The sequence below is a fragment of the Ascaphus truei genome, chromosome 10 (genome assembly GCF_040206685.1).
Source record: "Ascaphus truei isolate aAscTru1 chromosome 10, aAscTru1.hap1, whole genome shotgun sequence".
Lineage (NCBI taxonomy): Eukaryota > Metazoa > Chordata > Amphibia > Anura > Ascaphidae > Ascaphus > Ascaphus truei.
In genome coordinates, this window is record NC_134492.1 from 61,125,910 (window position 1) to 61,197,998 (window position 72,089).

The following is a 72,089-nucleotide window of genomic DNA, read 5'->3' on the forward strand; positions in this document are numbered from 1 at the left end:
CGCTGTATACTACAAGCTCTTCTCTCCCGCACTGCTTCTGTGTGCGCTGTATACTACAAGCTCTTCTCTCCCGCACTGCTTCCGTGTCGCTGTATGCTACAAGCTCTTCTCTCCCGCACTGCTTCCGTGTCACTGTATACTACAAGCTCTTCTCTCCCGCACTGCTTCCGTGTGCGCTGTATACTACAAGCTCTTCTCTCCCGCACTGCTTCTGTGTGCGCTGTATACTACAAGCTCTTCTCCGGCACTGCTTCCGTGTGCGCTGTATACTACAAGCTCTTCTCTCCCGCACTGCATCCGTGTGCGCTGTATACTACAAGCTCTTCTCTCCCGCACTGCTTCCGTGTGCGCTGTATACTACAAGCTCTTCTCTCCCGCACTGCTTCCGTGTGCGCTGTATACTACAAGCTCTTCTCTCCCGCACTGCTTCCGTGTCACTGTATACTACAAGCTCTTCTCTCCCGCACTGCTTCCGTGTGCGCTGTATACTACAAGCTCTTCTCTCCCGCACTGCTTCCGTGTGCTCTGTATACTACAAGCTCTTCTCTCCCGCACTTCTTCCGTGTGCTCTGTATACTACAAGCTCTTCTCTCCCGCACTGCTTCTGTGTGCGCTGTATACTACAAGCTCTTCTCTCCCGCACTGCTTCGTGTGCTCTGTATACTACAAGCTCTTCTCTCCCGCACTGCTTCCGTGTCGCTGTATACTACAAGCTCTTCTCTCCCGCACTGCTTCCGTGTGCGCTGTATACTACAAGCTCTCCTCTCCCGCACTGCTTCCGTGTGCGCTGTATACTACAAGCTCTCCTCTCCCGCACTGCTTCCGTGTGCGCTGTATACTACAAGCTCTTCTCTCCCGCACTGCTTCCGTGTGCGCTGTATACTACAAGCTCTTCTCTCCCGCACTGCTTCCGTGTGCTCTGTATACTACAAGCTCTTCTCTCCCGCACTGCTTCCGTGTGCGCTGTATACTGCAAGCTCTTCTCTCCCGCACTGCTTCCGTGTGCGCTGTATACTACAAGCTCTTCTCTCCCGCACTGCTTCCGTGTCGCTGTATACTAAAAGCTCTTCTCTCCCGCACTGCTTCCGTGTCACTGTATGCTACAAGCTCTTCTCTCCCGCACTGTTTCCGTATGCGCTGTATACTGCAAGCTCTTCTCTCCCACACTGCTTCCGTGTGCGCTGTATACTACAAGCTCTTCTCTCCCGCACTGCTTCCGTGTGCGCTGTATACTACAAGCTCTTCTCTCCCGCACTGCTTCCGTGTGCGCTGTATACTACAAGCTCTTCTCTCCCGCACTGCTTCCGTGTCACTGTATACTACACGCTCTTCTCTCCCGCACTGCTTCCGTATGCGCTGTATACTACAAGCTCTTCTCTCCAGCACTGCTTCCGTGTGCGCTGTATACTACAAGCTCTTCTCTCCCGCACTGCTTCCGTGTGCGCTGTATACTACAAGCTCTTCTCTCCCGCACTGCTTCCGTGTGCGCTGTATACTACAAGCTCTTCTCTCCCGCACTGCTTCCGTGTCACTGTATACTACAAGCTCTTCTCTCCCGCACTGTTTCCGTGTGCGCTGTATACTACAAGCTCTTCTCTCCCGCACTGCTTCCGTGTGCGCTGTATACTACAAGCTCTTCTCTCCCGCACTGCTTCCGTGTCACTGTATACTACAAGCTCTTCTCTCCCGCACTGCTTCCGTGTGCGCTGTATACTACAAGCTCTTCTCTCCCGCACTGCTTCCGTGTGCGCTGTATACTACAAGCTCTTCTCTCCCGAACTGCTTCCGTGTCGCTGTATACTAAAAGCTCTTCTCTCCCACACTGCTTCCGTGTGCGCTGTATACTACAAGCTCTTCTCTCCCGCACTGCTTCCGTGTCGCTGTATACTAAAAGCTCTTCTCTCCGGCACTGCTTCCGTGTCACTGTATACTACAAGCTCTTCTCTCCCGCACTGCTTCCCTGTGCGCTGTATACTACATGCTCTTCTCTCCCGCACTGCTTCCGTGTGCTGTATACTGCAAGCTCTTCTCTCCCACACTGCTTCCGTGTCACTGTATGCTACAAGCTCTTCTCTCCCGCACTGCTTCCGTGTGCGCTGTATACTACAAGCTCTTCTCTCCCGCACTGCTTCCGTGTGCGCTGTATACTACAAGCTCTTCTCTCCCGCACTGCTTCCGTGTGCTGTATACTGCAAGCTCTTCTCTCCCGCACTGCTTCCGTGTGCGCTATATACTACAAGCTCTTCTCTCCCGCACTGCTTCCGTATGCGCTGTATGCTACAAGCTCTTCTCTCCCGCACTGCTTCCGTGTGCGCTGTATACTACAAGCTCTTCTCTCCCGCACAGCTTCCGTGTGCACTGTATACTACAAGCTCTTCTCTCCCGCACTGCTTCCGTGTCGCTGTATACTACAAGCTCTTCTCTCCCGCACTGCTTCCGTGTGCTCTGTATACTACAAGCTCTTCTCTCCCGCACTGCTTCCGTGTGCTCTGTATACTACAAGCTCTTCTCTCCCGCACTGCTTCCGTGTGCTCTGCATACTACAAGCTCTTCTCTCCCGCACTGCTTCTGTGTGCGCTGTATACTGCAAGCTCTTCTCTCCCGCACTGCTTCCGTGTCACTGTATACTACAAGCTCTCCTCTCCCGCACTGTTTCCGTGTGTGCTGTATACTACAAGCTCTCCTCTCCCGCACTGCTTCCGTGTCGCTGTATACTACAAGCTCTTCTCTCCCGCACTGCTTCCGTGTGCGCTGTATACTACAAGCTCTTCTCTCCCGCACTGCTTCCGTGTGCGCTGTATACTACAAGCTCTTCTCTCCCGCACTGCTTCCGTGTGCGCTGTATACTACAAGCTCTACTCTCCCGCACTGCTTCCGTGTGCGCTGTATACTACAAGCGCTTCTCTCCCGCACTGCTTCTGTGTGCGCTGTATACTACAAGCTCTTCTCTCCCGCACTGCTTCCGTGTGCGCTGTATACTACAAGCTCTTCTCTCCCGCACTGCTTCCGTGTGCGCTGTATACTACAAGCTCTTCTCTCCCGCACTGCTTCCGTGTCACTGTATACTACAAGCTCTTCTCTCCCGCACTGCTTCCGTGTGCGCTGTATACTACAAGCTCTCCTCTCTCGCACTGCTTCCGTGTGCGCTGTATACTACAAGCTCTTCTCTCCCGCACTGCTTCCGTGTCACTGTATACTACATTCTCTTCTTTCCCGCACTGCTTACGTGTGCGCTGTATACTACAAGCTCTTCTCTCCCGCACTGCTTCCGTGTCGCTGTATACTACAAGCTCTTCTCTCCCGCACTGCTTCCGTGTCGCTGTATACTACAAGCTCTTCTCTCCTGCACTGCTTCCGTGTGCTGTATACTGCAAGCTCTTCTCTCCCGCACTGCTTCCGTGTGCGCTATATACTACAAGCTCTTCTCTCCCGCACTGCTTCCGTATGCGCTGTATGCTACAAGCTCTTCTCTCCCGCACTGCTTCCGTGTGCGCTGTATACTACAAGCTCTTCTCTCCCGCACAGCTTCCGTGTGCGCTGTATACTACAAGCTCTTCTCTCCCGCACTGCTTCCGTGTCGCTGTATACTACAAGCTCTTCTCTCCCGCACTGCTTCCGTGTGCTCTGTATACTACAAGCTCTTCTCTCCCGCACTGCTTCCGTGTGCTCTGTATACTACAAGCTCTTCTCTCCCGCACTGCTTCCGTGTGCTCTGCATACTACAAGCTCTTCTCTCCCGCACTGCTTCTGTGTGCGCTGTATACTGCAAGCTCTTCTCTCCCGCACTGCTTCCGTGTCACTGTATACTACAAGCTCTCCTCTCCCGCACTGTTTCTGTGTGTGCTGTATACTACAAGCTCTCCTCTCCCGCACTGCTTCCGTGTCGCTGTATACTACAAGCTCTTCTCTCCCGCACTGCTTCCGTGTGCGCTGTATACTACAAGCTCTTCTCTCCCGCACTGCTTCCGTGTGCGCTGTATACTACAAGCTCTACTCTCCCGCACTGCTTCCGTGTGCGCTGTATACTACAAGCTCTACTCTCCCGCACTGCTTCCGTGTGCGCTGTATACTACAAGCGCTTCTCTCCCGCACTGCTTCTGTGTGCGCTGTATACTACAAGCTCTTCTCTCCCGCACTGCTTCCGTGTGCGCTGTATACTACAAGCTCTTCTCTCCCGCACTGCTTCCGTGTGCGCTGTATACTACAAGCTCTTCTCTCCCGCACTGCTTCCGTGTCACTGTATACTACAAGCTCTTCTCTCCCGCACTGCTTCCGTGTGCGCTGTATACTACAAGCTCTTCTCTCCCGCACTGCTTCCGTGTGCGCTGTATACTACAAGCTCTTCTCTCCCGCACTGCTTCCGTGTCACTGTATACTACATTCTCTTCTTTCCCGCACTGCTTACGTGTGCGCTGTACACTGGCGACACACTTTATTCGAGCTTGGCTAGTCCCACGAATTCGGGTATACCCGGGTGTATTGAGGTTTGTGACTGTTTTCTGCCCGAGTGCATTGAGTTATTTTCCAAGCAGGGATTGAAGCATTTTATTCCCGCTGGCTGCAATACTGCACAGTATATATATATAAACTGCATTACAATTCATGAATTTATGCCATCTGGTAGACACGCGAAGCATTGCAGCCTATTAAATCCTAATCATTATCATTTAACAGATCAGCCGCCCATCAGCCAGGCATGAACCCAGGCTGGGAAGGCAAATGCAACGGGGCTTGTCAGAGGTTAGGAGCGGCGCATTCCAGGTATCTGCCAGGTACATACCGGGTATTTGCTCGAATAAAGTGTGTCGGTGCAGTATACTACAAGCTCTTCTCTCCCGCACTGCTTCCGTGTCGCTGTATACTACAAGCTCTTCTCTCCCGCACTGCTTCCGTGTCGCTGTATACTACAAGCTCTTCTCTCCCGCACTGCTTCCGTGTCACTGTATACTACAAGCTCTTCTCTCCCGCACTGCTTCCGTGTGCGCTGTATACTACAAGCTCTTCTCTCCTGCACTGCTTCCGTGTCGCTGTATACTGCAAGCTCTTCTCTCCCGCACTGCTTCCGTGTCACTGTATACTACAAGCTCTTCTCTCCCGCACTGCTTCCGTGTGCGCTGTATACTACAAGCTCTTCTCTCCCGCACTGCTTCCGTGTGCGCTGTATACTACAAGCTCTTCTCTCCCGCACTGCTTCCGTGTGAGCTTGTCACGGTAGCTTATGACAAGATATAATGAACACCAAATATCTGGGTTGAACTGAACGAGGCTTAGATATAATAAAATATATTTATTCCTTAAAAAAGGTGAACACAGCAATATAGTACAATTAACAGGCAAGAAGGTAACACTTACTTAGGGTTGGGGGATGGAGAAGTATCAGCTAGCAATTCTCCAGCAATCCGGTGACATTCAAGATGAAATCAGAAGAACAACAAAAACTGTAGGGTTGACACAGTTTATATACCTGTGTAACCCTATTCTTAACATTGAATACAGACTATTGGTGAACAATTATCTGTGTCCAATCCCTAACGTGGAGACACAGATTAACCCATGCCCACCAGCTAATTAGCCCATGTGTACTGGGACTCTATGGGTAGCCCCATAATTAAATCAGGGGCGACGACCAATCTACCAAATGAAGTATCTGCATTGTTTGTAGGTGTAGACATAACACTTACAAACCACTCCAGTTTGATGATTCTCCGCCCTCAGGTAACAATTAGAGTGGCAGAGTCTTGTTGATTAGTACTTTGTCTGTTGATTAGTACTTAGTGTAAACAATCAGGGTAGTTACCTTTTGATCACAGTGCTTAGGCTCAATCAGCCGGCTGCCCTTCATGACCTATTAGCATAGCAGATGGCGTCTGCATTTTCCGAACAGATCCAAAATACCATACATATACACTTTAATATCTACACATATTAATAAGTTCCATTCTGGTGGGCTCAGGGGGTCGAAATGTGCCAGTTTTTAATGCCTACAGTGACTCCACATATTGGCCAAATATCAACTCTCTGCAACCTCCAGAACTGGAGATACAGAAATGCACTTTAAAACATCTTTAAAATACAGGATTATAATGAAACATGGGAACAGGGGAACATACATTTTCATGACATGACAAGGTGTAAACCACATTCCTGGACCGCAGTCCAGTTAACCCCTTGCCTCCCTGGTGAGGTCAGGGGGTGGCCATATGGGGTGCAACCCCTTTAATACCGGGCCAACCCCCTCTCCCTCTGCACCTCCCCTTCTTAATGGGTGACCTGTGGCCCACTGGCCCTAACGGGGAGTGGGGCACTGCTGGCACCCTTAGCGAACTCAGTCTCAGAGGGATAGTCCTGATGTGAAAGTTCATCAGCATTGCTGTTTTCACTACCCTTTTTGTGCTGAATAGTAAACTCGAATTCTTGTAAGGCCAAGCTCCACCTTAGCAACTTGGCATTCTCCCCTGATGCCCTCTGCAGCCAACTCAGGGGGTTGTGGTCTGTGAGGACCGTGAAAGCCCTTCCATACACATAGGGCTGGAGTTTTTTGAGTGCCCACACAATGGCCAAGCACTCTTTCTCAATGGTGGCATAGGCCAATTCTCTGGGGAGTAGTTTTCGGCTGAGGTACACCACAGGGTGCTCTCTACCGTCATCCCCCACTTGGCTCAACACAGCCCCAATGCCATAGTCCGAGGCATCAGTCTGTATAAGGAAATGTTTGGTATAGTCCAGGGCAGCCAGTATGGGGGCCCCAGCAAGCGCAGTTTTCAGTAGAAAAAAAGGTGATAGTGCGCAGCTAATAACTAGTGAACAACAAATATCAAGTGAACAGTGCACCGTGATTAAACAAACAATATTGTGGACCTTAGATGTGGGTCTTGCACTAATCGTGGGTCTGCAGCCTTTCTTGGGGGTGGCTCGACACCCCAGACACTGGACAAAAAACAAAAGAACAAGGCGCACAACGCACATAGTGTATTAAAGTATAAAATGTGACTTTATGGTTAAAAATAAATAGTTCTGCGCACATCAAGTAGGAAATAAACAAGCAGTTGGTATATAGGTTTACCACACCAGGTGATGACACTGTGCGACACCCTCAGATGGATCTCAGCATGCACTGGGTCAGCAGTCGTCTCCTCAGTCTCTTCCAGCGTCCTCTGTTAGGGGATGGTAGGTGGATGAGTCCCTTGTAGAGAGAGCCCCAGAGCATACAGCTCACAGGTAAGTAAAGAAGCCGTAGGATTCAGCATCCATGGAACACTGCAGCATTTGCCGCCACTCCTCGTTGGGCGCTCAGCGATGACGTCACTAGTCGCACCTCAGCTTCCGCAATGCTTCTCATGAAACGCACAGCGTGCGTGTCAATCCAGAGTTGTAAGGCAGCGGGGAGAGATATTTCGCCAGGCAAATGACTAATAAACAGTGTCCAAACAGTGTCCAGAATCACAAAGGATGGGGGGAGAAGAGCATAGACACCTCTTATCCAACGCGTTTCGTAACACTAGGTTACTTCTTCAGGGAATGTGTGCATAGTGAAGGGGCATGTACATATATATATACTACACTTCACCCAATCACAAATGCGGTGTCTAATTGCCACATCATTAATTACAGGTGCAGCATAATGCTCTTGATTTGTGATACTCTGTCTCACAGAACATGTTAACAAACATTGTATAAAATTCATTTAATCTAAAACAGATTTAATTCAAGTTCATAATCGGCGCATGAAAAGTAGAGCTTCTGGAAAAGAAAAGCCATAATTAGATACAAAGCAATAGCAATCTGCGACTAGTGACGTCATCGCTGAGCGCCCAACGAGGAGTGGCGGCAAATGCTGCAGTGTTCCATGGATGCTGAATCCTACGGCTTCTTTACTTACCTGTGAGCTGTATGCTGTGGGGCTCTCTCTACAAGGGACTCATCCACCTACCATCCCCTAACAGAGGACGCTGGAAGAGACTGATGAGACGACTGCTGACCCAGTGCATGCTGAGATCCATCTGAGGGTGTCGCACAGTGTCATCTCCTGGTGTGGTAAACCTATATACCAACTGCTTGTTTATTTCCTACTTGATGTACGCAGAACTATTTATTTTTAACCATAAAGTCACATTTTATACTTTAATACACTATGTGCGTTGTGCGCCTTGCAGTTTTCAGTACCTGGAATGCAGTTTCACAGGCAGGAGTCCAGGTGATAAGCACAGGCAGTTGCTTCTTAGTCAAATCAGTTAGGGGTTTGGCCACGGCGCTGTACTGTGGGACAAACTTCCTATAGTACCCTGCGGTGCCCAAAAATGCCATGACCTGTTTCTTAGTTTTTGGAACAGGCCACTGAACTATGGCTTCTACCTTGGCTGGCTCTGGTTTGAGGTGCCCTCCACCCACTCTGTGCCCTAAGTACAGGACCGCTGCCATCCCTACCATACACTTAGTGGGTTTCAAGGTAAGCCCAGCCTCCCTGATCCTATCCAGCACCGCAGCTACATGTCCTAAGTGGGAGTCCCAGGAATTACTAAAGATAGCAATGTCATCTAAGTAAGCCCTGGCGTAGCTCTGCATCCCTTCCAGTAACCTATTGAGCAGGCGTTGGAAGGTAGCCGGGGCATTCTTCATCCCAAATGGCATCACCAAAAACTCATAGAGGCCACTTGGAGTGATGAATGCTGACTTCTCCCTAGCCTCCAGGGTCAGTGGCAATAGCCTTTGCTCAAATCCATAGTGGTCAGATACCTTGCCCCCGCGAGTTCATCTAGTAACTCATCCATGCGGGGTATGGGGTAGGCATCTGACACCGTCCCAGCGTTGAGCAAGCGGTAGTCCACACAAAACCGGGTGGTCTTGTCCTTCTTAAGGACTAGAACTACCGGGCTTGCCCAAGGGCTCTGGGACGGAGTAATTACCCCTAGGGTCAGCATCTCCTCTATCTCTCTCTCCATACTGGTCTTGACCTCTGCGGACACTCTATAAGCGTGCTTATGCAGAGGCTGCAGATCCCCTGTGTGCACTGGGTGTTCTGTGAGATGTGTGGTCCCTGGCATGTCAGTGAAGAGGGCCCTATACTTAGCTAGCATGTCCCTGGCTTCTCCCTTCTGCCTAGCACTTAACTGTGCCCCTATCTCTACCTGCTCCACAGTGTTTCCCTGCCTAGCCTCCCCTAGGAGATCAGGCAGAGCATTGCTCACCGGATCCTCCAGCAGTGGGCTACAAATGGCCATTACTGCTCCCATACTCGGTGCTCTGTATTCTTTCAGCATATTAACACGATATGTCTTATGCCTCTCAGGCTCTACCTGTACAACGTAGTTGTACTCATTCACCTTTCGGATGACCGGGTACGGTCCTGACCAGGCAGCCATCAACTTGTTCTCCCGAGTGGGTTTGAGAACATGCACCTGCTGTCCTGGGATGAATTCCCTGCTGCGGGCCTGCTGGTCATACCATTGCTTTTGCCTGGTCTGAGCGGCCCTGAGGTAGTCCTGGGCCACCCCCATGAGCATCTCTAACCGGTCTCGGAGGTCTACCAAATACTGGATCACTGAAGCATCAGTAGCAGTAGCCTCCCCTTTCCATCCCTCACGGAATAGGTCTAGAGGTCCACGTACCCTGCGGCCATATAGTAGCTTGAAGGGGGAAAAGCCTGTAGATTCCTGCGGTACCTCTCGGTAGGCAAACAGCAAATGCTGTAAATGAATCTCCCAGTCTTTCCCCTCCGCCTCTATAAAGGTCCGAAGCATCTGCTTCAGGGTCCCGTTAAACCTCTCACATAGTCCGTTTGTCTGGGGATGGTAAGGGGTAGTGCGCCGGTGCTGTACACCGCATGCATCCCAGAGACAATGTAACAGTTAACTTATGAACTGCGACCCCTGATCAGTTAGGATCTCACTAGGGAAACCTACTTTGTACCGCTGACACTGTGTTTCAAAGTTCTTTAGAAAACTGTCTATCTGATCAGTACCTTCCACGAACTTGGTGAGACTGTGCTGATCCAGTTTGAGTTCATCGTTGTTGGGTTGGACAGTGGGGCAATAAGCGGGTCTGTTCAGTGCCATAGTGATAAACTGCAGCCGCTCCTCCGGTGTCCCTCTGTCACCCCACGCAGTAATCAGTGCCAACATTTCAGGGGTGAACGGACTGGTAGCCGCAGCAACCAGTACCCCTCCTGTTGCACTGCTCCCGGGAGGTGCACTCGTTCCCTCCCCGAGATTCCGCCGCCCCGGCACTGGGTTCCTTCCCTGATCTCCGTGTGGCTGTATAAGGGCAAGCTGAGCTGTATCCTGAGGCTCTGCAAGCCAGGCTTCATAGTCACCGATTGCGTCAACCATGTCTGCGACCTCCTGGTTCTCATAGGGCAGTCCATATTCACGGCACTTGTCCTTCAGCTGAGCTCGGGTCCTCATGTTGGATGAGCCTTCAGCCTCGCTCATGGTTCTCGGTTGCAGCAGTGAGGTGGTGTTACAACTTGTGTTAACTGTTGCACTACTGTGTGTTCAATATCTTTAGTCCCAGGAACTCGCAATTACTCTCGAGTTCCCACTATACACTGGCGACAGACTTTATTGAAGTGTGGCCAGTTCCGCAAGCCGGGAGATTTCCCGGCTTGCAAGTGGCATCCCCTCGGCGTGCCGCGCATCACCGATGCGCGGTCACGCGTCATCGGGTGCCTGCGCCCCCTGCACGCGCGATGTGGGGGACGGCGGCAGGGGGTTCCGGGGGACCCGGCGGACCCTGAGAGGAGAGGGGGAAGCCGCGATCGGCGGGCCTCTCCTCCGCTGCTTCGGCGCGCGCCCGGCACCCTCCGGCGCGCGCCAGGTAACTGCTGCGGCCGAGAACGGGCAAATGCTCGAATAAACTCGGCCGCAGCAGTATGACAGAGTCCCACAGAACACTGTAATATAGGTTCAGTTCAATACCACCTCTGCCACCAGTTAATTATAGAGCTTGTCACGGTAGCTTATGACAAGATATAATGAACACCAAATATCTGGGTTGAACTGAACGAGGCTTAGATATAATAAAATATATTTATTGCTTAAAAAAGGTGAACACAGCAATATAGTACAATTAACAGGCAAGAAGGTAACACTTACTTAGAGTTGGGGGATGGAGAAGTATCAGCTAGCAATTCTCCAGCAATCCGGTGACATTCCAGGTGGAATCAGAAGCACAACTAAAAACTGTAGGGTTGACACAGTTTATATACCTGTGTAACCCTATTCTTAACATTGAATACGGACTATTGGTGAACAATTATCTGTATCCAATCCCTAACGTGGAGACACAGAATAACCCATGCCCCCCAGCTAATTAGCCCATGTGTACTGGGACTCTATGGGTAGCCCCATAATTAAATCAGGGGCGACGACCAATCTACTGTTACGCTGTGCTCACCACGGACAAGGAGGGACCCCGAAACTGAGGTGAGATGGGTAACAACTGCACCCACAGCTACGGGGACACGCCTGGAAAGTGGAAAATAGGCGTCTGGAACCGTCTGGGTGTACAAAATAGAGTAAGAAACTCGCCAGACGAGAAGGGAGGTTCCAGAAGAGAGTTGGTACCGAGAGCCTGGGGACCAGAGCCGGGAGGTAGGTCGGAATCTGCAAGCCGAGGTAAAGGGGTTCGGGAAGTCCAGGAGGTCAGGGTGCAAGCCAAGGGTCGAAGTCCAGAGCGGGTCCACAGCCAAGCCGGTACGGTATACAAGGGATCACTAGAGAAGACAAAGAGACAGGAACTGAGGCAGGCACGACCGTGGGTAACACAGGTCACACAAAGCTATGCTCAGCCAAAGAAGGAATGGCTGAGCAAGGTATAAATAGGAGAAGGGACCAATAGGAAGAGGGGGAGTGACGAGGGAGCGGTCCCAGGGAAGATAGGAATTGGTGGGAAGGATATTGCCACAGCTGCCCTAGATGTGAAGCGTGCGGCTGAGCTGGGGGGCGGGAACTGCTCCTGAGGGAGGACGTAAAGGTCCTTGGACGTGCGCGCGCATGCGCGTGTTTAGTAGCCGCCGCGGGAAGCGGAGGAGAAGGAAGATCCTGCCCGCGGTGGCGAGGAGGCAGAGCCGGAGTGGAGGCAGGTAAAGTCACGGGAGGAACCCCCTTACAGAGAGGTGTTCCCCGGACCTTACATCTACCAAATGAAGTATCTGCATTGTTTGTAGGTGTAGACATAACACTTACAAACCACTCCAGTTTGATGATTCTCCGCCCTCAGGTAACAATTAGAGTGGCAGAGTCTTATTGATTAGTACTTGGTCTGTTGATTAGTACTTAGTGTAAACAATCAGGGCAGTTACCTTTTGATCACAGTGCTTAGGCTCAATCAGTCAGCTGCCCTTCATGACCTATTAGCGTAGCAGATGACGTCTGCATTTTCAGAACAGATCCAAAATACCATACATATACACTTTAATATCTACACATATTAATAAGTTCCATTCTGGTGGGCTCAGTGGGTCGAAATGTGCCAGTTTTTAATGCCTACAGTGACTCCACATATTGGCCAAATATCAACTCTCTGCGACCTCCAGTACTGGAGATACAGAAATGCACTTTAAAACATCTTTAAAATACAGGATTATAATGAAACATGGGAACAGGGGAACATACATTTTCATGACATGACAAGGTGTAAACCACATTCCTGGACCGCAGTCCAGTTAACCCCTTGCCTCCCTGGTGAGGTCAGGGGGTGGCCATATGGGGTGCAACCCCTTTAATACCGGGCCAACCCCCTCTCCCTCTACAGCGCTATATACTACAAGCTGTTCTCTCCAGCACTGCTTCCGTGTGCGCTGTATACTACAAGCTCTTCTCTCCCGCACTGCTTCCGTGTGCGCTGTATACTACAAGCTCTTCTCTCCCGCACTGCTTCCGTGTCGCTGTATACTACAAGCTCTTCTCTCCAGCACTGCTTCCGTGTCGCTGTATACTACAAGCTCTTCTCTCCCGCTGCTTATTCCAGGTTCCCCTGCTTCACACTCAGTGCCAGTCAGTGTCTTTACTCAATGAGCCACTCCTTCTCCCAGGTTCCCCTGCTTCACACTCCGTGCCAGTCAGTGTCTGTACTCACTGAGCCGCTCCTTCTCCCAGGTTCCCCTGCTTCACACTCAGTGCCAGTCAGTGTCTGTACTCAATGAGCCGCTCCTCCCAGGCTCCCCTGCTTCACACTCAGTGCCAGTCAATGTCTTTACTCACTGAGCCACTCCTCCTAGGCTCCCCTGCTTCACACTCAGTGCCAGTCAGTATCTATACTCACTCAGCCGCTCTGTTGCAGGGTACATGCAACCACATGCAGGGTTTCTTGATAAGGCTTATTTATTGAGCCTTAAAAAATACAGCACACAAAAATAAAATAGCTTCTTTTCAGCATTCAAAAACAAAACAGCTCATCAAACATGTATCTTGAAAACAGATCTTAAATCAAGCTGTTCTCTCTCCAGAGTTTCAGGGTATCTCCCTGCTTCAGACAGCATACAAAAAAACAGACCTTATACACTGGTGACACACTTTATTCGAGCTCGGCTAGTCCCACGAATTCGGGTATACCCGGGTGTATTGAGGTTTGTGACTGTTTTCTGCCCGAGTGCATTGAGGTATTTTCCAGGCAGGGATTGAAGCATTTTATTCCCGCTGGCTGCAATACTGCACAGTATATATATATATACTGCATTACAATTCATGAATTTATGCCATCTGGTAGACACGCGAAGCATTGCAGCCTATTAAATCCTAATCATTATCATTTAACAGATCAGCCGCCCGTCAGCCAGGCATGAACCCAGGCTGGGAAGGCAAACGCAACGGGGCTTGTCAGAGGTGAGGAGCGGCGCATTCCAGGTATCTGCCAGGTACATACTGGGTATTTGCTCGAATAAAGTGTGTCGGTGCAGTAGCAGTAATCTACTTCAGCATTTCAGTCCTCTCTCTTGACAAGCTAGGCTGCATGTGTGTACAGCCTCGTGGTTTTAAAACACATTGATGAGGCAGCTGGTATCAGACTTAATTAAGCAGCCCTCTCACCTGAAACTTTACTTCGTCACTGCTGCATTGCAAAACTAAACATAGGTCTGCCAGGTGTATGGCTGGTGACGTCTATTCACCCTGTCACATTCCTCCCCTGTTAGTGTGTGGCTGGGGCCACGCACAGCTAAAGCCCGACCATCCACCCCTTCTCTAGAAAAGAAATCAGCATTTGCAGTTTCTTTTCCAGGCCTGTGCTGAATCTCAAACGAGAAGGGTTGGAGGGCCATAAACCACCTGGTCAATCTAGCATTGGAGTCCTTCATAGTATTTAACCACTTTAATGGTGCATGATCTGTTACCAATGTAAAATGGACTCCCGCCAGGTAATGCCTCAAGGCCTCGATTGCCCACTTTACTGCGAGGCACTCCTTCTCAATTTCTGAGTAGTTTTTTTCCCTTGGGAACAATTTCCAAAAAAAAGGGAAATAGGGAGTGATCAACTGGAAACCATACTAATTAATTGAAAAATAATCGATAATTAACAGGTGGGTGCAAACTGTGAACTGAAGTGAATCAGAAAAAATGATGAGCTCACAAGACAGTGTGCTCAATAGAAAATTCACTTATATGCACACCACTTACATATGAAATATAACCTTTATTGACATTACATAAAACATATATTACCGATAATGTAGATGTAACCAAAGTTTTTAAAATAAGTTTGACGAACTGCCTATCACCTTATCTAAATAGTTAAACACTAAATAGCACGTTTAACTGATGATATGGGATACAGAGGGCAGGTACAGCAGTGGTATTTGTATAACGCCTTTATGCCCGCAGACCTGGCCAGTCCCCAGTACTGAGGTGGGTAAGGGTATAACACGCACCCACAGCAGTGAGGGCGTGCCCGGAGTGTGGTAATTGCGTTGCCGGGCCTGGTGAGTAAGGGTTAACGTTATACTTGCTGAATCCGGGGTGCCAGAGGTCAGAAGGTAATGTCCAAAAGCCAGAGTTCAGGGGTTGGAGAGAGCAGCGTAGTGATGTCCGAAAGCCAGGGTTCAAGAGCAGGCGAAGGCAGCGTAGTCAAGTCCAAAGCAGAGTTCAAGTTCAAACCAAAGGAATCCAAACAGGGGCAGGGACAGGAACCAGAGCTGAAACAGACAAGGGAGCTAGGCATAGACACTGCACACACAGGAGCTACAGGAAAGCTATGCAGAGCAAGGACTGAGAGGACAGAGAGAGGTTATATGGGAAGGAGGGCCAATAGGGGTGAAGGGAGGAGCAGAGGTTTTAGTGGGTAATTGCAGGGATAGGTCAGTGAGATCAGGGGAGGAGACAGGGAGGTAATCGAGGGTAATTGCCTGCAACCGACGGGGGGCGGAGCTAATGCCTGGGGAGGGTTGGTAACTAGAGCGGGTGCGCGCTCCTTCTGTAACCTTGATATGCGTGCGCACCGCACGTGTACCAGAGCGTGGGGGAAGCATCGCGGAGGGGGCGCTCGGCACGGGAGACAGGGGGAGGAGGGGCGGAGGAACCAGGTAGAGAAAGGGCTGGGATGACGGAGGCACGCCGAGGGGCGCGTGTACCATAATAGGAGGCAAGAAATCGGGAGCACGCGTGCTCGGTGAGAGAACCGCGCGCGTGCGCAGAATGTGTGCCTGGGCGTGCGTAACCGTGCCATGGAGGAACGGCGCAGGGAGGAGGATAGAGATTGGGGACGCAGGGGAGCGGGACAGCTAGCCTCCGTGGGACGTGGGGTGACGGGGACACGCTGGGAAGCGCGAGTCCCCCGATCCATTACAATTTGTTAACCATCTAGGACCAGATCTAAATTGCACCAGAGAATGCCATATGGTAATAAAATCTGGTTAGGTGCATAGAGTTACTACCATGCATTTAATATAACCTCAAACTCAATCTGATAGAGGTATATATCAAGGACAGGGAACTCCCTTGTTGGTCTGAGTGAAGTGTAATGGTGATAAATCCTCACACTACAAGTTACCACAGCACCTATATAGTATAGGTACAAGTGCAAGTGTAATCAACCTCAGACAAACACACATATATGGACTGGCACAGCAAGAGTGGAATCAGTCACCAGTCCCATGCACTAATAAGTAGTGCCAGTGTATAAGTCCCAAGATATAAATCTACTTGGGTAATGTAACTGCTGGTCAGCTATAATATCGTCAGACTAAAGTAAAAAGACTTCCAAGTAGGAGTCTTTCAACATCACTACGTGCCCAACGCATGTTTCCCTACAGCTATGGAGCTTCCTTAGGGACATTTTTGCAGGTGGAGAAAGGCGAACCTATTTATAGGGGAAAATCACCATGGAAACATAATCGGAGCGTTGCGCATGCGTAGGCTGATAGCTAAAAATAGATGTAAAAACTTGCTCAGCGCATGCGTACACTATCGCTATTCTAAAGATAATAATATCTTAGATATTCATTAATTGCCTCACAGTGTGTCCCCCAAGCATTATCATCCGTTAATAAAGTCAAGAATAGCCCCAAGGAGCCATACAACGGAGGCAGACTCACCTCCTCCGCAGTGCAGACATTTTTCAAAGAGCTCCCTGGCAGCTAATGCGCATGCGTCACTACATAGTTGCTCCAACACTGTATTAGTCGCAGTGCGCATGCGTGGCCAGACATAGCTGTCAGAGAATGCCGAATGACTGTGTAAAGCTAATAGTATTGAGTAAGGCTACAGTACTCTCAGAGCACATTATGTTCGTCCATACTTATGCAGTTATGCCCACAACACAGCCAAATTTACAGTACATAATAAAACAATTCTCAATATGTATACACATAGGGGTTAAGGTGAAGATGAGTTAATGCTTTGCTTGCTCTTTCATAATGTTAACAAAAACGTAATGATGTCAGTACAAAGTCAATGTATAACTATAAATCAATGCATATATGGAAATAATTGGTATCAGATCCATACAAAAATTGTTACATTAATAACAGAATATGCATCATACAGTTACACTGGACAGAATCTCAATATAGTCCTTACCTAATGGCAATATAGTCACTGATATTGATTTATTGATTAAATATTGATATATATCATTAGAACATTAATACCAAGAGCGGGGAATTAACCCATTATAATGAGAACAGACACTCAAACATGGGAATACAAGTCGACACTTAAATACTTAGTCAACAAATTGCAGGGAACAGAGGTTGAACAGGTCAAGTAATATCACAATCATAAGTTTACAATTCAAATAAAAGGAGTATAGGCGAAGCCTTCATTTAGCCCCTTCGGGCTGCGTGTTTTCAGTTTATAAATCCATTCCGCCTCTATGCGTAACAACATCTGATCAATATTGCCACTTCGAGCAGGGCATTTGAGGTGGTATATGCCCATAAACGTTAGGCATTTCACGTCGCCATTATGGAATTGTGTAACGTGCCTAGCAACTGGAGTGTCATTTGCATGTTTGATGGAGTTAACGTGTTCTAGTATTCGTCTACGCAGTTGCCTAGTGGTCTTACCCACATATCTCGTCCCACAAATGCAGGTGATGAGATAGATTACATCTGTAGTTCTACAATTAATAAAAGAATCCACTTTGAAATTCTGTGTGTTATCATGATTGGCGAACGTTTTTGCAATAATAACATGTTGACATGCTTTGCAACCCTGGCAACGGTTCATGCCTTTCATAGGGCTCAGCCAATTCTCTGCCCTCGGTCGTTGGTGGTGGCTATGGACAAGGATATCGTGTAGATTGTTTGAACGTCTACTTGTAATTGCAGATCTTGGGCCCAAGACTTTTGCCAAATCCACGTCAGACAGAAGGAGATGCGCGTTTCATTTTCTGTGTATTTCTATTGTAAATGGAATTAGATTATTCCCATGCTAGTAATTCTCTCTCTCTCTCTCTCTCTCTCTCTCTCTCTCTCTCTCTCTCTCTCTCTCTCTCTCTCTCTCTCTCTCTCTCCCCCTCTCCCTCTCCCTCTCCCTCTCTCCCCTTCAACAACCTCCCCCCCCCCTCCCCAGGGATTACCAGGATCTCCTCAAGTGAACAAACTTTGTGTCACGAACTCATTTTATTTGAATCCGCATTCATTTTTTTAAAAACTAATCTTATCTATTTTTTTTGTATCATTTTAAACATATATATATATATATATATATATATATATATATATATATATATATATATACATACAGTGGTCGACAAATCACCAAAAAATCTACTCGCCGAACAAAAAAATCTACTCGCCACCTAGTACCACACGTGTGCTGCTTGGGGCAATAGGAGCTCGCCACGATGTTAAATCCACTCGCCCGGGGCGTGCAAATGTATAGGGTTGTCGAACACTGTATATATATATATATATATATATATATATATATATATATGAGAGAGAGAGACTGGGCCACCTATCTCCTATCCCATTGGTTCACATACATGGTGCAAGTTATGCATTAACCCATTGTATACCCTGAGGTATACCTCATTGGGGGGGCTTCATCCAGCAGTGGGAGACGGGAGAGAGGGAGAAACAGAAGAGCGTACCAAAGGACCAGATCTGGTATATTACATAGTTACATAGTTACATAGTAGATGAGGTTGGATGCGTCCATCAAGTTCAACCTATGCTAAATTTAGATAACAGATACTTTATCCTATATCTATACTTACTTATTGATCCAGAGGAAGGCAAACAAAAAACCCCATTAAGGGGAAAAATAAATTCCTTCCTGACTCCAAGAATTGTCAATCAGATTAATCCCTGGATCAACATCCTTCCCATGTATACTTATTTGGTATATCCCTGTATACCTTTCCCATCTAAAAACATGTCGGACCTTTTTTTGAACAAATCTATTGGACTATAGAACTATAAATAACAAGTCATTTCAATTGGAGTTAATCCCCTCTTGAAATCCGCTGAGACGGATGAAACGCGTAGGGTCACGTGGCATAGGAACTACGGTGGTCGAGCAGTCCAGACGCCAGAGTGAAGACGTCAGTGTAGGATTTCCCTGCTCCCCGATTGGTGAAAGTTCGGTTGCAGCCGTATTGACCTGAAACCTTCCGGTTTGACGGAGAGAGATCCAAACGGTGACAACAGCAGCAGCAACATCTACCTGCAGTGATTACAACCGTATGCAGACGGAGGACGGCTGTGGAATGTCTGACGTCGATCTGGTGCATGGGCTGGTCCCATCACATGCCTTTATTTTATTGACAAAGTGTAAGTTTGCATTTGTCTGTTCATGGAAAATTAAACCTTTTATACATAATTTTATACAAGGATCGGGCGCTTTTTCTTTTTCTTTTCTAATAAGTATCGTTGGGAGGTTGGTGAGCCCAAGAAGAAGCTGCCCGGACCATATATTTTTCTTTTACAAGGATTCATATGGACTTAAGTATTATTTTATTTATTTTGTGGTTTTGATTTTTATATTTTTCAGAGATTTTTTCTTTTAATTTTTGTCCTATATGATTATACATTTTTTCAATTGTGATTTTTTATTTGTTTATTTTTCAGCTACACACTTTTTTCATTTTTTTTCCATTTTTTAACTATAAATATTAGTTTTTATATTTTTTATTATTATACATCCACTTGTTCCTAACCACCATTCAATTCTATTTTATCCCATTGCCAATAGGCATCTGTGCTGGGTGTGTCATCTTGCTGTGCTGGATCAGGGTTGCAGCAATTTGGGTGTATGCTGATAAGGGCGCTGTCTTTTACATTTTCTTATATATATATATATATATATATATATATATATATATATATATATATATATGAGAGAGAGACTGGGCCACCTATCTCCTATCTCATTGGTTCACATACATGGTGCAAGTTATGCATTAACCCATTGTATACACTGAGGTACATACCTAATTGGGGGGGCTTCATCCAGCAGTGGGAGACGGGAGAGAAACAGAAGAGCGTACCAAAGGACCAGATCTGGTATATTACATAGTTACATAGTAGGTGAGGTTGGATGCGTCCATCAAGTTCAACCTATGCTAAATTTAGACAACAGATACTTTATCCTAAATCTATATTTACTTATTGATCCAGAGGAAGGCAAACAAAAAACTTAATTAAGGGGAAAAATAAATTCCTTCCTGACTCCAAGAATTGGCAATCGGATTAATCCCTGGATCAACATCCTTCCCATGTATACTTATTTGGTATATCCCTGTATACCTTTCCCATCTAAAAACATGTCGAACCTTTTTTTGAACAAATCTATTGTATCTGCCATCACAGTCTCCATGGGTAATGAATCCCACACTGTAACTGCCCTTACTGTAAAGAACCCTTTCCTTTGTTGCTGGTGAAATTTCCTTTCCTCCAACCTTAAGGGATGGCCCGAGTCCTTTGTACTGCCTGTGGGATGAATAGTTCTTTTGAAAGCTCCTTGTACTGTCCCCGAATATATTTGTATATAGTTATCATATCCCCTCTTAGACGCCTCTTTTCTAATGTAATTAAATCTAATTTAGCTAGCCTTTCCTCATAAGTTAGATTGTCCATCCCCTTTATTAATTTGGTGGCTCTTCTCTGCACTCTCTCTAGTTCCATAATGTATTTTCTTAGGATTTGTGCCCACAATTTTACTCCATATTCAAGGTGTGGTCTTACTAATGCTTTGTAAAGGGGCATAATTATGTTTACTTCCCTTCCATCCATTGCCCGTTTGATGCAAGATTAGATCTTGTTTGCTTTTGCAGCTACTGCATGACATTGGGCACTATTGCTAAGCCTGCTGTCTACAAGCACTCCTAAATCCTTCTCCATCAAGGATTCCCCCAATTTATCCCCATTTCATTTGTAAGTCGCCTTTTTATTCTTGCATCCCAAATGCATAACCTTACATTTATCTGTATTAAACCTCATCTGCCATTTACCTGCCCACGTTTCCAGTCTCTCCAAGTCCTTCTGAAGAGAAATTACATCCTGCTCTGATTCTATTACCTTACACAATTTAGTATCATCAGCAAAGATGGAGACTTTGCTCTCAATCCCAACCTCAAGGTCATTAATAAACAAGTTAAAAAGCAGGGGTCCCAGTACCGATCCATGTGGTACTCCACTCACGACTTTAGCCCAACCTGAAAAAGTTCCATTTATGACAACCCTCTGTTGTCTGTCCTTTAACCAGTTTTCAATCCAGGTGCATATATTATTACTGAGTCCAACTTTCTTTATTTTGTACACCAACCTCTTGTGTGAAACGGTATCAAAAGCTTTTGCAAAATCTAAGTAGACCACATCAACTGCATTACCCTGGTCTAAATTCCTACTGACCTCCTCAAAGAAACAAATAAGGTTAGTTTGGTATGATCTATCCTTCATAAATCCATGCTGACTATTAATAATAATTTTGTTTTCCAATAGGTATTCCTGAATATTATCCCGTATTAAACCTTCAAGTAGCTTTCCAACTAGTGAAGTCAGGCTTACATGTCTGTAATTCCCCGCTTGTGATCTAGCTCCCTTTTTAAATATAGGCACCACATCTGCTTTACGCCAATCTTGTGGTACTGAGCCTGTGGAAATGGAGTCCTTGAATATTAAATATAATGGTTTGGCTATTACTGAGCTTAACTCCTTGAGAACTCTTGGATGTATGCCATCGGGGCCAGGTGCCTTATTTACTTTAATTTTTTCAAGTCGCGTATGAACTTCTTCCTCAGTTAACCAATTGGTCATTAATATGGATGTTGTGGCTTCCTCCTGCGATACTACTATTGAACTTGATTCTTCCCTGGTAAACACAGAGGCAAAGAATTTGTTTAATACCTCAGCTTTTTCCTTATCTCCAATAATAATCTGCCTACCCATCTCACACTGAAAGGGTCCTGTATTTTCTTTTCTCATTTTTTTGTTATTAAGGTACTTAAAGAACATTTAGGGTTGATCTTACTTTCTATTGCAATCCTTTTTTCATTATCCATTTTTGCTAATTTGATTGCCCTTTTGCAATTTTTGTTACATTCCTTATAATTCTGATACGATGTCTCCGTCCCTTCTGACTTAAAGAATCTAAACGCCTTCCTCTTCTTGTCCATTTCCTCCCCTACCTGTTTATTTAGCACTGATAAGTGTGCTTTTCTAACAATGTTTTAAAGACTGTCCATTTATCTTCTACATTTTTCCCTGCAAAAACATCATCCCATTGTATTACTACTAGATTAGACCTCAGTTTATTAAAATCTGCCTTTCTAAAGTTTAAGGTCTTTGTTGAACCCAAGTCATCTGTTTTTTGATAATTTATTTCAAATGAGACCATGTTATGATCACTGTTACCCAAATGTTCCAGGACTTGAATATTTGTTATTACTTCTACATTGTTTGATATGAGCAAATCCAGTACTGCCCCTCTCCTGGTTGGTTCCTAAATTTGGGTCATATAATTGTCTTTAAGCACCCCCAAAAACCTGTTTCCTTTTGTTGTAACGCTAATCTCATTGCCCCAGTCTATGTCTGGACAATTAAAATCCCCATTATGCAAACATAACACAGTTTTGATGCCTTCTCTATTTCCAAAAGTATTTTAGCTGCCTCAATCTCACAGATATTTGGTTGTTTATAGCATATTCCCACAAACATTTTCTTTATACTTTTACCTCCACTGCTAATTTCTATCCACAAAGTCTCTACATTTTCATCATTCCCTTCAAAAACATCATCCCTTATAATAGGTTTTAGATCTGGTTTAACATATAAACATACTCCACCTCCCCTTCTATTTGTTCGATCCTTCCGAAAAAGGGAATAGCCCTCTAAATTAACTGTCCAGTCATGAGTTTCATCCCACCATGTTTCAGTAATGCCTACGATATCATACTGCTCCCTTGCAGCTATTAATTCAAGCTCCCCCATTTTATCTGTCAGGCTTCTTGCATTAGCAAGCATGCATTTAAGTTTGTTTTCAGCCTGTACTATTATCTTATCTGCTCCTTGCTTTCTGCTCCCACTTGGTTTAGTCTTTAGAAGTTTTCTAGTATTATCTGTATTTACTATGGGTGTCTCACTGCTTGTCAAACTCGCACTTGCCCCCATTCTACCTCCATACCACCTTGTATCCTCCTCTATTCCATTTAGTTCATTATCTGTTTCATTCCCCTCCCCCCTCCATCCTAGTTTAAAATCTCCTCCAACCTTTTTAGCATTCTCCCCCGTAGCACAGAAGATCCCTCTTCATTGAGGTGCTATCCGTCCCTAGAATATAGATGGCACCTCCCAGAGAAGGAGTCCCACTGCTCTAAAAACCCAAACCCCTCCTTCCTGCACCACTTTCTTAGCCATGCATTAACCTCCCTGATCTCTGACTGTCTCCCTGCGGTAGCGCATGGCACTGGTAGTATTTTAGAAAATACTACCTTGGAGGTCCTTGCCTTAAGCTTTTGGCCTAGATCCCTGTAATCATTTTTTAGGACCCTCCATCTTTCTCTAACTTTGTCATTGGTGCCAACGTGTACCAAGACCGACGGGTCAATCCCAGCCCCCCCCCCCCCCAACAATCTGTCTACCCGATCCACAATGTGCCGAACCCGAGCACCTGGGAGACAACAAACTGTTCGGTTCATGCGGTCCCGGCAACAGATTGCCCTATCTACCTTCCTAATAATGGAGTCCCCTACCACCACAATCTTTCTTGGTATCTGAGCAACCTGAGTCCCCTCTGTGCTGGAGGAACTATTCCCCTGGCTGCTAGAGGAATCGGTCTCCCCCAGCCTTGCCATTTCTGCCCCGACATTCCCAATATCTTCACTCAACATGGCAAATCTATTGGGATGGGTCAGCTCAGAAACGACCTGTCTCTCCCTATTGCCCCTTCTTCCCCTTCTAACTTTCACCCATGTCCCTACCTTTTATTTATAACAAAATAAATAATTGCCCTCACAATTGGCATGGTACAGTAGGTTGAGCGCGTTGTTCACTTCCTCCACGCACTAAACTCCATTCCTGGGGGTGCTTGAGTATATACTGTATATATATATATAATATATATATATATATATATATATATATATATATATATATATATATGTGTACGTTTCGACATGCTTGCCTTTTGACTCTACACGGATCGGGAGTCCTCTGCAGGCCACTGTTTTTGATCGTGACTCTATTATTTTCCATCCTCATGGATGCTAAACCTTCTAAGTGCATCTGGACCTAACCCCTCCGTATAACCATTACTACCCAATAAATGTGCTTGTCCTGAGAGGTATTCCCCAACTTCAGGGTTCAACGCTGATACACGTTGGACAATACGCCCCAAACTACGGAGCAGATAATAAAACTTTGCTTTATGTAGGATAATTCTGGTGTTGGGATTTGTTCTGTCCCAGTTCTTCCAACGTAATCCCCTTTAAATCAGTGTATACAATAAAACATGATGGTTTTTAGCTATTCTTAACATTTCTCCTTGGCAACTGCAATGTTGAACGGGCATTTTCGTCTGCGTATACACTGGCGTGGCGCTGGGCTTAAACCATGGCCAACAGATTCAATGACGATATAGGGTACAACGTTCTGAAATACGGATGCATTAGTTTTAAAGTCATAATTGTCTAGACATGGAATTAAATATGAATGAGTTTATGTATGCACTGCAAGACCAATGCAAACTCATTTTAATTCAGGGGTATTTCTTTCCCATGTGCATTGAGTACGTGTTTTAAGGGTAAAAATGCCTTTTTTTTTTTTAAATTGAGTGCCTTTTTGCAGTAACATGGTTAGTAGTTTCTTTATTGCATCTAAATAGGAGGAGTTATAGGGGGCAGCAATATGGGGTAATAGGAGGAGTTATAGGGAGGGGTTATATGAGGTTATATGAGGAGTTATAGGGAGCGGTTATATGGGGTAATAGGAGGAGTTATAGGGAGGGGTTATATGAGGTTATATGAGGAGTTATAGGGAGCGGTTATATGGGGTAATAGGAGGAGTTATAGGGAGCGGTTATATGGGGTAATAGGAGGAGTTATAGGGAGTGCTTATATGGGGTAACAGGAGGAGATATAGGGAGCGGTTATATGGGGTAATAGGAGGCGTTATAGGGAAATTTTATATGGGGTAATAGGAGGAGTTATAGGGAAAGGTTATATGGGGTAATAGGAGGCGTTATAGGAAGGGGTTATATGGTGTAATAGGAGGTGTTATAGGAAGGGGTTATATGGTGTAATAGGAGGAGTTATAGGGAGCAGTTATATGGGTTAATAGGAGAAGTTATAGGGAAAGGTTATATGGGGTAATAGGAGGAGTTATAGTGAGCAGTTATATAGGGTAATAGGAGGAGTTATATGGGGTAATAGGAGGGGTTATAGGGAGAGGTTACACCAGGCACATATTATAATGGGATGTATAACATTTTGTGACTGTGTGTTACTATTTTTCTTATAATGTGTGTTGCCCGAGCTCTGTGACAGCGAAATGGTTAAAGAAAATGCATCATTTTGAAAACATATTGGTTTGGACACAGGGACCTCATCTAAGGCAAGCGCAAAATGCTTCTTTCAACCTCCTCCAAAGTATTCTGCACAGCCAAACGAGTACATTGCATCTGAAGATGGTGATGTACTAATATCAGCTCTACTCCGGGTCTGAGAAATCTTATTAATCCATCCGCGGAATTAGGGGACCTGAGGTTATCGGAATCTTCAATTAAAAATGGAATGTTTTTTTTTAATAACTCCTGGGTCAAGATGTATTATGAATCTGTTTTCCATAGTGTGCAATTAGAGGGTATGGTTTAACTTTCTGGTCCAGCTGATACCTCAGTCACATGCCCAGCAGCAGACGGAACATTTAAAGGAGCAATATAAGCCGTGTTTTTATTTCTTTAAAAAATGATTTATTTTACATTATTGTTTGTTTAAAAGGATGGAAGCGGGGGGTCTCCAGAGCTAAACCCCATTCATTTCAGCTCCGGGGACCCCCTGCTCACCGAGATACAGACCCTCCGTAGGGGGTGTTGGTATCCCAACAAAATGTAAAGTTCCCGCGTGACGAGGTAGTTGGACCGGATGATGTCACAGCTTTCTATTGGCCCGCAGAGCTTTGAAACGCTGTCATCAGATGCACCCTGCTAGCCGAGCGGAGCAGCTACCGGCGCCCCCTATGGTATGGAGGTATCACCGGAGGCAGGGGGTCCCCGGGAAATCACAGTTCCATTTTACGTGTAGAAAATTAAATAAAAATACATACTTTGTTGAACTAAACTAATTAATATAGATATAAATCAGAAAGGGCCATTATATAAAAATATATATTGTGTGTGTGTGTGTGTGTGTGTGTGTGTGTGTGTATATATATATATATATATCTGTTGCTGGCACTCTGAATAGTTGCATAAAGTCAAGGTGCTAGTCCCATATAAATAATGTAAGCAATATTACCTTTCTTGCGACAGGTAAGTAAAGACCGCACTCCAGTAGAATAATACAAAAACAGTATATTCACTCCTGGCTTCCTATCAAATCCCGTATCTCACACTCAATTCTCCTCCTCACTTTTAAAGCTTTACACTCTTCTGCCCCTCCTTACATCTCAGCCCTAATTTCTCGCTATGCACCATTCCGACTCTTGCGTTCTTCTCTCTACCCCCTTTGTATCTAAAGCCCTCTCCCGTCTTTCACCTTTCTCACTGACTGCCCCACACCTCAGGAATACCCTTCCCCTAAATACCCAACTAGCACCCTCTCTATCCACCTTAAGACACACTTGCTTAAAGAAGCATATGAGTAGCACCGTGGCTAATACTATACACAATGCATAAAGCTTGGCCCCCTGCAGAAACACTTACCTGAATGCCCTCCTACGTTAGGTGAGAGTAGGAGGGAGGGAGACGGGTAAGGTGAGAGAGTTGGAGGGAGGGGGATGGGTTAGGTGAGAGAGAGTAGGACGGAGGGGGACGGGTTCGGTGAGAGGAGGAGGGAAGGGGACAGGTAAGTGAGAGAGAGTAGGAGGGAGGGGGACGGGTTAGGTGAGATAGTTGGTGGAAGGGGGACGGGATAGGTGAGAGAGTAGGAGGGAGGGGGACGGGATAGGTGAGAGAGTAGGAGGGAGGGGGACGGGATAGGTGAGAGAGTTGGAGGGAGGGGGACGGGTTAGGTGAGAGAGTTGGAGGGAGGGGGACGGGTTAGGTGAGAGAGAGTTGGAGGGAGGGGGGCGGGTTCAGTGAGAGTAGGAAGGGGGGATGGTTAGGTGAGAGAGTTGAAGGGAGGGGGACGGGTTAGGTGAGGGGGACGGGTTAAGTGAGAGTAGGATGGAGGGGGGCTGGTTAGGTGAGAGTAGGAGGAGGGAGGGGGACGGGTTAGGTGAGAGAGTAGGAGGGAGGGGGATGGGTTAGGTGAGAGTAGGATGGAGGGGGATGGGTTAGGTGAGAGAGAGTGGGAGGGAGGGGGACGGGTTAGGTGAGAGAGTAGGACGGAGGGGGATGGGTTCGGTGAGGGAGTAGGAGAGAGGAGGAGGGAAGGGGACATGTAAGGTGAGAGAGGAGGAGGGAGGGGACGGGTTAGGTGAGATAGTTGGTGGAAGGGGGACATCTTTAATAGGTTAATGTAGTTGAATATTGTTGTTATAAACTTGTTTATAATGTGTACATCTTTCTGAGCCCAGCGCCACCATTTCTGTGCGCCCAGCGCCACCATTTCTGTGCGCCCAGCACTGCCATTTCTGTGCGCCCAGCACTGCCATTTCTGTGCGCCCAGTGCTGCCATTTCTGTGCACCCAGGGCCGCCATTTCTGTGCACCCAGCGCCTCCATTTCTGTGCACCCAGCGCCTCCATTTCTGTGCGCCCAGCCCCACTATTTCTGTGCGCCCAGCGCTACCATTTCTGTGCGCCCAGCGCCACCATTTCTGTGCGTTCAACACCGGCCATTTTTGTGCACTCAGCACTGCCATTTCTGTGCGCCCAGCGCCTCCATTTCTGTGCGCCTAGCGCCTCCATTTCTGTGTGCCCAGCGCCACCATTTCTGTGCACCCAGGACCGCCATTTCTGTGCGCCCAGCACCTCCATTTCTGTATGCCCAGCGCCACCATTTCTGTGCGCCCAGCGCCACCATTTCTGTGCGTTCAACACCGGCCATTTTTGTGCACTCAGCACTGCCATTTCTGTGCGCCCAGCGCCTCCATTTCTGTGCGCCTAGCGCCTCCATTTCTGTGTGCCCAGCGCCACCATTTCTGTGCACCCAGGACCGCCATTTCTGTGCGCCCAGCACCTCCATTTCTGTATGCCCAGCGCCACCATTTCTGTGCGCCCAGCGCCGCCATTCTGTGCTCCCAGCGCCGCCATTCTGTGCTCCCAGCGCCACCATTTCTGTGCGCCCAACGCCTCCATTTCTGTGTGCCCAGCGCTGGCCATTTCTGTGTGCCCAGCACTGCCATTTCTGTGCGCCCAGCGCCTCCATTTCTGTGCGCCCAGCGCCTCCATTTCTGTGTGCCCTGCGCCGGCCATTTCTGTGCGCCCAGCACTGCCATTTCTGTGCGCCCAGCGCCTCCATTTCTGTGCACCCAGTGCCGGAATTTCTGTGCGGCCAGCACCACCATTTCTGTGCGGCCAGCACCACCATTTCTGTGCGGCCAGCACCACCATTTCTGTGCGGCCAGCGCCGCCATTTCTGTGTGCCCTGCGCCGGCCATTTCTCTGCGCCCAGCACCACCATTTCTGTGCGGCCAGCACCACCATTTCTGTGCGGCCAGCACCGCCATTTCTGTGCGCCCAGCGCCTCCATTTCTGTGCACCCAGCGCCGCCAGTTCTGTGCGGCCAGCACCACCATTTCTGTGCGGCCAGCACCACCATTTCTGTGCGGCCAGCACCGCCATTTCTGTGGGAGATATATTTTTGTACGGCTACACTGACGTGGTTTTATTGATGGCTCTCCAGCAGTGAAAGGGTTACAATCTTGGATCATATCCAACAGGCGATTCATCACATTTCTTCAGACACCTGGACACAGACATCAAGCTTAGAACTTCAGGTATGCGGTTATCAGCGGCTCTGCGACTAAAGATAGTCTTGGACAAGCAAGCGGTTAGAATAGGCATCTGTACACTGTCTTGTGTGCCCCGTGTGTGCGCCGCGTGTGCATATACAGCTGTTATGCTGCATTTAGGGGAGGGCAGGAGTAAAAAAAAATATTTTCAATGACTTCTCTGTGTAACCACTCCCTTAGAAAGACTTGTCCCCCTTACAGTAACTGCAGAGTATGTTTGTGTAGCCAGGTACCCCCTGACTACAATTCTGCCCAAAGGGCTGGCAATAAACCCTGGTACTATCAGGTTGCCAGTAGTTGGTATGGGGTTCCACCCCTCCCATTTAGTACTTCACTTGAGTGACAGCAGGGGGTGGTACATCCTGTTGTAGCTGGGACAACGGGGTGCCCGCCTCCTGGCTGTACTTAAGGGCAGGACCGCCCTAAATTTAGAAAGTTGCTTCCCCCTCTGAGGAAGGCAGGTCACACAACTGGGAACCTGAGATTGGGGCCTTCCCATGTGCTCTTCCCTCCGGGGGAGAGTGAGTGTGGACCATACCTCTGCCTCTGCTAGGGAGGTGGGGAAGAGCTAGGATGGCTGCCGGTGCCCTTGTCCTGTAGTGACAGTCCAGGGACCATTGGTAGAGTGCTAATCTATATGCGGCAGAGACCACAGGAAATGGATTCCTGTAAGAATCGCAACACTTGTGGGGTCAGATAACGGACTGTGCTCAAAATGGAGGTTTCCTTGCCAGGGAATGCGCCACGTGAGTTACATGAGCTAAGGGGGTGTCTCCCGCCAATGCTGGAGAGCGCACGTGTTACTAGCAAACAGGTGGCATGTGAACTTTTTGCAAAGTTCTACAAGGGTCTGGCGCGAAAGCCAGGACCCCACCCAAGCGATTTGACTGGCTCAAGCCGGAGTCAGAGTCACGCCCCGTCCATGTCACCAGTTGCCGCTCCTCTTATCTCCACCAGAGGGAGGGGGCGAGCTGATGAACAATGCCCAACGACTTTGGAGAACAAGGGAGGTACCGGATGTGGTGAACCGCACCCTCAGTTCTTTGGAGTCTGGCGAGCGAAAGGAGTGAACATAGATGCCTATGCCCCAAGTGTGATTTCCCAGGTGGCGAATTGACCTGGGGTGCCTAGTGTGTCTGCTGCGGAGCACAGTTCCTGAAACCCACCATGTTGCGGCCTATGGAATTCGCGGAGAAAGATGTGACTGACCCCTCTACCTGGGCGGTCGATACTGCTGCTATTCAATCTACCTCAACTAGGGAGGCTTCAAAGGGTCTCTGCGCCCTAGCTGAGGCCCAGGCGGATCGAGTATCCCAATAACCACAAAGCAAGCTGAGACGGTTCCAGCCCCGTCCCCGCAGAGGAACCAGAGACGGTCGGTGAACCAGAACCAGCCCACAAGCACCCGGGTAAGGTGACTACCTGGGGTGACGAGACACCGTTTTTCTCAGAGGTGCATGCGTCGGGACCGGCTCTGCTGATTGCCGCTGATGACTCGGAAATGATCTGGTGTCCTTCCCCTGCAGAGGTGTCCCTGCCCTCTTCCTCACGTACAAGTAGCAGACGGTCTTCTGTGGTGTTTCGACCATTGTTGAATACGCTGACCAACGCGGTGGAGGAACAGAACAGTTCTAATGGCTCATTAACAGTAACCGCGACCGTGAGACCTGAAAGTAGTAGCCAGAGTATAGTAATAAACCCATTCCTGTTTGCAATATACCTCCTGCCTGGTGTGTGACCTTACTGGGGGGAGAGGTAATAAGTTCGACCGTGGGAGATCACCTTCAGTTCCTGGAGTCCATGGCAGATGGAGGCGCTGCACTGCTAAGGAGATATGTGGGGTATGAACCCCAGAAGCCTGGTCCTGTGTCCCCACTACCATCGGCGGATGACTCAGTCCTCCTGTTGCCAGCAGGTATATGCACCACACACACTGCAATGGCCCCTATCTGCGATTGGGTGGGGGAAACACCGTTACATTTGTAAAAAAAGTGAAGGTGTTTCGCTTTTCTCCGGGAACACTGAATTCCAGCAGATCAGCCGGTTCTGTTTCTCTGTCCGACACGTGGTGGCATCGTCCTGATTCTTTCCAATCAGGAAAGAAGCAGAGGATTCTGGGAGAAGAGATAACAGCCAAAGTCTCCCTCACACAGCGGCCAACCCTTACACCGCGATGGTTCCTAAGTCTGAAAATGCGGAGACGTTACGGAATAAATTTCGGGTGTTACTTTAATGGGCCTCTCCTCCATAAAAGGCGTTTGGCTCCAAGTTAATTTGGGGTGGGATTGCAACTTTAAAAGGTCAGAGACGTGTGCAGTCTCCAGTAGAACATAACATTCGCACTGTTCCAAGGTCCACTGCTCTTTCATCATTCCAGATAATTAAATTACCGCACATATTTCCTCCAGGTTAAAGAAAAATGTTCAACATCAATAGCGTCGGAATAAAAAGTGCTATTGAGCGGAGATTTATATACTGCTCGCGCCTGACAGCGCTGTAAAAAATCCCCCACTCAGTATTGTCTAAAAGACAAAGCTCATTTTGCAAACAAGGACACGCGGATAAATTATGTGAGTGTTTTATCTAAAAAAAAAAAAAAAAAAGTCCCCATCCAATAAGTCTGTTTGAAAACACAGAATATTCCTGTCCGAATGACCCTTTTATAACCTAAGCTGTGGTGAAATTTGAATGCAATGGAGCTACATTGTACGTGCACGGAGAAGTAGAGGGGAATGGGCTTTTCTGAGCGATGTGAAATGTTTTCACCTTGATCGCATATTTGATTCTGAAATGTTCCAGTAGTTATTTCGTTTGGAGAATATTAAATGTACATTTCCTTTGTTACGTGGGTTAATAAAAATGTCGTCCATTGTGACATATAACCACTCCCTCTACCTCAGCCAATTACCCCATATAACCCCTCCCTATAACTCATCCTATTACCCCATATAACCGCTCCCTATAACTCATCCTATTACCCCATATAACAGCTCCCTATAACTCCTCCTATTACCCCATATAACCGTTCCCTATAACTCCTCCTATTACCTCATATAACCCCTCCCTATAACTCCTCCTATTACCCCATATAACCGCTCCCTATACCTCATCCTATTATCCCATATAACCGGTCCCTATAACTCATCCTATTCCCCCATATAACTGCACCTAATAACTCCTCCTATTACCCCATATAACCGTTCCCTATAACTCCTCCTATTACCTCATATAACCCCTCCCTATAACTCCTCCTATTACCCCATATACCCCCTCCCTATACCTCATCCTATTACCCCATATAACCGCTCCCTATACCTCCTTCTATTACCCCATATAACCGCTCCCTATAACTCCTCCTATTACCCCATATAACCGCTCCCTATAACTCCTCCTATTACCCCATATAACCGCTCCCTATAACTCCTCCTATTACCCCATATAACCGTCTCCCTGACACGGCGGCGAATCCTTACACTGCGGTGGGTTGTAAGCCGTGGAGACGTTCTAGGAATAAATGTGTGTAATTGGCACTTTGCACGGCACATACTGTACACCTGCGAGCTGATTGGTTATTGATAGGCAAACACTTTGCGATGTCCTTCGTGCTAAGTTTTAGGAAGTGCTAATGATCTCATTTTACAGGAAAGGATTTGGGCAGTGCAGGCTTTATTGACAGGACTTTTTCTGAATAAATTATGAGTGGGCCATTAACATCACTGAGACCCTGAAACAACTCTATTTCCCCATAAATGTGGCTTTGTGACATACATTTATGATATATACATATATAGTTACATATCACAGTAGATGAGGTTGAAAAAAGACATACATCCATCAATTTCAACCTACTGTATACTACATTTAGATGACAGATACTTATCCTATATTTGTACTTACAGTCCAGTATATATAACTATATATAGAAAGAATATACGTTGCCATCCGAGGACTGATAAAGTAGAGACAGCACACAGTAGGAAGATAACAAAAGGTTATATTAGCTTAAACAGCATCTCAGATACCCATGTGTTCAAAGTGTGCGTTCAAAGTGTGCGTTCAAAGTGTGCGTTCAAAGTGTGCGTTCAAAGTGTGCGTTCAAAGTGCGCGTTCAAAGTTTGCGTTCAAAGTATGTGTTGATAATCCCCTCCTCCTGCTGCTGAAACGCACGCCGGAAGACGAGAACGCTGCGGTCTGATCGTATCATCGATAACGCGCAGAAGTCTCCCGGACCAGAAATCACCGCGGTTCAGCTGCGGAGACCCCCTGCTCACGTACACTAGTATTAATTTTTTTAATTAAAACAGCTTCACTACCTTAGCGGCTAGTCGCTAAGGCAATGAAGGGGTTCCACTTCAATAGCCAGTTTATTGGGGGCAGAGGGTGGATGAAGGGGGTAGTAGCCCCAGGGTGGGTGGTTAGGCCTGCCGAGAAGGTTGCGGGAGGAGTTAACCCCTTCACTACCATAATGAACCATTAGTTTTAAAGTAAGTGACATCATCCCTTAAAGTGATGTCACATCCTTTTTAACAAATGGAACATAACACATGGTACAGGAACCAATGGGATTGTCTGCAATCTAATTGGCTGTAATACCATGTGATATCAGCTACTGTATGTGGTTTAAGGATGTGACGTACCTCCCTTGGAAAAAAAAAAAAAAAGCCAGTCACATGATACGGCGTCCAATTGGATTGGAGCTGTACCACCTGACCCTAAAATGTGATGTCACAGGCCCTATTAAAGGCCTGTTTCGTCTCATTTTAGCTCAAGAAGAAGACGAGGCAACTTCAGTTGCTGGATTTACTATGGGGTTCTATTGGATTACAAAAAAAGAAGATAAAGAGAAGAATGACAGAAGAAGGTGAAAGAAGATGAAAGAAAGAAACAAGATATTTTTTTACCTGATCTTCAAGGAGGATGGAGTCGGATTGCAATGGATGATGTCCCGGGTTGAGAGCTTCCAGTTACGCCGGGATTCGGAGGGCGAAGACTTCTAAAGGTAAGATAAATATTGAATGTATGTAATTGTCTTTTTTCGGGGGGTTTTGTTGTATTTTTTTCTTTTTATGTTTTTCATTGCCCATTGACTGCTAATGTATTTATCTGTGCCCCTTTAGGGTACAGATCAATACAGTGACAGGCAATGCATTTTTTGGCAAATGCTTGTTTACAATTGATATTTTTTTTATTTCTGTTTATTGTTTTCACTGAATTGTTTGGTATTTGGATGGCTTGTTTTTATTACATTTTAGGATTCGTTTGTGGTTTTTATTTCTTGAATTGTTTTCTTGGTTACAGTAGGTGTTTATTTAAGTGTTGTCCTGGAACAGGATTCGTATTTCTGTTTACCCCACCCTTGCAGCTTCTGCATGTCAGCTTCTTATTTCAGCAGCATGTATACTTGCTCTATAAACACACAGTGCCTGTGGAACCGATACATTTGTTGCATTTGGGCTCTCCAGTTAGCTCATAACCAGGTTGTCTTGGCAACACCCTTAATCCCCCTGTCTTAGTGGAGTTTCCCTTGCTCCCCTGTCTGTATTCACAGATAGTCTCATCCTCAGACTATTCCTGTTCCCAGAAAGCCATATACTTCCTTTCCACCCAGGACACTGAGTGAGTACAGTACCTGCCTGCTAACACCCTTGGCAAGGCCTCTCTGTTTTTACCACAATCTTACCCTGATATCAGCACTTCATATAGAGAAGCACTCTCTACCCACACTACATCTGCAAGTACCTTTCATCCTATGACTTTCCTTCAGTAAAGTTAAGAAAGACAAAAGGACTTGTTGTGCTTTGGAAGAGGGAAGACACGAGTTAAGCTAACTGGAGCCATTCCTACACCACATGTGACCCTGGTTCCAGGATAAGTGTATTCTAGTATTTTGGTATAACATGTTTATTCTTATGTGGTTTTGGTGTTAGAATAATTTTATTGTTGTGTATTTGAGGCTTTTTAGTTATTTTATTGTTGTGGTGTTTAGGTGCTGGTGTATTTTTTTAATTGTTGTATATTTTTCGGCTTTTTTTTTTTTATATAGGTTGGCCATTGACTTCTATAGTGGCTTATCATGCCCATATTACATGGCTATGAATCAATGGGTAGAGGGTGGGGGTACTTGGGGTGGGTGGTTAGGCCTCCCGGGTGGGTAGCAGGGGAGTGTGGGTTAACCCCTTAATTACTATGGCGGTTATTAACCACTACGGTGATTAAAGGGTTAGGGGCCATTAGATTGTATTGTTTCTTGTACTCTTGCTGCCAACGGAGGACATGGACTTGGAGTATGGTGATGAGGACGCCCTTCATCATGGCAGGAGTAAGTAGAGGTTTTATTTACCTTATTTATGCTGGCTGGCTAATGTTTGATTTTGAATGGGCAAGTGAGCTATTAGCCATATCTGGATAATAGTAATTTTGCCCATTACTGTACTGTATGTGTTGGGGGGGTGGGGGGTGGGGGGGGTTGCTGGGGGTAGAGGAGGTGGATAGTAGGGTTGTTGTGTTTTTCAATGTTTATTGTGGGTAGCGGGGGTGGGTGAAGGTGGTATTTGTGCCTTGCTAGGTGTTTATATCTACCGGGTGGGTAGCAGGAGGGGTTAACCCCTTCATTAACTTAGTGGTTTTAACCGCTAAGGTAATAAAGGTGTTAACTCCTCCCGCAACCCCCCCCGGCATGGCCTAAACACCCACCATGGGCCAAATACCACCTTGACCCAGGCTACTAGCATAGGCTCCTTATTGTCAGCGTTTTGGACCCTAATTCTTGCTTTGTCTCCAGCACTTTATAACGTGCTTATCTCCTGCGCCATTACTATTTGAGGTCATTGATGAGGTAATCACGCCGCCACCAATGCCAAAGGATATTTATTAGATTATCAAATCATTCTTACATGCAAATAATCTCCTGCGACAGACCTGTAATTACTCACATTTTCATGAAAATTGAGTGATTTTTCTGCAAGATATGACAAAAAATAGAGATCCCATTTTTATATATTATTAGTATACACTAATACAGGGGAGCGCAAACCTTTTCTGCTGCGCCCCTGTCTCACCTGCCTTGATGCACGCACCGCCCTCCCTGCCTTAGAGCTGCGTCAGATGACGCTGCGGGGTCATGTGACGTCATGTCACGTGACCCGCAGCATCATTTGACGCGTGCGACGTCACGTGTCATGACCCTGCTGGGTCATTTGTTGCCGTGTTGTCATGGCGACCTGTCACAGAGCGTTTGAATCTGGGTAAGTAAAGAGTTGAATAAATAAAAAAAAATACGTCATTGATCAAACGCAAAGCCGTTCCCCTGTATCAGCTATTTGCACTAACAGTGAATTCCATGTGTGTGTGTGACTGTGTGGCAGTATGACTGTGTGACACTGTGTGTGACACTGTGTGTGTGTGACACTCTGTGTGTGTGTGTGAGAGAAACATTGTGTGTCTGTGACAGTATATGACAGCGTGTGTGACTGTGTGATAGTGTGTGTGATACTGTGTGTGTGTGACACAGTGTGCGTGTCTGTGTGACTGTGTGTGTGTGAGGGTGGTCTCATCTCTGTGTCTTCTTCTCCGCATGCGTGCCGGAGACTTCTGCGCATGGGGAGGGAGTGGCTCAGTGAGCAAAAGCAACTGACTGGCACTGAGAGTTTGAAGCAGGGGAGCCTGGTTCAATTCCCGGTGTCGGCTCCTTGTGACCTTGGGCAAGTCACTTTATCTCCCTGTGCCTCAGGCACCAAAAACATAGATTGTAAGCTCTGCGGGGCAGGGACCTGTGCCTGCAAAATGTCTCTGTAAAGCGCTACGTAAACCTAGCAGCGCTATACAAAAACATGCTATTATTATTATTATTATAAGCGCCGGCCGGAATATTCTTTAGCGCATGCGCCAAAGCTTTATGTGCTCGGTGCATGCGCTTGATCGCGGTGATGGCCGCTTCTGCGCATGCGCGAGCTGACAATGTTGTGATGGCCGCTTCTGCGCATGCGCGAGCTGACAGTATTGTGATGGCTGCTTCTGCGCATGCGCGAGCTCACAGTGTTGTGATGGCTGCTTCTGCTTCTGCGCTAGCTCACAGTGTTGTGATGGCTGCTTCTGCGCATGCGTGAGCTGACAGTGTTGTGATGGCTGCTTCTGCTTCTGCGCGAGCTCACAGTGTTGTGATGGCTGCTTCTGCTTCTGCGCGAGCTCACAGTGTTGTGATGGCTGCTTCTGCTTCTGCGCGAGCTCACCGTGTTGTGAGTGCAGCTTCTACGCATGCGCGAGCTCACAGTGTTGTGATGGCTGCTTCTGCTTCTGTGCGAGCTCACAGTGTTGTGATGGCTGCTTCTGCGCATGAGCGAGCTCACAGTGTTGTGATGGCTGCTTCTGCACATGCGCGAGCTCACAGTGTTGTGATGGCTGCTTCTGCGCATGCGCGAACTCACAGTGTTGTGATGGCTGCTTCTGCTTCTGCGCGAGCTCAGAGTGTTGTGATGGCTGCTTCTGCTTCTGCGCGAGCTCACAGTGTTGTGAGTGCAGCTTCTGCTTCTGCGCGAGCTCACAGTGTTGTGAGTGCAGCTTCTGCGCATGCGCCAGCTCACAGTGTTGTGATGGCTGCTTCTGCGCATGCGCGAGCTCACAGTGTTGTGATGGCAGCTTCTGCGCATGCGCGAGCTCACAGTGTTGTGATGGCTGCTTCTGCGCATGCGCGAGCTCACAGTGTTGTGATGGCTGCTTCTGCGCATGCGCGAGCTCACAGTGTTGTGATGGCTGCTTCTGCTTCTGCGCGAGCTCAGAGTGTTGTGATGGCTGCTTCTGCTTCTGCGCGAGCTCACAGTGTTGTGAGTGCAGCTTCTGCTTCTGCGCGAGCTCACAGTGTTGTGAGTGCAGCTTCTGCGCATGCGCCAGCTCAAAGTGTTGTGATGGCAGCTTCTGCGCATGCGCGAGCTCACAGTGTTGTGATGGCTGCTTCTGCTTCTGCGCGAGCTCACAGTGTTGTGAGTGCAGCTTCTGTGCATGCGCCAGCTCACAGTGTTGTGATGGCTGCTTCTGCTTCTGCGCGAGCTCACAGTGTTGTGATGGCTGCTTCTGCTTCTGCGCGAGCTCACAGTGTTGTGATGGCTGCTTCTGCTTCTGCGCGAGCTCACAGTGTTGTGATGGCTGCTTCTGCGCATGCGCGAGCTGACAGTGTTGTGATGGCTGCTTCTGCTTCTGCGCGAGCTCACAGTGTTGTGATGGCTGCTTCTGCTTCTGCGCGAGCTCACGGTGTTGTGATGGCTGCTTCTGCGCATGCGCGAGCTCACAGTGTTGTGATGGCAGCTTCTGCGCATGCGCGAGCTCACAGTGTTGTGATGGCTGCTTCTGCTTCTGTGCGAGCTCACAGTGTTGTGATGGCTGCTTCTGCGCATGCGCGAGCTCACAGTGTTGTGATGGCTGTTTCTGCGCATGCGCGAGCTCACAGTGTTGTGATGGCTGCTTCTGCGCATGCGCGAGCTCACAGTGTTGTGATGGCTGCTTCTGCTTCTGCGCGAGCTCACAGTGTTGTGATGGCTGCTTCTGCGCGAGCTCACAGTGTTGTGATGGCAGCTTCTGCTTCTGCGCGAGCTCACAGTGTTGTGAGTGCAGCTTCTGCGCATGCGCGAGCTCACAGTGTTGTGATGGCTGCTTCTGCGCATGCGCGAGCTCACAGTGCTGTGATGGCAGCTTCTGCGCATGCGTGAGCTCACAGTGTTGTGATGGCTGCTTCTGCGCATGCGCGAGCTCACAGTGTTGTGAGTGCAGCTTCTGCGCATGCGCGAGCTCACAGTGTTGTGATGGCTGCTTCTGCGCATGCGCGAGCTCACAGTGTTGTGAGTGCAGCTTCTGCGCATGGGCGGCCTGACGGCCTCATCTGCCAGCAGTGAGGTCACTTGCATAACCCACTTCCGTCTCATGGAAAAGAGATTTGGTCCCAGCAAAGAAGTTTCCATTCAAAAAGGTATTCTTCACCCAGAACCAGCCGTGTTCTGTTCTCCATTCACATGGTCTGCGATTTCTATACTGGACATATACTGTATGTATAGGTATCTCTGCTGTGGATGTCTGTTTGCTGCTCAACTGCTTTCACTTCACCTCAGACTCGCTTAGAAACAACACCTGAGTGGCAGTTAGAGCGCCCCCTAAGAGAGTCCCCTTAATATGCTTCACCTTCACTGGTCCTGTCCAATATGCCAGCATGGACAGGGTTAACATCATGAGGAAAAGACAGACACAACTTCAAAGACCTGGAGATCAACACTTCCTTTCCTCCTGCATCCCTGCTGTGAGCATCCCTGTTGTGAGCATCCCTGCTGTGAGCATCCCTGCTGTGGGTATCTGTTAGTTATTCAGCTGTCTTCCCCAAGTCCCTCACACATTACCTGCTCTCACAGATCAACCTCCACACACTCCCACTTACTGCTTCCCCAACACCAACTCCCTCACACATTACCTGCTCTCACAGCTCTACCTCCGCACACTCCCACTTACTGCTTCCCCAACACCCTCACACATTACCTGCTCTCACAGCTCTACCTCCGCACACTCCCACTTACTGCTTCCCCAACACCAACTCCCTCACACATTACCTGCTCTCACAGCTCTACCTCCGCACACTCCCACTTACTGCTTCCCCAACTCCCTCATACATTACCTGCTCTCACATCTCTACCTCCGCTCACTCCCACTTACTGCTTCCCCAACACCAACTCCCTCACACATTACCTGCTCTCACAGCTCTACCTCCGCACACTCCCACTTACTGCTTCCCCAACTCCCTCACACATTACCTGCTCTCACAGCTCTACCCCCGCACACTCCCACTTACTGCTTCCCCAACACCAACTCCCTCACACATTACCTGCTCTCACAGATCAACCTCCACACGCTCCCACTTACTGCTTCCCCAACACCAACTCCCTCACACATTACCTGCTCTCACAGCTCTACCTCCGCACACTCCCACTTACTGCTTCCCCAACTCCCTCATACATTACCTGCTCTCACAGCTCTACCTCCGCTCACTCCCACTTACTGCTTCCCCAACACCAACTCCCTCACACATTACCTGCTCTCACAGCTCTACCTCCGCACACTCCCACTTACTGCTTCCCCAACACCAACTCCCTCACACATTACCTGCTCTCACAGCTCTACCTCCGCACACTCCCACTTACTGCTTCCCCAACACCAACTCCCTCACACATTACCTGCTCTCACAGCTCTACCTCCGCACACTCCCACTTACTGCTTCCCCAACACCAACTCCCTCACACATTACCTGCTCTCACAGCTCTACCTCTGCATAATCCCACTTACTGCTTCCCCAACACCAACTCCCTCACACATTACCTGCTCTCACAGCTCTACCTCCGCACACTCCCACTTACTGCTTCCCCAACTCCCTCACAGCTCTACCTCCGCACACTCCCACTTACTGCTTCATCAACTCCCTCACACATTACCTGCTCTCACAGGTCTACCTCCGCACACTCCCACTTACTGCTTCCCCAACTCCCTCACACATTACCTGCTCTCACAGCTCTACCTCCGCACACTCCCACTTACTGCTTCCCCAACACCAACTCCCTCACACATTACCTGCTCTCACAGCTCTACCTCCGCACACTCCCACTTACTGCTTCCCCAACTCCCTCACAGCTCTATCTCCGCACACTCCCACTTACTGCTTCCCCAACTCCCTCACACATTACCTGCTCTCACAGCTCTACCTCCGCACACTCCCACTTACTGCTTCCCCAACTCCCTCACACATTACCTGCTCTCACAGCTCTACCTCCGCACACTCCCACTTACTGCTTCCCCAACTCCCTCACACATTACTTGCTCTCACACCTCTACTTCCACACACTCCCACTTACTGCTTCCCCAACACCAACTCCCTCACACATTACCTGCTTTCACAGCTCTACCTCCGCACACTCCCACTTACTGTTTCCCCAACTCCCTCACACATTACCTACTCTCACAGCTCTACCTCCGCACACTCCCACTTACTGCTTCCCCAACACCAACTCCCTCACACATTACCTGCTCTCACAGCTCTACCTCCGCACACTCCCACTTACTGCTTCCCCAACACCAACTCCCTCACACATTACCTGCTTTCACAGCTCTACTATTTCTGTACACCAAACAAATAATTGGGCGCACAGAAATGGCTGGATTTGGGCGCACAGACAGGGCGGTGCTGGGCATACATTAATTGCCGGCGCTGGGCGTACATTAAGAGCTGGTAATGGTGGCGCTGAGCACACAGAAATGGCAGCGCTGAGCACACAGAAATGGCGGCGCTGAGCACACTGAAATGGCGGCGCTGAGCACACAGAAATGGCAGCGCTGAGCACACAGAAATGGCGGCGCTGAGCACACTGAAATGGCGGCGCTGAGCACACTGAAATGGTGGCGCTGAGCAAACAGAAATGGCGGCGCTGAGCACACAGAAATGGCGGCGCTGAGCACACAGAAATGCGGCGCTGAGCACACAGAAATGGCGGCGCTGAGCACACAGAAATGGCGGCGCTGAGCACACAGAAATGGCAGCGCTGAGCACACAGAAATGGCGGCGCTGAGCACACTGAAATGGTGGCGCTGAGCAAACAGAAATGGCGGCGCTGAGCACACAGAAATGGCGGCGCTGAGCACACAGAAATGCGGCGCTGAGCACACAGAAATGGCGGCGCTGAGCACACAGAAATGGCGGTGCTGAGCACACAGAAATGGCGGCGCTGAGCACACAGAAATGGCGGCGCTGAGCGCACAGAAATGGCTGGTGCTGGGCACACAAAAATGGTGGCGCTGTGCACACAGAAATGGTTTCGCTGAGCACACAGAAATGGCGGCACTGAGCGCATAGAAATGGTTGCGCTGAGCACACAGAAATGGTGGCGCTGAGCGCACAGAAATGGCGGCACTGAGCGCACAGAAATGGCGGCACTGAGCGCACAGAAATGGCGGCACTGAGCGCACAGAAATGGCGGCGCTGACCGCACAGAAATGGCGGCGCTGGGCGCACAGAAATGGCGGCGCTGGGCGCACAGAAATGACGGTGCTGGGCGCACAGAAATGGCGGCACATGAACACACAGAAATGTCGGTGCTTGGCGTACAGAAATGGCTGGTGCTGAGCACACAGAAATGGCTGGTGCTGAGCACACAGAAATGGCTGGTGCTGAGCACACAGAAATGGTTTCGCTGAGCGCACAGAAATGGTGGCACTGAGCGCATAGAAATGGCGGCGCTGAGCGCATAGAAATGGCGGTGCTGGGCGCACAGAAATGGCGGTTCTGGGCACACAGAAATGGCGGTGCTGGGCGCACAGAAATGGTGGCACATGAACACACAGAAATGGCGGTGCTTGGCGCACAGAAATGGCGGTGCTGAGCACTCACAAATGGCGGTGCTGGGCTCACACAAATGGCGGTGCTGGGTACAAACAAATGACGGTGCTGAGCACACACAAATGGCGGTGCTGGGCGCACACAAATGGCGGTGCTGGGCGCACACAAATGGCGGTGCTGGGTACAAACAAATGGCGGTGCTGAGCACACAAATGGCGGTGCTGGGCGCACACAAATGGCGGTGCTGAGCACACAAATGGCGGTGCTGGGCGCACACAAATGGCGGTGCTGAGCACACACAAATGGCGGTGCTGAGCACACAAATGGCGGTGCTGAGTACAAACAAATGGCGGTGCTGAGCACACACAAATGGCGATGCTGGCCGCACAGAAATGGCGGTTCTGGGTGCACAGAAATGGCGGTTCTGGGTGCACAGAAATGGCGGTTCTGGGTGCACAGAAATGGCGGTGCTGAGCACACACAAATGGCGGTTCTGGGTGCACAGAAATGGCGGTGCTGAGCACACACAAATGGCGGTGCTGAGCACACACAAATGGCGGTGCTGGTCGCACACAAGTGGCGGTGCTGAGCACACACAAATGGCGGTGCTGGGCGCACACAAATGGCGGTGCTGGCCGCACAGAAATGGCGGTTCTGGGTGCACAGAAATGGTGGTTCTGGGTGCACAGAAATGGCGGTTCTGGGTGCACAGAAATGGTGGTTCTGGGTGCACAGAAATGGCGGTTCTGGGTGCACAGAAATGGCGGTTCTGGGCGCACAGATGTAAATGGGATTTTGAAAAAAAATAGTGTTTCTGTGCAGCCAAAAAAAAAGTAGAAAATGTGTCAAAATCGCCCCTGCCAAGTTCAACCCTAAAAACTCTGTTTATACGTTAGCGCAGAATTAAGTCTCTTTGTATCAACCCAAAAATGCATCTGACGCAGCGCGGAGGTTTCATTATATAGGGGGAAAAATATTATTTTCACTGCACGGTGTTTAGAATGAACACGACACTAATTATTGAGATTTACGAGTTATAAATTAAGTGTACACAACATTCTGTTTTCATGTAAATTGTATCAATCAGGTTTTCAGCGCGATGCGTCAACAATCACAAAGTGAGCGTCACACAACGCCCTTCACACCGCACTCAGTTTATGAAGCTTTGTGGTACTTTTAAGCTCTGACATTTTAACACGCAACTTAAAAAAACCCATCTAATCTTAGCACACAGAGCCCAAAATGTTTCTTGTTTACGGGGAATCCGAACACTTTTTATTTCTAAGGAAATGGGGAAATATAAATATTAACGCAGCTGATAATCACATGAAATAAGCACACTGGTGGGCTGATTAAAATGTCCTTCTGTAGCCCAGCGAGCCTTGAAAACGCAGATAAATGTTATGACAAGTCAGTGAGACACCAGTAACCAACAACTGAGAGATAATGGGGACATGGCCATTACAATTAAGGGCTGCAAAGGTTCACTCATTGGGAGGCAGTCTAATTAATTTGGAGGGAGTCTCACTCATTGGGAGGCAGTCTAATTAATTTGGAGGGAGTCTCACTCATTGGGAGGCAGTCTAATTAATTTGGAGGGACTCTCACTCATTGGGAGGCAGCCTTCTTCATCTTATATATATTATATATAGTAGATGAGGTTGAAAAAAGACGTAGGTCCATCAAGTTCAACCTACGCTAAATTTAGACGACAGATACTTTATCCTATATCTATACTTACTTATTGATCCAGAGGAAGGCAAACAAAAAACCCCATTAAAGGGGAAAAATGAATTCCTTCCTGACTCCAAGAATTGGCAATCGGATTAATCCCTGGATCAGCATCCTTCCCATGTATACTTATTTGGTATATCCCTGTATACCTTTCCCATCTAAAAATATGTCCAACCTTTTTTTGAACAAATCTATTGTATCTGCCCTCACAGTCTCCATGGGTAATGAATTCCACATTTTAACTGCCCTTACTGTAAAGAACCCTTTCCTGTGTTGCTGGTGAAATTTCCTTTCCTCCAACCTTAAGTGATGCCCCCGAGTCCTTTGTACTGTCCGTGGGATGAATAGTTCTTTTGAAAGCTCCTTGTATTGTCCCCGAATATATTTGTATATAGTTATCATATCCCCTCTTAGACGCCTCTTTTCTAATGTAAATAAAACTAATTTAGCTAGCCTCTCCTCATAAGTTAGAATGTCCATCCCCTTTATTAATTTGGTGGCTCTTCTCTGCACTATCTCTAGTTCCATAATGTCTTTTCTTAGGATTTGTGCCCAAAATTGTACTCCATATTCAAGGTGTGGTCTTACTAATGCTTTGTAAAGGGGCATAATTATGTTTACTTCCCTTCCATCCATTTCCCGTTTGATGCAAGATAATATCTTGTTTGCCTTTACAGCTACTGCATGACATTGGGCACTATTGCTAAGCCTGCAGTCTACAAGCACTCCTAAATCCTTCTCCATCAAGGATTCCCCCAATATATCTCCATTTAATTTGTAAGTCGCCTTTTTATTCTTGCATCCCAAATGCATAACCTTACATTTATCTGTATTAAACCTCATCTGCCATTTACCTGCCCACGTTTCCAGTCTCTCCAAGTCCATCTGGAGAGAAATTACATCCTGCTCTGATTCTATTACCTTACACAATTTAGTATCATCAGCAAAGATGGAGACTTTGCTCTCGATCCCAACCTCAAGGTCATTAATAAACATGTTAAAAAGCAGGGGTCCCAGTACCGATCCCTGAGGTACTCCACTCATGACTTTAGCCCTACCTGAAAAACTTCCATTTACGACAACCCTCTGTTTTCTGTCCTTTAACCAGTTTTCAATCCAGGTGCATATATTATTACTGAGTCCAATTTTCTTTATTTTGTACACCAACCTCTTGTGTGAAACCGTATCAAAAGCCTTTGCAAAATCTAAGTAGACCACATCAACTGCATTACCCTGGTCTAAATTCCTACTGACCTCCTCAAAGAAACAAATAAGGTTAGTTTGCCAAGATCTATCCTTCATAAATCCATGCTGACTATTAATAATAATTTTGTTTTCCATTAGGTATTCCTGAATATTATCCCGTATTAAACGTTTAAGTAGTTTACCTACTATTGAAGTCAGGCTTACAGGTCTGTAATTTCCCGGTTGTGATCTAGCTCCCTTTTTAAATATAGGCACCACATCTGCTTTACGCCAATCTTGTGGTACTGAGCCTGTGGAAATGGAGTCCTTGAATATTAAATATAATGGTTTTGCTATTACTGAGCTTAACTCCTTGAGAACTCTTGGATGTATGGCATCGGGGCCAGGTGCCTTATTTACTTTAAATTTTTCAAGTCGCTTATGAACTTCTTCCTCAGTTAACCAATTGTTCATTAATATGGAGGTTGTGGCTTCCTCCTGCGGCACTACTATTGAACTTGATTCTTCCCTGGTAAACACAGAGGCAAAGAATTTGTTTAATACCTCTGCTTTTTCCTGATCTCCAATAATCTGCCTACCCATCTCACACTGAAAGGGTCCTATATTTTCTTTTCTCATTTTATTTGTTATTAAGGTACTTAAAGTACTTTTTTGGGTTGACCTTACTTTCTATTGCAATCCTTTTTTCATTATCCATTTTTGCTAATTTGATTGCCCTTTTGCAATTTTTGTTACATTCCTTATAATTCTGATACGATGACTCCGTCCCTTCTGACTTAAAGAATCTAAACGCCTTCCTCTTCTTGTCCATATCTTCCCCTACCTGTTTATTTAGCCACATTGATTTTGACTTATTTCTTTTATACTTATTACCCAAGGGTATACACTAATAAGTGTGCTTTTCTAACAATGTTTTAAAGACTGCCCATTTATCTCCTACATTTTTCCCTGCAAAAACATCATCCCATTGTATTACTACTAGATTAGACCTCAGTTTATTAAAATCTGCCTTTCTAAAGTTTAAAGTTTTTGTTGAACCCAAGTAATCTGTTTTTTGATAATTTATTTCAAATGAGACCATGGGCCTTATGCAGTAAGCGCCGATAAGACTTTTTTCTGGCATTTTTTGCCCTCCCGATTCAGTAAGCGCCGATAAGTGGGAATTATCGGCAACTTTTCTTCCCGATAAAAAATTATCGGCAGCCGGCTGCCGATAAGCTACTTATCGGCACTTTTTGAACCCGGCTGAATTCAGGTAGCCCCGATCAGCTTTTCGCTGCTGATCGGCACTCCAGAATGGAGAGTTTATCGGGAATCCAGCCCGCCAACTAAAGTTTGCAACTTGCTGGAGGAGAAGCATCGGCAAAGGCGACACTTAGAAAAAATCAGCCCTTTTTCCTGCCTGGGATTGATGCCGGGGGTCTCCGGAGCTGATACCCGCACCGGAGACCCCCGGCATGCATCCGAGACAGGAAAAATGCATTTAAAGGCCACTTCATTACCTTAGCGGCTAACCGCTAAGGCAATGAAGGGGTTAACCCACCGTGCCAGGTTTATTGTGGGTAGCGGGGGTGGGTGAAGGGAATATTTGGCCCTTGTTTGTTTAGGGCTTGCGGGTGGTTTGCGGGTGCACTTAACCCCTTCACGACCGTAGCAGTTAATACCGCTACGGTTATGAAGGGGTTAAGCCCTCCCGCTACCCACCCGCAAGCAAACAACCACCGTTGGGGCTAATACCCTCTTCACCCACCCCCACTACCCACAATAAAAAATAATCGCACACTACAGCCCCACACTAAATAAATAAAGAAATCTAAATAAATAAATATCTCTAAATAAATAAATATATATATATATTTACCCTATAACCCCTAACATACACATATATGCACATCAATGATACTATAGGCCGGCGGGGGCCCTCGGGTGTTACCCGCAGGCCTGCAGTACCAATTATGTGCCCACCCCCCAAATTAATGACTAAACACATACATACTAATAAATAAATAATACCCGTGAGATACCCGAGGAGACCACAGGTGGTCTCCAGAGGTCTCACGCAGAACCACGGAACAAACCCTGAATGTAAAAAAAATAAACTTGGCCTATACATTCAATACATACACCCCCCTCCCCCCCCCCAACACCTACAGTACAATAATGTGCAAAATAACTATTATCCAGATAGGGATAATAGATTATTTGCCCATTATTAAACACATTAACTAGCATATTCAAATAAATAAAGTACTACTGACCTCATCAATAAGAAGCCTCCGTCGCCAGCAACATCCTGGTTTTTCGTTGCACACCAAATACATAGCCAATACAAAGCCAATACATTGCAATTATATTCAGATATCAATTAACCCTTAAACACCTTATCGGATAATAACCGCAAAGGTAATTAAGGGGTTAAGCCACACTGGCCCGATATCCACCCTTCACCCATGAATTTGTACAGTGGCTTCATCATGCAAATATATATACAGTATATATATATATATATATATATACAGAGAGAGAGAGAGAGAGAGAGAGAGAGAGAGAGAGAGAGAGAGAGAGATACACACACACATGATGAACCAATATACAAATAAATGTAGAAGGGTTATCAAAAACATGCTGTACTCCAAATAACACTTCTCCATACAGACACACTACAATAAAATTAATTTCCTTTAATAATTCTAACTGAACTTACAATCACAATCATCAACTGCCAAACAAATACCTCAAATGCCAATCAACACATAGCATTTACATTGTATATATGATGCATACAATCTATGTACCATATACATTCTGCAAATGAATGTTAACAATAACATTGCAAGCAAAATACAAATACCTCCCAACAAGTATACTATTTTAACCAATCCTGTAAACATAAATCAATTAGCATTCATTAATGACATCCCTAAACAATTTACATTACATCACTAACAATTAAACAATTAACTAATTCAAGCCTTTAACATAACAATTTAGCCTGTGAAAAAATATAAGTACCAACAAGAATACAAAATTGAAAACCAAGGCTAACCCTGACCTCAAATACACCATACAATATCAACAATTACATCTATCTCATTTTAAAATACATTATACACACATTTATGCATAGCAGCATAGACAAATTAATTTAAAACACATCAAATCAAGCTTTTAAAACAACATAATTTCTTACCCTGTATGTATATATCGATCTAGACATACATACATACATACAGTGGCAAGAAATGATATACCACAAATAAATAAATACACATGTTAAAAAAGCATTAAAAAAAATTAACAAGTTCAATTAAATACATTTCTTTAGTTCACTTACCATTACTTGACCCCACCGACTCCCGTTGCGCAGATTACTCACGAACAAAACCACCAGGCACAGGAACCCATAAAATAAAAAACCATAAAAAAATAAACATTAAACTAAAAATCCAAATCAATCCACGGGTCTTCTATTTGTAATCCATCTTCATCTGTATTCTTCTTTCTTCTGTCTTCTTCTGGGGTCTTCTTCCCGTCTTCGGCCACGCCCTGGTCTTCTTTTTTCTGTAGGAGGTCCTTCCTCCTCGGCGTCTGGCTTCAAAATGAGACGACATAGGCTTTTAAAGGCCTATGACGTCACATTTTCGTCATGGTTCCCACGGTCCTGTTTGGGCCGTGAAAACCATGTGTTTTGGCCGATAAAAAAAAAAAAAGATGACGTCACTTAAAGGCAATGAAAGCACAGCCAATCAGAATGGCTTTGCTTCAATTGCCTTTAAGATGACGTCATGAAAAGAAACATGGCCACCCTCACATGGTACGGTAGCCAATCAGAGTATGGAAAGTCTATCCCTACTCTGATTTGTTCAAGTACCATGTGACAGGCTTTCAATGACGTCACATCCGTTCTTCCCCAAGCCTCTGTCACATGGTCTACTAGAGCCAATCAGAGTAGGGATAGACTTCCCACGCTCTGATTGGCTGCCATACCATGTGAGGCCGGCCATGTTTCTTTTCATGACGTCATCTTAAAGGCAATTGAAGCAAAGCCATTCTGATTGGCTGTGCTTTCTTTGCCTTTAAGTGACGTCATCATTTTTTTTTACATCGGCCAAAACACATGGTTTTCACGGCCCAATCAGGGCCGTGGGAACCATATGACGAAAATGTGACGTCATAGGCCTTTAAAAGCCTATGTCGTCTCATTTTGAAGCCAGACGCCGAGGAGGAAGGACCTCCTACTGAAGAAAGAAGACCAGGGTGTGGCAGCAGACGGGAAGAAGACCCCGGAAGAAGGTAGAAGAATACTGATGAAGATGGATTACAACTAGAAGACCCCTGGATTGTCGTGTTTTATTATTTTAATGTTTATTATTTTCTGGTTTATTTTTTTATGGGTTCCTGTTCGTGGATTGGTTCGTGAGTAAGCTGATCAACGGGAGTCGGTGGGGGCAAGTAATGGTAAGTTAAATAAAGAAATGTATTTAATGTAACTGTGTTTTTTTTTGCTTTTTCATGTGTTTATTTTTTTTTATGCATATCATTTCTTGCCACTGTATGTATGTATGAATGTATGTATGTCTAGAGAGATATATACATACAGGGTAAGAAATGATAGTGTTGTAAAAGCTTGAATTACTGTATTGTAAATGATTGTGGCTATGCTGCTATGCATAGATGTGTGCTAAATGTATTTTATTATTAGAGAGATGTAATTTTTGGGCTTCTATGCTGTACTGTAGGTAATGGAGAGGCTTGCTTTAGTATATTGTAATTTTTGGTGTCCTTTTTTGTATGATGCTACTGCACCGACACTTTATTCGAGCAAATACCCAGTATGTACCTGGCAGATACCTGGAATGCGCCGCTCCTCACCTCTGACAAGCCCCGTTGCGTTTGCCTTCCCAGCCTGGGTTCATGCTTGGCTGACGGGCGGCTGATCTGTTAAATGATAATGATTAGGATTTAATAGGCTGCAATGCTTCGCGTGTCTACCAGATGGCATAAATTCATGAATTGTAATGCAGTATATATATATATACTGTGCAGTATTGCAGCCAGCGGGAATAAAATGCTTCAATCCCTGCCTGGAAAATAACTCAATGCACTCGGGCAGAAAACAGTCACAAACCTCAATACACCCGGGTATACCCGAATACGTGGGACTAGCCAAGCTCGAATAAAGTGTGTCGCCAGTGTAACTTGTTCTCTGTAACGATAGCTATAGTTAATTGTGTAATTGGTATGGATGGTATTTTAATTGTTTAGGGATGTAATTCATGTCTGTTAATTCATTGATGGTGACTTTATTGGATGACATAATATACTTCTTGTGATGTCATGCTATTTTAGTTGGATTATTGTATTGTTAACATTGATTTGCAGCGTGTACATGTAGCTTACATTTTATGCTACATGTATACACTGTAAATGCAATGTTTTAAGTGGCATTTGAGGCTTTAGATTGAATGATTACATGGGATTTGTGTAGGAAATTGCTTTTTAATTAATTGCGGATGTTATGCATAAGTGGTGTTGCCATTGCAGGATGGCTTCACCCCTTAATTACCTTTGAGGTTAGTACCCGATAAGGTGATTAAGGGGTTCATTGGTATGTTAATGTCATTGATATGTATTGGCTATTTATTATTTTGGCAACGGACCCCAAGGATGATGCTGGCGACGGGGGCCTTCTTATTGATGAGGTTAGTAGAATTTTCTTTATTTTACTAAGGTATTTAATGTGTTTAATAATGGCCAAATAATGTATTATCCCTATGTGGATAATAGTTATTTGGCACATTATTGTACTGTATGTGCTGGGGGGATAGGGTTTTTTGGCCTCAAGGGTATGTTGTAGGACTCCCTTGTGGGTAGTGGGTGAGGGTGGTTAGGCCTCAGGGGGTGGGGGGGTTAGTGGGGGAGGGTATGTGGGTGATGGTGGGTTAACCCCTTAATGACTGTAGCGGTTAATAACCGCTACGGTGATTAAGGTGTTAGGGGACATTACATTGGATGTTTTTATTCTTGTGTCTGTTTTGCAGAAGCGGATGGGGCATGGGCAGGATGAAGATGAGGATGGCCTTCATCGTGGCAGCCGGACATGGGTGAGTGCTATATGTATGTAATGTCTTTATTGTTCTGTATGTATTTTAAATGGACAACTGCACTATTATCCATTTGTGGATAATAGTCATTGTGTCCATTACTGTTTTGTATGTTAGGGGGGTATAGGTGTTGTTGGGGTCATATATATTTATATATATATATATATATATATATATATATATATATATATTTATTTAGTTAGTGTGTGGCTTTTGTGTGTATTTTTTTTATTGTGGGTAGCGGGTGTGGGTGAAGGGGGTAATAGCCGCAACGGTGGTTGTTTGGGGCTTGCGGGTGGGTAGCGGGAGGTCTTAACCCCTTCATCACCGTAGCGGTATTAACCGCTACGGTCGTGAAGGGGTTAAGTGCACCCCAAAAAAAAACCCGCAAGCCCTAAACAAACAACAAGGGCCAAATACCCCCTTCACCCACCCCGCTACCCACAATAAAGCTGGCACGGCTGTTTAACCCCTTCATTACCTTAGCGGTTAACCACTAAGGTAATGAAGTGGGCTTTAAATGCATTTTTCCTGCCTCGGATGCATGCCGGGGGGGTCAGGTGCTGATATTAATGGTTTCAGCTCCGGAGACCCCCGGCATCAATCCCAGCCAGGAAAAAGGCCTGAATTTTTTCTAAGTGCCGATCCGCCACTCATCAGCAGCCTCTCAGCAGCAACTTGCCTTCTTTTTCTTGCGTGGCTGATCCGCCTGCAAAATGCCATTCTAGAGAGGCGAATAGCTCCGCTTAGCTACTCGCATCTACTAGAATACAGTGTGGCGGAAAAAGTTGGATTTTTAGGCGGAAAGTGCCTTCTCGCCCCGCCACCGGCGAAAAAAAAAAAAACGTCAGCCAAACTGGCCCCTTTCTGAATACGGATAGGCTTTTTAGGCGGGAAAGTGGCGAGAAATACCTTTCTGCTGCTTACTGCATGAACCCCAAGGTGTTTAAGGGGTTAATTGATATCTGAATGTAATTGCAATGTATTGGCTTTGTATTGGCTATGTATTTTGTGGGCAACGAAAGACCAGGATGTTGCTGGCGATGGAGGCTTCTTATTGATGAGGTCAGTAGTACTTTATTTATTTGAATATGCTAGTTAATGTGTTTAATAATGGGCAAATAATCTATTATCCCTATCTGGATAATAGTTATTTTGCACATTATTGTACTGTAGGTGTTGGGGGGGGGGGGGGGTGTATGCATTGAATGTATATGCCAGGTTTATTTTTTTTACATTCAGGGTTTGTTCCGTGGTTCTGCGTGAGACCTCTGGAGACCACCTGTGGTCTCCTCAGGTATCTCACGGGTATCAGGCTGGTGGTTCCACGGGTGACACCTGCGGGGATGAAGCGGTGGCGTCACATCTGTGGGGGCACCGCGGACCCGTAGTCTGTGGGGATGAAGCGGTGGTCCCACATCCGTGGGGGCACCGCCGACCCATAGGTGCAGGGATGAAGTGGTGGTCTCACATCCGTGGGGGCACCACGGACTTGTAGTGAGCACTCGTGAGTTCCCCAGACCCCCGTGGGAACCACCCGAGGCCCCGCAGACACCTGTGGGTTTGACCCGGGGCTCTGAGACATCCTTGGGCCTACCGTGGGGACCCAATTGTGGCCCACAGTGACCCAAGGAGACCACCTGGGGGCCATGGCGCTTGGCGGGACCCACCAACAGGCCTCCAGAACCTGTTTGAAATGAGCTGCTGGTACCCTGTATCCCACCGGGGACTCACGTGGAGCTGTGTTATGAACCCTGTTTGTAAAAGGATAAATCTTGTATTTATGGGGGGGCACAGGGGGTGGGTAATGTATTTAATAAATATAATGATGTTTATTGTGTGTCACTGTATTGTTTTTATTGTGGGTACTGGAAGTGGGGGGTGGGGGTTCCCCAACGGTATGTTGGTAGGCCTCCCTTGTGGGTAGTGGGTGAGGGTGGTTAGGCCTCACGGGGTGGGGGGTTAGTGTGGGAGGGTATGTAGGCGTCCCGAGTGGTGGGTGAGGGTGGGTTAACCCCTTAATGACTGTAGCGGTTAATAACCGCTATGGTGATTAAGGGGTTAGGGGACATTACATTGTTTTTTTTTCATTTTTGTGTCTGTTTTGCAGCAGCGGAGGGGGCATGGGCAGGATAAAGAGGAGGATGGCCTTCATCGTGGCAGCCGGAAATGGGTGGTGAGTACTATATGTATTTAATGTATTTATTGTTGTTTATGTATTTCAAATACACAGGGGGTGTATGTTGTTTATTGCAATGTTTATTGGGGGCAAATGTCCCCAATAAACATACTATTATGCCTTAACCCCTTCATTGCCTTAGCGGCTATCCGCTATGGTAATGAAGCAGCATTTATGTATTTTTAATAATATTGTGCGGAAGCAGGGGTTCCCCTGAGCTGAACCGCATTGATTTGTGGCTCAGAGACCCCCTGCTTCCCGAGTTACAGGCCCCGGTTTGGGGCACCGGTGCCAGTGTCGCCGCCATATTTATAGCGGACACGGCGCGAATGGGGTGCTATAAAGATGGCGGCGACACTGCCACCTGATGACACATTCCGGGGCCTGTAACTCGGGAAGCAGGGGGTCCCTGGTCCACAAAGCAACGCGGTTCAGCTCAGGGGACCCCCTGCTCACAGTACACTATTATTAAAAATACATTCATGCTGCTTCGTTACCATAGCACATAGCCGCAAAGGTAAGGAATGAGTGTTTATTTATATGTGTGTTTTACTGATAGTGTAGATGTGCAGAGGGTCTCCGGAGCTAAACCGCTTTGGTTTTAGGTCCGGGGACCCCCTGCTTCCCGAGATACAGGCCCCTTTAGGGGGTGCCGGTATCCCTCCATTCCGCGGTCACGTGATCGGGACCTTTAAATGCAGAGGGATACCGGCACCTCATAAAGGGGCTTGTATCTCGGGAAGCAAGGGGTCCCCGGACCTGAAACCAATGCGGTTCAGCTCCGGAGACCCCCTGCACATGTACACTATAAGTAAAAGTTGTTTATAAATACTTTATATTTTGCCGATGTTTGCGCAGAGAGAGCGGCTTGTCTCTCTCTGCTGCAAACACCTATCGGCAGAAAAGGCCTATCGGCAGGCTTATCGGGAGCCAGGCTGTATCAGCACAGGCTCATCGGCAGTTTTGCTTTCGCAGTGATTCGGCAGGGATCAGCATGGATTCGGCCCTTACTGAATACTGCGAGGGCAAATCGCCAAAAAAAGGCCTATCGGCAACACTTGCCGAAGAGATTTTATCGGGGCTTACTGCATGAGGCCTCATGTTATGATCACTGTTACCCAAATGTTCCAGGACTTGAATATTTGTTATTACTTCTACATTGTTTGATATGACCAAATCCAGAACTGCCCCTCTCCTGGTTGGTTCCTCAATAATTTGGGTCATATAATTGTCTTTAAGCACCCCCAAAAACCTGTTCCCTTTTGTTGTAACGCTAATCTCATTGCCCCAGTCTATGTCTGGATAATTAAAATCCCCCATTATGCAAACATGACCCAGTTTTGATGCCTTCTCCATTTGCAAATGTATTTTAGCTTCCTCAATCTCACAGATATTTGGTGGTTTATAGCATATTCCCACAAACATTTTCTTTCTACTTTTACCTCCACTGCTAATTTCTATCCACAAAGTCTCTACATTTTCATCATTCCCTTCATAGACATCTTCCCTTATAATAGGTTTTAGATCCGGTTTAACATATAAACATACTCCACCTCCCCTTCTATTTGTTCGATCCTTCCGAAAAAGAGAATAACCATCTGAATTAACTGTCCAGTCATGAGTTTCATCCCACCATGTTTCAGTAATGCCTATGATATCATACTGCTCCCTTGCAGCTATTAATTCAAGCTCCCCCATTTTATCTGTCAGGCTTCTTGCATTAGCAAGCATGCATTTAAGGTTTTTTTCAGCCTGTACTATTATCTTATCTGCTCCTTCCTTTCTGCGCCCACTTGGTTTAGTCTTTAGAAGTTTTCTAGTATTATCTGTATTTACTATGGGTGTCTCACTGCTTGTCAAACTCGCACTTGCCCTCATTCTACCTCCATTAGGGTGACCACCCGTCCCCCTTTTGCCGGTACAGTCCCGGTTTTTCGAGAGCTGTACCGGTTTTCTGTGTGTACCGGAAATGTCCTGGATTTTCTCCCTGGTCCCGTTTGTGTTGTACTGTAGATGCGGTGCGCGGCGACGGCGAGGATGCAGCAGCCCGGCCGGTGAGTATTTTTTTGAATTTCAGAGGGTTGGGCTTCTAATATGCCGGGCTGCAGGTGATTGGCTGGAGGATGCCGGGGGCTGGGCTTTCTCCGCTTCCTCACACGATCCCCGCGGCCCGCGAGGACAGGGAGGTGGGAGCGGGGACAGCCGTTGGCTGTTTGGCGCTTTTCTCCCCTCTGCCTCCGTTCCCTGTGGCTGCTGCCCGAGGTAGAGAGGTAGGCGCGGGGGGAGCAGGGTTGGCGGGAGCGCAGATGGCTGGAGGCGTGCGCACTTTCCCTCCCTCGCGTGCGCATGGGGACATTGCGCGGTTGCTGTTGGGGAACTCCCTGCTTCTGTCCAGGCACGCGGCCTTATCCCCGATAGGTGGGAGAGAGCAGAGCCAGGTCTGGCGGGCGGGTTCTTCCCCCGTCCCGTCCACGGGCTCGGCTAGCAGTGATTTCCGTCGCTGGGGGGCGGTGCAGGGGGAGGCGGGGTGTGTGTGTGTGTATCAGTGTGTGTATCAATGTGTGTGTGTGTGTGTTTGTATCAGTGTGTATAGGTGTGTGTGTGGGTGTGTGTATAGGTGTGTGTGTATCAGTGTGTGTATCTGTGTATGTGTGTGTGTATCGGTGTGTGTGTGTGTGTATCGGTGTGTATCGGTGTGTATCGGTGTGTGTGTGTGTGTATCAGTTGGTGTGTGTGTATTAGTGGGTGTGTATGGCTATGTGTGTATAAGTGTGTGTGTATCAGTGTGTGTATCTGTGTGTGTATCTGTGTGTCAGTGTGTGTGTGTGTGTGTGTGTGTGTTTGTATCAGCATGTGTGTGTGTTTGTATCAGCGTGTATAGGTGTGTGTGTGTGTGTGTGTGTGTGTGTGTGTGTGTGTGTGTGTGTGTGTGTGTGTGTGTAGGTGTGTATCAGTGTGTGTATCTGTGTGTGTGTGTGTGTGTGTCAGTGTGTATCAGCATGTAGGTGTGTGTATAGGTGTGTGTGTGTATCGGTGTGTGTGTGTGTGTGTGTGTGTGTGTGTGTGTGTGTGTGTGTGTGTGTGTGTTTATCAGCGTGTGTGTGTGTATCAGTGTGTGTTTATCAGTTGGTGTGTGTGTGTGTTTTAGTGGGTGTGTGTGGCTGTGTGTGTATCAGTGTGTGTGTGTGTGTGTGTGTGTATCTGTGTGTGTTTGTGTGTGTCAGTGTGTGTATCTGTGTGTGTGTGTGTGTGTCAGTGTGTGTGTGTGTATCAGTGGGTGTGTGTATCAGTGGGTGTGTGTATCAGTGGGTGGGTGTATCAGTGGGTGTGGGTATCAGTGGGTGTGGGTGTGGGTATCAGTGGGTGTGGGTGTGGGTATCAGTGGGTGTGTGTGTCAGTGGGTGTGTGTGTCGGTGGGTGTGTGTGTCAGTGGGTGTGTGTGTCAGTGTGTGTGTGTGTGTCAGTGGGTGTGTGTGTGTCAGTGGGTGTGTGTGTGTCAGTGGGTGTGTGGGTGTCAGTGGGTGTGTGTGTGTCAGTGGGTGTGTGTCAGTGGGTGTGTGTGTGTCAGTGTGTGTGTGTGTGTCTGTGGGTGTATCTCCCTCTCCCTGTCTCCCGCACCGCCTCCCTCACCCTCCCGTCTCCCTCACCCTCCCCGTCTCCCTCACCCTCCCCGTCTCCCTCACCCTCCCCGTCTCCCTCACCCTCCCCGTCTCCCTCACCCTCCCCGTCTCCCTCACCCTCCCCGTCTCCCTCACCCTCCCCGTCTCCCTCACCCTCTACTGCTGCGGCACAGTTTATTCGAGCATTTGCCCGTTCTGTGCCGCAGCAGTAGCCTGGCGCGCGCCCAAGTGTGACGGGCGCGCGCCGAAGCAGCGGAAGAGCGCCCTCCGATCGGGGCGCTCTCCCTACCGCTGCCGGGTCCGCCGGGTCCCCCGGAACCCCCTGCCGCTGTCCCGCGATCGCGGGACACCAGGGCTCCCTCGGGGAGCCCCTGGACACGCGTGCAGGGGGCGCACGCTCCCGATGACGCGTGACCGCGCGTCTATGACGCGCGGCACGCCGAGGGGCGGCCACTAGCAAGCCGGGAGATTTCCCGGCTTGCGGTACCGACCACACTTCAATAAAGTGTGTCGGTAGTGTATGTCTTATCTTAACTGCCGTATACCTACACCGAAGTAACCTATCCTGTTTTCTTCCAGATCTGACTCAAGTTTCACGCGGAAGACAGGTAGAGAACATCTCCCCTCTAGTATAGTACCTTGAGGGACTGCGGATCAGGTAAGATCCCAGGCGGGATTGCTGCTTTAGAAATTGCGTCCTGACACTGGTTAATGGGTTTAGAATCATTCACATCTGGCTTTTTTTTGTTGTTCGATTAGTGAGGTCATCCGACACACACACACACACACACACACACACACACACACACACACACACACACACACACACACACACACACACACACACACACACACACACACACACACACACACACACACACACACACACACGTAACGAGGACTAATGGTAGTAAAGTATAAGTGTACTACAATAAAAAAAAATGTGTCCCGGTTTTTCATTTTCAAAATCTGGTCACCCTAACCTCCATACCACCTTGTATCCTCATCTATTCCATTTAGTTCGTTATCTGTTTCATTCCCCTCCCCCCTCCATCCTAGTTTAAAATCTCCTCCAACCTTTTTAGCATTCTCCCCCCTAGCACAGGAGGGAGAATCACCCATTGGAAGGCAGCCTTCTTCATCTGGAGGGAGGCTCACCCATTGGATGGCAGCCTTCTTCATCTGGAGGGAAATTCACCCATTTGAAGGCAGCCTTCTTCATCTGGAGAGAGTCTCACCCATTGGAAGGCAGCCTTCATCTGGAGGGAGACTCACCCATTGGGAGGTAGCCTTCTTCACCTGGAGGGAGGCTCACCCATTGGAAGGCTGCCTTCTTCATCTGGGGGGAGTCTCACCCATTGGATGGCAGCCTTCATCTGGAGGGAGTCTCACCCATTGGAAGGCAGCCTTCTTCACCTGGAGGGAGACTCACCCATTGGAAGGCTGCCTTCTTCATCTGGAGGCCTTCTTCATCTGGAGGGAGGTTCAACCATTGGAAAACAGCCGCTTTCATCTGGAGGGAGGCTCACCCATTGGAAGGCAGCCTTCTTCATCTGGAGGGAGACTCACCCATTGGAAGGCAGCCTTCATCTGGAGGGAGACTCACCCATTGGAAGGCAGCCTTCTTCACCTGGAGGGAGGCTCACCCATTGGAAGGCAGCCTTCATCTGGAGGGAGTCTCACCCATTGGAAGGCAGCCTTCTTCATCTGGAGGGAGGCTCACCCATTGGAAGGCAGCCTTCTTCATCTGGAGGGAGTCTCACCCATTGGAAGGCAGCCTTCTTCATCTGGAGGGAGACTCACCCATTGGAAAGCAGACATCTTCATCTGGAGGGAGTCACACTCATTGGAAGGCAGCCTTCTTCATCTGGAGGGAGTCTCACCCATTGGAAGGCAGCCTTCTTCATCTAGAGGGAGTCTCACCCATTGGAAGGCAGCCTTTTTTATTTCAGTTTAGTTTCCCTCATAGGGAAGCAGTCTGATCCCTTAGGCTTGAGTCTCACTCATCAGAAGGCAGACTCACTCTTATAAAACTTGTCTCACTCACTGGAACGAAATCCGGTGTCTACTGTACAAATCACAAATGTCTCTCCCAGTGTCAGTATTTCGGGGGCTAGGGGCTATGCCTGTGCCATAAAACACTACATTTCCCGTGCCATATAACAGAACATTAATGTAACTCACTAAACATGAAAGACAAACACTATTTAGATACTTAAAACGGGATGATAAAAAATGAAGTGCTTCAAATCAATTCCAGCGGTTAATGAACGGACCCGCACGCCTCATTAAATTAAAAAATATCTCATTTAATGTGAAGCTGAGCAGCAGAGATCAGATTCCTGACACAAAGCTAATTATTTATGTGATCAATTATTTTTTATGGGCAGTGTAAAAGTTAATAATACTCTAGAGCTAGGTACTAAATGCAGAAATGCAGTTACGGGTTTGTTCTCAGCCTGCAGTGTGTGCTTGTGTGTACACACTTACTTAAACCTGGCCATAAACGCAAAGATGAATAACTCCTGATAACCTGGGAAGGATTTGAGAGGTATCTTTCCCAGCAAACGAGTCCTGCTGTTTTCACTTTGGGATGTGTATTAGCGGTTAGAGCAGCAGTTCTAGGGAGCAGTATATAATAATAATAGCATGTTCTTGTATAGCGCTGCTAGTTTTACATAGCGCTTTACGGAGACATCTTGCAGGCACAGCCCCTGCCCCGTAGAGCTTACAATCTATGTTTTTGGTGCCTGAGGCACAGGGAGATAAAGTGACTGCCCAAGGTCACAAGGAGCCGACACCGGGAATTGAACCAGGATCCCCTGCTTCAAACTCAGTGCCAGTCAGTGTCTGTACTCACTGAGCCACTCTGTCTCTCTTATAGGGGGGCAGTTAGGGGAGGAGTTATAGGAGCAGTTAGGGGAGGAGTTATAGGAGGAGTTATAGGGAGCGGTTATTGGAGCAGTTAGGGGAGGAGTTATAGGGAGCGGTTATAGGAGCAGTTAGGGGAGGAGCTATAGGAGCAGTTAAAGGAGGAGTTATAGGAAGTGGTTATAGGAGCAGTTAGGGGAGGAGTTATAGGAAGGTTATAGGGAGAGGTTATAGGAGCAGTTAGGGGAGGAGTTATAGGGAGCGGTTATAGGAGCAGTTAGGGGAGGGGTTATAGGGAGCGGTTTTAGGAGCAGTTAGGGGAGGAGTTATAGGGAGAGGTTATAGGAGCAGATAGGGGAGGCGTTATAGAGAGCGGTTATAGGAGCAGTTAGGGGAGGGGTTATAGGGAGCAGTTATAGGAGCAGTTAGGCCAAGGGTTATAGGGAGCGGTTATAGGAGCAGTTAGGGGAGGAGTTATAGGAGCAGTTAGGGGAGGAGTTATAGGAGCAGTTAGGGGAGGAGTTATAGGAGCAGTCAGGGGAGGAATTATAGGGAGCAGTTATAGGAGCAGTTAGGGGAGGAGTTATAGGGAGCGGTTAGAGGAGCAGTTAGAGGAGGAGTTATAGGAACCGGTTATAGGAGCAGTTAGGGGAGGAGCTATAGGAGCAGTTGGGGAGGAGTTATGTGAAGAGGTTATAGGAGCAGTTAGGGGAGGAGTTATAGGGAGTGGTTAGGAGCAGTTAAGGGAGGAGTTATATGAGCAATTAGGGGAGGAGTTATAGGAAGCGGTTATAGGAGCAACTGTGGAGGAGTTGTAGGAGCAGTTAGGGGAGGAGTTATAGGAGCAGTTAGGGGAGGAGTTATAGGAGCAGTCAGGGGAGGAGTTATAGGGAGCAGTTAGGGGAGGAGTTATAGGGAGCGGTTAGAGGAGCAGTTAGGGGAGGAGTTATAGGAACCGGTTATAGGAGCAGTTAGGGGAGGAGCTATAGGAGCAGTTGGGGAGGAGTTATAGGAAGTGGTTATAGGAGCAGTTAGGGGAGGAGTTAGGGGAGGAGTTATAGGGAGTGGTTAGGAGCAGTTAGGGGAGGAGTTATAGGAGCAGTCAGGGGAGCAGTTATAGGAGCAGTTAGGGGAGGAGCTATAGGAGCAGTTGAGGAGGAGTTATAGGAAGTGGTTATAGGAGCAGTTAGGGGAGGAGTTATAGGAGCAGTTAGGGGAGGAGTTATAGGAGCAGTTAGTGGAGGAGTTATAGGAGCAGTTAGGGGAGGAGTTATAGGAGCAGTTAGTGGAGGAGTTATAGGAGCAGTTATAGGAGCAGTTAGTGGAGGAGTTAGGGGAGGAGCTATAGGAACAGTTGAGGAGGAGTTATAGGAAGTGGTTATAGGAGCAGTTAGGGGAGGAGTTATAGGAGCAGTTAGGGGAGGAGTTATAGGAGCAGTTAGTGGAGGAGTTAATCGGAGCAGTTAGGGGAGGAGTTATAGGAGCAGTTAGGGGAGGAGTTATAGGAGCAGTTAATGGAGGAGATAATCGGAGCAGTTAGGGGAGGAGTTATAGGAGCAGTTAGCGGAGGAATTATAGGAGCAGTTAGAGAAGTAGTTAATCGGAGCAGTTAGGGGAGGAGTTATAGGAGCAGTTAGGGGAGGAGTTATAGGAGCAGTTAGGGGAGGAGTTATAGGAGCAGTTAGTGGAGGAGATAATCGGAGCAGTTAGGGGAGGAGTTATAGGAGCAGTTAGCGGAGGAGTTATAGGAGCAGTTAGAGAAGTAGTTAATCGGAGCAGTTAGGGGAGGAGTTATAGGAGCAGTTAGAGAAGTAGTTAATCGGAGCAGTTAGGGGAGGAGTTATAGGAGCATTTAGGGGAGGAGTTATAGGGAGGAGTTAGAGGGGCAGTAAGGGGAGGAGTTATAGGGAGTGGTTATACCAGCAGTTTGGGGAGGAGTTATAGGGAGCAGTTATAGGAGCAGTCAGGGGAGGGGTTATAAGTAGCGGTTATAGGAGCAGTTAGGGGAGGAGTTATAGGGAGAGGTTATAGGAGCAGATAGGGGAGGAGTTATAGAGAGCGGTTATAGGAGCAGTTAGGGGAGGGGTTATAGGGAGCAGTTATAGGAGCAGTTAGGCCAAGGGTTATAGGGAGCGGTTATAGGAGCAGTTAGGGGAGGAGTTATAGGAGCAGTTAGGGGAGGAGTTATAGGAGCAGTTAGGGGAGGAGTTATAGGAGCAGTCAGGGGAGGAATTATAGGGAGCAGTTATAGGAGCAGTTAGGGGAGGAGTTATAGGGAGCGGTTAGAGGAGCAGTTAGAGGAGGAGTTATAGGAACCTGTTATAGGAGCAGTTAGGGGAGGAGCTATAGGAGCAGTTGGGGAGGAGTTATGTGAAGAGGTTATAGGAGCAGTTAGGGGAGGAGTTATAGGGAGTGGTTAGGAGCAGTTAAGGGAGGAGTTATATGAGCAATTAGGGGAGGAGTTATAGGAAGCGGTTATAGGAGCAACTGTGGAGGAGTTGTAGGAGCAGTTAGGGGAGGAGTTATAGGAGCAGTTAGGGGAGGAGTTATAGGAGCAGTCAGGGGAGGAGTTATAGGGAGCAGTTAGGGGAGGAGTTATAGGGAGCGGTTAGAGGAGCAGTTAGGGGAGGAGTTATAGGAACCGGTTATAGGAGCAGTTAGGGGAGGAGCTATAGGAGCAGTTGGGGAGGAGTTATAGGAAGTGGTTATAGGAGCAGTTAGGGGAGGAGTTAGGGGAGGAGTTATAGGGAGTGGTTAGGAGCAGTTAGGGGAGGAGTTATAGGAGCAGTCAGGGGAGCAGTTATAGGAGCAGTTAGGGGAGGAGCTATAGGAGCAGTTGAGGAGGAGTTATAGGAAGTGGTTATAGGAGCAGTTAGGGGAGGAGTTATAGGAGCAGTTAGGGGAGGAGTTATAGGAGCAGTTAGTGGAGGAGTTATAGGAGCAGTTAGGGGAGGAGTTATAGGAGCAGTTAGTGGAGGAGTTATAGGAGCAGTTATAGGAGCAGTTAGTGGAGGAGTTAGGGGAGGAGCTATAGGAACAGTTGAGGAGGAGTTATAGGAAGTGGTTATAGGAGCAGTTAGGGGAGGAGTTATAGGAGCAGTTAGGGGAGGAGTTATAGGAGCAGTTAGTGGAGGAGTTAATCGGAGCAGTTAGGGGAGGAGTTATAGGAGCAGTTAGGGGAGGAGTTATAGGAGCAGTTAATGGAGGAGATAATCGGAGCAGTTAGGGGAGGAGTTATAGGAGCAGTTAGCGGAGGAATTATAGGAGCAGTTAGAGAAGTAGTTAATCGGAGCAGTTAGGGGAGGAGTTATAGGAGCAGTTAGGGGAGGAGTTATAGGAGCAGTTAGGGGAGGGGTTATAGGAGCAGTTAGGGGAGGAGTTATAGGAGCAGTTAGTGGAGGAGATAATCGGAGCAGTTAGGGGAGGAGTTATAGGAGCAGTTAGCGGAGGAGTTATAGGAGCAGTTAGAGAAGTAGTTAATCGGAGCAGTTAGGGGAGGAGTTATAGGAGCAGTTAGTGGAGGTTGAGATGTTTTAAACTGCATCGGTACCTTCTCTTCTCTTTGAATACAATAGTACAGACGATGTTATATCCGGACCTCACGCTTATGTACATGTTATTCTAGTGAGAAACAGAAAGTGACAGCAGATAAGAGCAGAAGTACCAGAACATTCTCTAAACCCGATATATACAGAATGAGTCCGGTGCCGGCACATACATGGGATCTGAATACAAGGTTTCCCACATCAAAACGAACCCATATCTTCCATCACTACAGCACCGCGACACACCCGCATCACACCCCCCGGCAGGCTCAACTCCAGTCCTCAACACCCCCCAACCCCCCAACAAGTCAGGTTGTTGGGATATACCTGCTTCAGCACAGGTGGCTCAATCAGTCCCTGCTTCAGCACAGGTGGCTCAATCAGTCCCTGCTTCAGCACAGGTGGCTCAATCAGTTCCTGCTTCAGCACAGGTGGCTCAATCAGTTCCTGCTTCAGCACAGGTGGCTCAATTAGTCCCAGCTTCAGCACTGGTTGCTCAATCAGTTCCTGCTTCAGCATGGATGGCTCAATCAAAGCCACCTGTGGTTAAGCAGGGATATCCTTAAAACTTGACAAGTTGGGGGTCCTGAGGAGTGGAGCTGAGCCCCGCTGCCCTCAGGGATAATAAGCAGACAGCCCCCCTGTGTGTGCCCCTCACGCCCGCCGGGGTAATGGAACGGTTACTGTAGGAGCGGTAATCCTAACCGGGGAGAAAATACGGGCGAATAAGTAAACGTTAGTCCCACATGGGAGGGCCCGAAAAGGATGTTTTATAACAAGCTATTAGTGTAATCAGAACGATCGATCGCCCCTAATGTGACTGTCACTTCTTTGGGTAATGCGTTTGCGGGAATGTTTCAGCGCAAGTTTGTAGCGACACAGACACAAATGGCGCATTTTAATCTCGCGTTTTGAGGAGTGACAGTCCGAGGAGGCACATGACCCACAGATGATGTAACAGGTACCACATTCTGCGTCTCTGCGCATCACGTATTTATCTTGTATTTGGGGGGGGGGGGGGAAATGCGCCGGGTTTGGGGTGGCGTTAACGTCTCCGGTCAGCAGGAAAGGGAGCGTCGGAAACGAACTTCTAGGCGCACTTTCTTTATGTTCATGCATCTTCCCCTTTGTTTTTTACAAAGAGGGGGGGAGGGGTGGAACTGCACGGCGGCCATATTTAAGAGACCCGACCAAAAAAAACGGTATTTGGATATGTCTCAGCAGTTGTACGGTTCTGGAGGGTTTGAGGACGGAGTTGGCGATTAGGGTGAAAAGTGGTAAAAAGACGCTTTTGAAAATGAAATTATTTCCGGAAGTGGGACTGGCGTCTGATATTCTGACTACCTCCGACACACAGAAGAGGGGGAGTAACGGCGATAACGTTATTTCCCCAAAGTGTGTGTTTAGGATTCCTATTGTCCCGCAGTCTGCCCCTAATCCTCTCACCCATGTACTGCCTGTATGCACTGGAGCAGGGGGGGGGGAGCAACTCCAGTCCTCAAGGGCCACCAACAGGCTTTCAGGATATCTCTGCTTCAGCACAGGTGGCTCAATCAGTGTCTCAGTCTTTGACAGAGTCACTGATTGAGCCACCTTTGCTAAAGCAGTGACTGAGCCACCTGTGCGGACGCTGGGACTGATTGAGCCACCTGTGCTGAAGCAGGGACTGATTGAGCCACCTGTGCTAAAGCTGGGACTGATTGAGACACCTGTGCTGAAGCAGGGATATCCTTTAAACCTGGCCTGTCGGTGGCCCTTGAGGACTAGGCCACTTCGACTGAGCCACATATTGAGGGACCTGCACTGCAGCAGGGATATCCGTAATACCAGACCTGTTGATGCCCGGGGTTGGCCTCCCCTGCACTGCAGCAGGGATATCCGTAATACCAGACCTGTTGATGCCCGGGGTTGGCCTCCCCTGCACTGCAGCAGGGATATCCGTAATACCAGACCTGTTGATGCCCGGGGTTGGCCTCCCCTGCACTGCAGCAGGGATATCCGTAATACCAGACCTGTTGAGGCCCGGGGGTTGGCCTCCCCTGCACTGCAGCAGGGATATCCGTAATACCAGACCTGTTGATGCCCGGGGTTGGCCTCCCCTGCACTGCAGCAGGGATATCCGTAATACCAGACCTGTTGATGCCCGGGGTTGGCCTCCCCTGCACTGCAGCAGGGGTATCCGTAATACCAGACCTGTTGATGCCCGGGTTGGCCTCCCCTGCACTGCAGCAGGGATATCCCTAATCCCAGACCTGTTGATGCCCGGGTTGGCCTCCCCTGCACTGCAGCAGGGATATCCCTAATACCAGACCTGTTGATGCCCGGGGTTGGCCTCCCCTGCACTGCAGCAGGGATATCCCTAATACCAGACCTGTTGATGCCCGGGGTTGGCCTCCCCTGCACTGCAGCAGGGATATCCGTAATACCAGACCTGTTGAGGCCCGGGGTTGGCCTCCCCTGCACTGCAGCAGGGATATCCGTAATATCAGACCTGTTGATGCCCGGGGTTGGCCTCCCCTGCACTGCAGCAGGGATATCCGTAATACCAGACCTGTTGATGCCCGGGGTTGGCCTCCCCTGCACTGCAGCAGGGATATCCGTAATACCAGACCTGTTGATGCCCGGGGTTGGCCTCCCCTGCACTGCAGCAGGGATATCCGTAATACCAGACCTGTTGATGCCCGGGGTTGGCCTCCCCTGCACTGCAGCAGGGATATCCCTAATACCAGACCTGTTGAGGCCCGGGTTGGCCTCCCCTGCACTGCAGCAGGGATATCCGTAATACCAGACCTGTTGATGCCCGGGGTTGGCCTCCCCTGCACTGCAGCAGGGATATCCGTAATACCAGACCTGTTGATGCCCGGGGTTGGCCTCCCCTGCACTGCAGCAGGGATATCCGTAATACCTGTCCTGTTGATGCCCGGGGTTGGCCTCCCCTGCACTGCAGCAGGGATATCCGTAATACCTGTCCTGTTGATGCCGGGGGTTGGCCTCCCCTGCACTGCAGCAGGGATATCCGTAATACCTGTCCTGTTGATGCCCGGGGTTGGCCTCCCCTGCACTAGAGGTTAGCAACTAATTCTTCCTTTTATTGATGAGAGATTACATTGTGTCACGGGCACAAAGGTTACACTAACACAGTAACTGCCCCTAAAAGGAGAAACCCCCTTCCCTATTACTTGGCTGAGGAGCAGGGGGTCCATGGAGCTGAACCCCATTAATTTCAGCGCTGGGGACCCCCTACTTCCCCAGATACAGAGCTGTAGAGGTTGTGCCGGCGTCTCCTTGCATTTAAATCGTCCGCCATTTTGCTTTTCCTTTAATGGACGTTCCGGTGCCATCTATCTCGTAGGGGGTCCCTGGAGCTGAAATTAATTTGGGGTTCAGCTTGGGAGACCCCCTGCTACCCATCCATGTGAAAAAAGGAGACGGGAGTGAGCAAAAATCAAGGAGGGGAACTGCCCCTTTAAAAAAAAAAATCGTCTTAGTTCAGTATTAAATATTAATATTAAATCAATCGAGTGGTTACGTGGCTCTACCCACAGTGCTAAAATCAGGCCTGTGGCGGGGGGCAGATGCGGTTTAAGAGAGAGCCGTGGTACTAGGATTTCCACGTTTTACACATCGGGGGCAAAGCCACGACCGTCTTTGTAAGGAAAAGTGGAATTGTTAGTTTGTCTCGAAAAATCAAATGTCGGTGTACTCTGGGAGTGGGTATGCAATGTAGGGGTACTCTGGGGGTGGGTATGCAATGTAGGGGTACTCTGGGGGTGGGCATGCAAATTAGGGGTACTCAGGGGGTGGGTATGTAAAGTAGGGGTACTCTGCGTGTGGGCAAGGTAGGGGTACTCTGGGGGTGGGTATGCAAAGTAGGGGTACTCTGGGGGTGGGTATGCAAAGTATGGGTACTCGGGTGGGCATGCAAGGTAGGGGTACTCTGGGGATGGGCATGCAAAGTCGGGGTACTCTGGGTGTGGATATGCAAAGTCGGGGTACTCTGCAGGTGGGCCTGCAAGGTCGTTGTACTCAGGGGGTGGGTATGCAAAGTTGGTGTACTCTGCGGGTGGCATGCAAGGTAAGGGTACTCTTGGGGTGGGCATGCAAGGTAAGGGTACTCTGGGGGTGGGTATGCAAATTCGGGGTACTCTTGGGGTGGGCATGCAAGGTAAGGGTACTCTGGGGGTGGGTATGCAAATTCGGGGTACTCTGGGGGTGGGTATGCAAATTCGGGGTACTCTGGGGGTGGGTATTCAAAGTAGGGGTACTCTGGGGGTGGACATACAATTTAGAGGTACTCGGGGGTGTAAATACGAAGTAGGGGTACACTGGGGGAAGACATACAAATGATGGGCACTCTACATGTGGAAATAAAAGCAGCAGTCCCCACACCCCTTATTACTAGCGCGGCCTTTAGCCTAATTACTTCCCAGTGACCGTCGGCACGAGAGCAGAGTCTGTTGTGTCTTCAGCCGTCTGTTACATTCCCATTATTTTTCTCCGGGGGCCGTTATCTCGATAGTCCCAGCGCCTGCCGCCTGAAATCCAAATAAAACAAGGTCGTGATAAAGATGGAGCCGGGCCTGTCCTGCCGGGCTTGTGCGTCACGCGCCCAATCCCTTCCCAAAGGAGAAATAAAGTGGCACAAAGGTTCCCAAGTGAATAACACCCCCTCCCCCCCCCTCCCCCAGCAAATGTCGCAAGTAACGCGCCATATTTACGTAGACGGAGAAGTTAAGCGTCGCGCTGTGTCCTGTTTGCATCAGTCATGTCTTACCCCGTCTGCAAATTGTTACCAGAATAGATCGTGCCGAACGCGCGGAGACCACGCTCGCGATAATCTGTGCGTCATGTAACAAATCCCCAATCACAGGCTGGCACGCGCACGGCGTAAACACCGTGATGCACGGACGCAACAAAACACGAGATAGAAATGACGCAATTTGTGTCAATTTCACTTCAAAGCTGCGTTTGACGCGCGCCCCTCTCCCCCGCCCGAGACGCCTCGCCATTATAAGAGGCCGGCGATACATTCGTGCCGACATTGCTTTCGCTGCAGACGCGCCCTTTAATTGAATTTTTTTCTAACATGCCCCAATATCCGCTCGCGGGGAAATTTGGGTAATTGGAGAATATTCTAAAAATTGGCCAAAGATATAAAAAAACAAATCTTGGAGGATACGCAAAAATAATCCCACTACTCGGAAATACGGAAAAAATCTCCAAAAAATGTGGATAATATTTTAAATATCCGGAATTTTTTTGGGAGAATATTCAAATACTCGAAATATTGGGGAATTCTCGACGGTTTCAGCCATTTTTGTTTCTACGCTATATATCATGAACCGCGTTCGCTGTCACTTTCCCGGGCGAGATCTTTGACCCCTGGCTATGTGTCTGGTTCATTTCAGCACTGGAGACCCCCTTGTTCCTAAGATACATATCTATAGGTGTGGCACGAGGGGAAACAAAATGGCGCTATAAATCTACTGCAGTATGCGGCATCCATTGATCAATCTATTGGAAATCTTGGGGTCCCCAGAGCTGAAATGAATACAGTTTGGCTGTGGGGACCCCCTATAAAGGAATGGGTTGTGGACGTGTCCGTTAATAGATCATAAGGTTTTTAAGTCAAATCCAGAAGCCCTCGCCACGAAACCCGCGAGAACGCAGCGGAGACCCAAAGAGGCAGCGACCGGGGCGGAATTATTCCGCGGCATTTAGGACATTTCGATGGCAGACATCTTTAAGAGGCCCAGGAGAAAATATTCGGGATTTCTCCCAAACGGGGAGCGAGCCCTAAGAGAGGGGCGCGAAAACTTTTTTTGCTGCGCCCCCCTTGCCTGCTCCTTTTGTTTCTGCGCCCCCCTTGCCTGCTCCTTTTGTTTCTGCGCCCCCCTTGCCTGCTCCTTTTGTTTCTGCGCCCCCCTTGCCTGCTCCTTTTGTTTCTGCGCCCCCCCCCCCTCCTTACCTCACGTTACGTGACCCGCAGCGTCATTTGACGCGTGGGACATCATTTCGCATGAGCGTTGCCATGGACACGAGTGCCGCCGGCAGAGTCCAGGTAAGTTTTAGAGTTGCAGAGGCGATCCCTCGGCCTCGAGGAAGAGCCTCTGCAACCGCCCGCGCCCCCCCCCCCCCCCAGACAAATCCAGCGCCCCCCACTTTGCCCACCGCTGGTCTAAGATATGTGAATGTGCTATAAATATATGTATATGGGGAGAGGTTATATGGGGTAATAGGAGGAGTTATAGGGAGTGGTTATATGTGTAATAGCAGGAGTTATAGGGAGGGGGTATATGGGGTAATAGGAGGAGTTATAGGGAGAGGTTATATGGGGTAATAGGAGGAGTTATAGGGAGCGGTTATATGGGGTAATAGGAGGAGTTATAGGGAGAGGTTATATGGGGTAATAGGAGGAGTTATAGGGAGCGGTTATATGGGGTAATAGGAGGAGTTATAGGGAGCGGTTATATGGGGTAATAGGAGGAGTTATAGGGAGAGGTTATATGGGGTAATAGGAGGAGTTATAGGGAGCGGTTATATGGGGTAATAGGAGGAGTTATAGGGAGAGGTTATATGAGGTAATAGGAGGAGTTATAGGGAGCGGTTATATGGGGTAATAGGAGGAGTTATAGGGAGTGGTTATATGGGGTAATAGGAGGAGTTATAGGGAGAGGTTATATGGGGTAATAGGAGGAGTTATAGGGAGCGGTTATATGGGGTAATAGGGGGAGTTATAGGGAGCGGTTATATGGGGTAATAGGAGGAGTTATAGGGAGCGGTTATATGGGGTAATAGGAGGAGTTATAGGGAGAGGTTATATGGGGTAATAGGAGGAGTTATAGGGAGCGGTTATATGGGGTAATAGGTGGAGTTATAGGGAGCAGTTATATGGGGTAATAGGAGGAGTTATAGGGAGCGGTTATATGGGGTAATAGGAGGAGTTATAGGGAGAGGTTATATGGGGTAATAGGTGGAGTTATAGGGAGCGGTTATATGGGGTAATAGGAGAAGTTATAGGGAGAGGTTATATGGGGTAATAGGTGGAGTTATAGGGAGCGGTTATATGGGGTAAGAGGAGTCATTATAGAAATTGGTTATATGGAGTAATATACCAGTATGCATTAACTTTGTAACTTTGTAACCATTTTTATATTACAGTATTTATCCCTGTACAATGTAGCATTTGAAACAATAAGAAAGATATGTGATATATGTATTTTCTTTACGAGTTTACAAAAATTAAGAGTGAATACATAGCAAATCGAGTAAAAAAAGAACTAATTAAAAGGAAACAAAAACCCAAGACCTTGCTGGGACGCAGTTATCTCGGTCCGAGCTTCCCGCTTCCCGTACACAGATCATATCCCACACCCGTTATCTCCGGGTACTCACGGAATGAGAAGTGACACATTGGGCTGCGGAGAATTCCTCGTCTGTATATAACCCCGAGACACGGACGGATAATTGCTGCAAAGTAAATGGACGTGGGATGATTTATGTATCGGAGATGTATCAATTTTTCATGCCTCGTTATCATATGACGTGACAGATGTTAATAATAAGGCATGTTTAATATTTATTCTGACCGATGGCCAAATAAAAAAAAGACTGGGAAGACGGGGCAGGAGAGTACACAGCCGCGGGGCAGCTGCTAATTAAGACAGCAATACACAAAGGGAAGCCTCGGATCCCATGTTCAAGCGGTTTCCGGAATAATGAATGAATTCTCTCTTTTTTACAGTCCCGGGAACGTGGTGTGTGCGTCCGTGGGTTTCTGCGCAGGCTCGCGTGTTCTGACGCACAGCGGCGGTAAAAGTTATTTCTAGGGAGGGGTTATATGGGGTAAATGGAGGAGTCATAGGGAGCGGGTATATGGGGTAATAGGAGGAGTTATAGGGAGGGGTTATATGGGGTAATAGGAGGAGTTATAGGGAGGGGTTATATGGGGTAAATGGAGGAGTCATAGGGAGCGGGTATATGGGGTAATAGGAGGAGTTATAGGGAGGGGTTATATGGGGTAATAGGAGGAGTTATAGGGAGGGGTTATATGGGGTAATAGGAGGAGTTATAGGGAGGGGTTATATGGGGTAATAGGAGGAGTTATAGAGAGGTTATATGGGGTAATAGGAGGAGTTATAGGGAGCGGTTATATGGGGTAATAGGAGGAGTTATAGGGAGCGGTTATATGGGGTAATAGGAGGAGTTATAGGGAGGGGTTATATGGGGTATTAGGAGGAGTTAATAGGGAGGGGTTATATGGGGTAATAGGAGGAGTTATAGGGAGGGGTTATATGGGGTAATAGGAGGAGTTATAGAGAGGTTATATGGGGTAATAGGAGGAGTTATAGAGAGGTTATATGGGGTAATAGGAGGAGTTATAGGGAGCGGTTATATGGGGTAATAGGAGGAGTTATAGGGAGCGGTTAGATGGGGTAATATGAGGAGTTATAGGGAGGGGTTATATGGGGTAATAGGAGGAGTTATAGGG